Source organism: Manis pentadactyla, chromosome 3 (genome assembly GCF_030020395.1).
Source record: "Manis pentadactyla isolate mManPen7 chromosome 3, mManPen7.hap1, whole genome shotgun sequence".
Lineage (NCBI taxonomy): Eukaryota > Metazoa > Chordata > Mammalia > Pholidota > Manidae > Manis > Manis pentadactyla.
Window position 1 is genome coordinate 60,944,502 of NC_080021.1, and position 72,089 is coordinate 61,016,590.

At 36.8% G+C, this 72,089-nt stretch overlaps 1 protein-coding gene and 2 long non-coding RNA genes across 14 annotated transcripts in view; 2 read left to right on the plus strand and 1 right to left on the minus strand.

Annotated features, from left to right (window-relative positions):
• Positions 1–1,731: 1,731 nt before the first annotated feature.
• On the minus strand, positions 1,732–10,067 carry LOC118913468 (uncharacterized). Of its 2 annotated transcripts, none has more exons than XR_008996271.1 (3): positions 8,984–10,067; positions 7,346–7,471; positions 1,732–2,579 (listed from the first exon to the last, which is right to left on the minus strand). It is a non-coding gene; the product is annotated as an uncharacterized LOC118913468 (long non-coding RNA). The 2 variants fall into 2 exon arrangements; XR_005025220.2 differs by having other exon boundaries at positions 7,346–7,474; positions 8,984–9,420.
• Positions 10,068–10,251: 184 nt separating this feature from the next.
• PEX2 (peroxisomal biogenesis factor 2) lies at positions 10,252–42,709 on the plus strand. Of its 10 annotated transcripts, XM_036887477.2 has the most exons (6): positions 10,252–10,406; positions 22,249–22,393; positions 23,907–24,368; positions 32,637–32,722; positions 36,583–36,694; positions 40,788–42,709. In XM_036887477.2, exons 2-5 carry the CDS (start codon positions 22,381–22,383, stop codon positions 36,658–36,660), a joined length of 639 nt encoding a protein of 212 aa, XP_036743372.2. In that variant the 5' UTR covers positions 10,252–10,406; positions 22,249–22,380; the 3' UTR covers positions 36,661–36,694; positions 40,788–42,709. The 10 variants fall into 10 exon arrangements, with proteins under 10 accessions (XP_036743372.2, XP_036743373.2, XP_057353941.1 ...); XM_036887478.2 differs by lacking the exon at positions 36,583–36,694 and having other exon boundaries at positions 40,788–42,708; XM_057497958.1 differs by lacking the exons at positions 36,583–36,694; positions 40,788–42,709 and adding an exon at positions 33,998–35,624.
• Positions 42,710–59,471: 16,762 nt separating this feature from the next.
• Positions 59,472–72,089, plus strand: part of LOC130682874 (uncharacterized) — a 62,072-nt gene continuing 49,454 nt past the window's right edge. The window contains exons 1-3 of one of the 2 annotated variants that reach the window (XR_008996273.1): positions 59,472–61,349; positions 65,142–65,222; positions 70,071–70,157. This is a non-coding gene — a long non-coding RNA (uncharacterized LOC130682874). The remainder of the gene's footprint in view (positions 61,350–65,141; positions 65,223–70,070; positions 70,158–72,089) is intronic. The other variant, XR_008996274.1, reaches the window with a different exon arrangement.

Below are 72,089 nucleotides of genomic sequence, written 5' to 3' on the forward strand. Positions count from 1 at the left end.
TAAGATTGAAAACTCTGGAATCAGTCATACAACCTGGGTTCAAATCTTATCAATCTGTTGACTACTTACAACTACAGACTATTTACTGTTAAAGGAACATATGGGATGTGAACAATGCTCAGGAATGGGTTTTTTTAATTTGTCTGATTTTTCTCAAACTATTCAAATTCAGTTAGATAATAACCATCATATCATTGATAAGTTTTCACAAATGCCTAGGGTGCCTAACTGGTTTTCTTGGTTTCACTGGAGATGGCTGGTAATTACAGGTATGCTTTGGTTATGTAACTATACTCCTATTATGTTAATGTGTGTGCGCAATTTAAGTAGTAGCTTAAAATCTATACATGCTGAAGTTACTCTACAAGAAGATATGTCAAAGAAATAATCAATCTTCCCATGTTTTCTCCCGCCTGCTACTTCTATAGCTTTTCTTCTTCCTTCCTAATTACAACGAATTCTTAAATAGAATTCGTGCCTCATATCAAATTTACCGAGTATCATAACTCCTCCAAGTGGTAAAGATACCTCAAGACAAATGCTGGGCATAGAAGCCACAGGGCATAAATATGCAAAGAAATAAAAAGCTAACCATTTCAAACAATAAGGCTTCTCTCTCACTTACCAACTTAACATTTCCCTGTATGGCCCCGGAAGATGACTGGTTAGCCAGAGACGGGTAAGATTCCTCAAGGGAGGAACAACCTAAGACAGGCACAGTCGCAGGGGGGTCATCAGGTGAGAAATTGGGGATCAACAGAGGTGAGGCTTAGAACCTCACCCTCCCTGTTCTGAGAGAAATCTTCTGCATATGTGGATGTTTTATTGCCCTTGTCTAGCTTGGATTAACACATAGTCTACAGGCACACACCTGATCATCTACATTTGCTCTCTTACAACACTAAACTATGTTTTCTACCTTTATGTTGTATCTACCTACCACTTCAGCATTTTATTAAAAATAATAAAGAGAGAAATGTGGTATCCACATATAAATCAAGTATAAAAATCAAATGTGTATTCATATTTGAACTGACTGTTTATAGTTCATAATGCATGAGCAAAACCAAAAGCTTCTGTGATGACTGCCCTTGCACTGTTCACCATGTAACTGATTCACTATGTAAGAATTTGTTCTCCATGTAAGAACTTGTTCGTTATGCTTCAGAAGATTGGAGACTGACGAAAATTAGGCTTGGGGTGGATTAATGATTGTGCATTGAGCATTGACTCCCCTATACAGAATTTTATTGTTGTTAACAACCATTTGATCAATAAATATGAGAGATGCCCTAACAACAACAACAACCAAAAAAAAGTACACACTTCCAATTGTAAAATAAATAAGTAACCGGGATGTAATGAATAGCATAAGGAATATAGTCAAAATATTGTAACAACTTGGTATGGTGATAGCTGGTACCTAGAATTATCATGTATATAAATGTTGAATCACTGTGTTGTACACCTGAAACTAATGTAATACTGTGTGTCAACTACCCTTCAATAAAAAAAATGAAAAAAAAAAAAAATCTGTTGACTAACTGGGAATCTTGAGCATGCCGTTTAACTTCTCTCAGCTCCAGTTTCATTATTTATAAAATGGAGATAACTACAGTACCTATCTCACAGAGTTGTTACAATAATCTGAGATATATATATATCATCTTATACATATAAAACATATATACATATATATATATATATAAAATGATTTGAAAGGTGCCCAATACCTAGTAAGTGATCAATAAACATAAGTCACTACTAATATTCAAAATTAATATTATTGTTATTTGTAGTAGATAAGAGTTTTCACTAGTAACTGGGGAAGCTATAACATTGCCTTATTATTCTAATTTTTTTCCCCTTATCTGCATTAAAATAGCATTGCAGTGGACCCTTGAACAACATGGGTTTGAACTGCATGGATCTACTTATACATGGATTTTTTTCAATAAATATATTGTAAAATGTTTCTTGAGATTTGTGACAATTTGAAAAAACATTTCTCCAGCTTACTTTATTATAAGAATAGTGTATAATACATATAACATATAAAATATGTGTTAATCAACCATTTGTATTATTTGTAAGGCTTCCAGGAAACAGTAGGCTACTAGTAAAATTTTGGGGGAATCAAGCTATACATGGATATTTTATTGTGTAGGGGTCAGCATCCCTTAACTTCTCTGTTGCTCAAGGGTCAACTGCAATATCATAGTATTAGTTATCTATTGCTGCATAACAAATTACTCCAAAACTTAGTGGCTTTAAAAAATATTTATGATTTCATAATTCTATGGAATCTGGATACAGCTTACCAGGGTCCTCTGGCTCAGGCTCTGTTACAAGGCTGCAGAGTGTTCACTGGAGACGCAATCATCACAAGGATTAACTAGAGAAGTCTGCTTCTAAATTCATGCTCTGGTTGCTGCTAGGATTTTAGTCCCTCACAAGCTGTTGGACTGAGGGTCTTGGCTTCTTCTCATCTATTGGCCAGAAGTTGCCTTCAGTTCCTTGGCATGTTGGTCTCTGCATGGAGCAATATGCCACACTGCAGCTTGCTCCATCAAAATAAGCTAATAAAAGGGAAACAGAGTGTGAGCAAGAGAGAAGTCACAAAATTCTGTAACTTCATCCCAGAAATAATATCCTATTACTATTGTCTTACTCCTTTCACTGGGAGAGTCACCAGATCCAGCCCACACTCAACGGAACAAGATTACACAAGGGTATGAATAGCACATGGTTGGGAATCTTTGAGGGTCATCTTTTGACTGCCTAGAACACCTTATAAAGTTACTGTGGAAATTAAATGGGACTGATATACATGAAATTCATTGCAGAGTGTTTAGCCCCCATAGCAGATATTCAGCCACTGTGAATTTATTCTCCTCTCCTTACTAAAATAAAAGTCCTTGAAAATAAGGATATTGATCAGTGAGCCCTGCAGTAGCTCAGCCCTCTGTTAAGCAGATATGGCTCTCACCAACCACTGGAGGAATAAATGATGACAGTGACAAACTGTTCACAATTTAGTTAATATTGTCTTCATTTTCAGAAAGTACACCTATGTACCTTTCAGCAGTGATTCATTTATAGTACAAGAGTGTGGCAGGCAGAATAATGGTATCCCCCAGAAAGATTATCTTACCCGAACCCCCAGAACCTGTGAATACATTACATGGTAAAAGGGACTTTGCAAATGTAAATAAGTTAAGGATTTTGAGCTAAGAGTTGTGTAGATTATCCAGGTGGGCCTAACCATATCACAGTAATCCTTAAAAGCAGAGACTACTTCCCCATCTGTGGTCCAGGAAAGTGATATGACTGCAGATGGTTCAAGAGATACAATACTGATGGTTTTGAAGATGGAGGAAGGAGGCCATGATTCAAGAGATGTGGACTCCTCTAGCTGAGGAAGTCAAGAAAATGGATTCTACCCTACAGTCTCCAGAATCAACTTGCTGACAACTTGATCCCAGCCTGGTCAGATCAGTGTTGTGCTTCTGACCTACAGGACCATAACATAATGAATTTATGTCATTTTAAGCTGTAAGTTTGTAGTTCTTTGTTACATTATAGCAAATAATAGAAAAATAAGAAGAAGAAAATATGGAAGAGAGAGCTCATCCACAAGTACTCTCTAAATGTTTAATAAATACATATGGTCATTCTGTAATGTAAGATATTAAAAAGCATTGAGAGTTAAAAAATCTCTAGTTAACTATCACAATTATAAAACTCAGGGCTATTTTTTATAACTGCATTATAAGGACATTAGCTATCATCAAAAACAATGAGAACATAAACTACTGTATTTTTACTTAACATTTACTGAATATTTACTATGTGGTAGACACTATTATAGATACTTTATAAACATTAACTCATTTTTATCTATATGCCCTAAGAGATAGTATTATCATCTCTGTTTTACAGACAAAGAACAGACACTGGGTTCATTAGCATGCCCAAGAGTACGTAGGTAGTAAGTGGCAGACCAGAATACGAAACCAGGCACTCTGGATCCAGTCTATACTTTTAATCACCACAAAAAATTTTTAATTTTCACTAAAATCATAACCTTACATATTCCCAGTAAGTTGCTTTAGAAATATCTTTAGACTTAAGCAGAACTTTTTCATCTGTATGTATGGTGGGTTATTTTTCCCTATTTATTCATTTAACAATTACTAAATACATCCTATGTCTAGGGCAGAGAGGAAAAGAAAAATAAAACAAGCCTCCCCTTAAAGAGTTCACAGTTTAGTAACAAAAGATAGCCATGTAAATAGATAATGACAAAATAATATAATAAATTCATTCAACCACAACCATCTCTAATTCCCTATCAATGAGTCCATGAATTAGAAGGAAAGACAAAGACAAGTGCTTGAATAAACAATTGTGATGCTTTAAATACTCCAGCAGAAGCACCTAACTGCTGTTAAGAGAATTAGGAAAAGGAGCATCTGCAGTAACTGGAGTGGGGAGAAGACAATGAGGATTTTGAAGGCAGGTAACAGAGTTCAACGTGCCAAGTTTCATACTCGACAACATTCTGGTGAGCTGGAAGGAGAGTAAGCCTTAAGGGTGGTAAGGCTGGAGACCACAAATTTGTTAGGAGATGACTAAAAGTGCAGAAATGGTGAGTTTGAATAAAGGCAATGACAGCAAAGATTATTAGAAGAGATGATGAGATCTGGAGTGGTATTAGAAGGGATTATGGCCTTCTAATAATAGAAAGGTCCCAGAATATGCCATGGGCCTCTCTAAGGAATAATAATAGCAAAAGAGAATAGCCCAAAGTTAGAAATGATGGCTGTGTAAATACCAGGCAGAGGAATGGCAAAAGGGAGTTGTCCCAGTGGCCTTCTAAGGAATTCACACATTAGCCTGGGGCAACTAGAATCTGGACAAAGCGTTTAAAGTGTACAGACAACACTAACTGTATGAAGAATAACTTTTTGTAACACTGGTAGAAAGAAGAAGGCTAGACTGGAGTGGGGAGAAATCAGAGGCTGAGAAAGGACATAGCATTGTAGGTGTATTAAAAGGAAAAGTTTAGTTTTCACTTTTTATTTCATAAAAAGACTGAATTTTCCTAAAGCAAGTATTTCTTTCTATAATAAAATACTACTTCTAAAAGTTGAATAATCATGAAGAATTTTAGCCTGCGATAGCTTACTATATGGAAGCACTGTTTTAAGTACTTTACATATATGGCCTCATTTCATCCTCAAGTGTTACTATTAATTTGATTTATTATTAACTGAGACCCAGAAAGGTTAAGTAACTTGTGCAGGGTTATCCAGTAACTGATAAAGGTAGAATTTGAATCCAGGCATTGAGATGCTGGATTCTGAATTCATAGTCACTATATCACTAAAGCATGTTTAGTTAATCCAGACATTCAGAAACTATTTTTATTATGTTGTGCTTCAGAGCACACAGAGGCTCTGGAACCAGACTATGTCAGTTCAAATCCTCACTCCACCATTTGACAGTTATGAGAAGTTAGGCAAGTAACTTCTCCACTCTGTACCTGTTTCCTTATCTGTAAGTGGATATAATAATAGTGCATTTCTGAAGACTTAATGACTAAATGCAGAAAAAGGATTTAGAATAGTGCCCAGAACATACTACACATTCAAAAAGATTTACCCACTTTTATTAACATTATTCTGTCCTAAACTACTGAGAATTATCAGTAAGAAATGCTAGATATACTGCAAGGCCCCAATTAAGGTCTGTGGTAGGCAGAATAATGGCCCTTAATAATGTCCATGCCCTAAACCCTGAAACCTGTGTGTATGTTACCTTACCATGGCAACAGAGACTTGGCAGATGTGACTAAGGTTAGGTTATGGACCATGAGATGGAGAAATTACCCTAGATTCATCATCCAGGTAGACCCAACCTGATCATATTCTAAAAAAAAACACTGCAATTATAAAGATGAAATAACAGAACAAAAGGTAAGAGATATGAGAAAGTTGAGACGGCCTCATCCCACTATTGCTGGATTTGAAGATGGAGAAAGAAGGCCACCACCCAAGGAATATGGATGGCTTCTAGAGGCCAGAACAATCCCTCTGCTGACAGCTGGAAGGAGCCAGGGACCTCAGTACTACCACAGCAAGGAACTGAATTCTGCCAACACCCAGAATGCCCAAAAAGTCAGTTTCTTCCCTAGACCCTCGAGGAAGGAACACAGACCTGAAGACACCTTGATTTTAGCCCACTCAGACTCAGGTTGGTCTGCTGACTACAGAACTTTAAGACAATACAACTGGTGTTGTTTTGAGCCACTTTGTAGTACTTTGTCACAGCAGCAGTAGAAACTAACATAAGATCTATGTTTAATTTTTTTCCTAAAAGACTCAAACATATTGATGTAAGAACTATGTAATATGCTAAAATAAATTTATTTTAGAGTCAGCAATTTTAAATTATGTTAGGGGCATAAATCAATGTCGTCTTTACATTTTTATTATTAAACTCGTTGGAACCTAAAAGTTGCTGAAAGGCTAAAAAGTGGTTATAGATAAGAGGCCAATACAATTTTTTAAATCTTTTCTTTATATTTAAGAAAAGAAAAGGTAAAGAAATACTCTAATTTAATTTTTTTCTTAAGTTCTTATAATTAATAGATGAATTAAAAATATGCTTTTTTTTACTAATGTATTTTAAACCCCAAATCAGGTCCTAAAGCAATTTTCTGTTAACATGTTGGAAAGAATGTATATATTTTAGGTTTAAAACTATTAATGTGTTAAATTTACAGAGGTAAAAAGGCAAAATACACTATGCCTTAGTTATTATCTACTATTTCATTGTCTCTGAGTTGACATTCATTAGCTCCAAGAGAGGAAAGGTCTGTCTGGGTGTTCACCTTCATGCCAATACTGCCTAGCAATACTCCTGGCCCCCAGCAGACTTTTGTTAAATAAATGAATGAAAAATTAATATATATTTTTTAAGCAAATATAAAAAAAAACTGGAAACAAAGCTTCCCTGAAACCTCAGCTTAACTAGCTCACTATAAAACTAAAGATGTGTACTAGGAGCTAAGTGATAAAACCCAAAACTTATTTTAAACATTTTCAACAGAAATCTTAATGTCCTACATGTTTTGCATTCTTAATCAGATTCATTCGACATAATTCAAATATCTTGATAGCCTGGTACATTTACTACTATCAACAAATATTGTGAGATTCATGTGACTTATATAAGGATCCATGAATTAGGACTTGCCTTCTGAAAATATCCTTCATGTTAGTCTTTTTTTCCTACTTTCATCAAAATTAAATGAAGCACAGTACATGTGTAAGCCTACCTGAGAAGTGCAACATGGTTGCTTTGCTTCACAACTGCTAAATAAAAGACCTGGTTTTCCTCTTAGAAGACAACACAGGCAAACATCTCCTGAATATAAGCTTGAGCAACTTCTTCCTGAACCCATCTCCTCGAGAAAGGGAAACAAAAGCAAAAATGAACTCATGGGACTTCATCAAACTAAAAAGTTTTTGTAGGGCAAAGGATATCATCAACAAAACAAAAAGGCATCCTACTGTATGGGAGAATATATTTGTCAATGACATATCTGACAAGGGGTTAACATCCAAAATATATAAAGAATTTACACACCTCAACACCCAAAAAACAAATAACCTGATTAACAAATAGGCAGAGGATATGAAGAGACAGTTCTCCAAAGAAATTCAGATGGCCAACAGACACATGAAAAGGTGCTCCACATTACTAATCATCAGAGAAATGCAAATTAAAACCACAATGAGATATCACCTCACACCAATAAGGATGGCCAGCACCGAAAAGACTAAGAACAACAAATGCTGGGAAGGATGCGGAGAAAGGGGAACCCTCCTACACTGCTGGGGGGAATGTAAGCTAGTTCAACCATTGTAGAAAGCAATATGGAGGTTCCTCAAAAAACTAAAAATAGAAATACCATTTGACCCAGTAATCCCACTCCTTGGAATATACCCAAAGAATACAACTTCTCAGATTCAAAAAGACATATGCACCCCTATGTTTATCGCAGCACTTTTTACAATAGCCAAGATATGGAAGCAACCTAAGTGTCCATCTGTAGATGAATGGATAAAGAAGATGTGGTACATATATACAATGGAATACTATTCAGCCATAAGAAAGAAACAAATCCTACCATTTGCAACAACATGGATGGAGCTGGAGAACATTATGCTCAGTGAAATAAGCCAGGTAGAGAAAGACAAATGCCAAATGATTTCCCTCATTTGTGGAGTATAACAGTGAAGCAAAACTGAAGGAACAAAATGGCAGCCAACTCAGAGACTCCAAGAATGAACTAGTGGTTACCAAAGGGGAGGGGTGTGGGAGGGCAGGTGGGGAGGGAGGGAGAAGGGCACTGAGGGGTATTATGTTTAGTACACATGGTGTGGGGGGTCATGGGGAGAACAGTGTATCACAGAGAAGGCACATAGTGGATCTCTGGCAACTTGCTGCACTGATGGACAGTGACTGCATTGGGGTATGGGTGGGGACTTGATAATATGGGTAAATGTAGTAACCACATTGTTTATTCATGTGAAACCTTCATAAGAGTGTATATCAATCATACCTTAATAAAAAAATTAAAAAGAAATAAAAGAAAAAAATAATAAATAAAACACCTGGTTTTCTTCAGAGATTTTCTTATCCTCTAGAGCAGCACTATCCAACATAAATAAAACACCAGCCACATATGTAATTTTAAATTTTCCAAAACATTTTCATTTCAACATGCAACCAATATATAATGAAATAGTTTATATTCTTTACTTTCCACACTGTATCTTTGAAATCCAGTGTACATTTTACACTTGAAGACGACCTGAATTCCACCTTCCTACATTTCAGGTAGCTAGTGGCTGTTACCATGCTGGTCAACTTCGGCCCTAAAAAACTTCCCGTCCTGGGAACCACATACCCTATCAACTTGTAGTTCCTACTCTGTCCCATTGGTACTGTTAGTTCACTGTGATGGGAAGGGCTTTCTTTAGCTAATATATGAAATCACCATCATGCTCCTCTTAGGCCTGTTTTTTTCCAAGATTCCTCAATGCCTGGAAGACGACAAAATCTCAGTTGTAAGAGATGTTGAATTGCACACCTATAATGTAGACACGAATTTGAATAGTATTAGAATTCATTAATAAATGTTCTTTTATGTTGTCCATAATGTTTCATATCCTGAATAACACTTTCACGGGATAATTTTAAAAAAAAATTCTTGTAACACAGCTTCTACACGGTAAGTTCTCCATTCTTTACAATACAGCTGTTGTAGGACTGAACGCTCCTGGCAGAAGGCGGTTAATCAAGCACTTAAACGTACGACCTACTATGTACGGGAACTTACCCACCTGACTTCAAATCTTAGAGCAAACGTCAACAGGCATTGGCAGCTACGCTACTGAATGTGAAAGCAATTCTCAATGCCGGCTACATGTGAAATGCCGGGTGAACTCTCAGAAAATACTTTCCCTCAGGGCCCGCGTTCTAGAAATCTTGGCTCTGTTCCCGGGGAGGACGACCAGGCTTTCCGAATTCTTAACTGCTCCAGGGTAATTCATTTTCACCCTGTGGCCAGTGCTCACTGCCCCAGTGGTGTGAGCGCGTCCAGCCCGTCCGACAGGCCTCTCAGGCCGCGACTTTGCAGGGCTTTGCAGAGCTCTGTAGGGCGGACGGCTGCCTAGGCGGCACGACCTGCCTTCCTCAGCCTAAAGAGGTCAAGAGCCACCTACCCCAGCAGCTACGCGCCACCAGACGCCCCAGCCCCGATGCTGCCGCCCCACCCTTGGCTGCCCTTCCTACAGGGCCATTCTGCAGCGAGCCCTCCCCACCCAGGGCCGGCGAGGAGCCCCGAAGTGCGCAGGCGCCCCGCCGCCACTCGGCGGCGCTTGTCTGGCGGCCAGCTGCGGCGCCCGAAGGAGGGAAAGCCCTGGCCTCGGAGTGCCCCGGTTTTCCCGCGACCCCATGACACCTAGGTGTCTTCACGCACGGCCCCCGACCCTGGGCTGACGAGTTCGCGACCCTCCTGCCAATCAGATACGGTTTTCCTCCGAACAGCCAGCCGACCAATCACCGCGCGCGGGCGTCCTCTTCGGCTCTTCGGCGCTCGCCGTAGCCGGGCCCTCCCCGGCCTTCCGCAGCGCGCTAAAGCGTAGTTCTCACCGGTTTAATATCCCCCCCCACTTTTTTTTTTTTTTGACACTTCCGGGTCTTGCGTCGCTCCGGAAGCCCGTGAGTTCCGGAAGCCTGGGGAGCCTGTCTTCTGCTAGCAGAAGCCAAGCCTCCCAGAGAAGGTGTCAGACAGTTACTGGAGCGGGGGAGTTTCGCAGGCTCCTCAGGTCAGTGTCTCCCCAGAGAGCCCCGTGCAGAGCTGTGCTTTTGTTTACAGCCGGGAGGGCGCGGAGTTTCACGGCCTTGGGATTGTCGCCCTTTGCTTGTTTCCCTATTTATTGGCTTCCTGTCTTTCTGAAAGACGCAAATCAAAGTCTGATTTGGGGAAAGACAACGAAGCAGTCCTAAAATCCTAAATGTAGGCTTAGGATAGAACCATTAAAAAGAAAAAGGACAGAAATAGGTAAACCTAAGATCTTTTCGTATTCCTCCAAGTAACTTTGTAGAGGCAAACTTCGAAATCTTTTCCTTGCACTTGGAGTGGTGAGATTTGCCTCGTATGAACGGCTTAAAAATTACACAGTGTCCAAACTTAATGTCTTGATGGTTCATGTGAAGTGTTAACATTTGGTACAAAGAAAGTGAGTATGCTTAAGTTTCCACAACATTTTTTGAAAGACGGTGAACTTAAAAGCAGTTTTAATTTTGTTGGGGACGAAGAGTTTTTTAGAATTTTCTTAGAAAATTGCGACGAGTTCGTTATATTGAACATTGATTTCTGGTAAGAAATATGAAAATCATTTGCATTTTCTACTAGGGCCTTAAATTAAAAGTCATTGTTTGTTTACTTCTGTGGGTCCCATTTTCCAAACTACAGCATTTAGTGAAAGGGCTTTTCACAGAATAAGACCAAGTTGTTGAATGTTCACATCTGACGTGTCCTGGTATTCTGTGATACCCCTTGAAAATTTTTTATCGTAACAATTTTAAGCAGTTAGAATACTGAGACTCCATCCACACCACAGTTTGTAGTCTAAACATCTTCCCCTAATGTGTTACGTTTAGTTAATCCTGAACAGTGTAAACTTGGGATGGCTGACTTTGTGTTTTTCTTTTACACTTGAACTTCTCTCTCATCTCACCTATTTTATTAATTACTTGTATCCAGAAAGATCAGAGTTGAATGATCTTGAGCTGGAAGGAGGTTTGAAAGAAGAAAAATAGTGGAATTATTTACAAAGTCCGAAAGAGAAACCCATCTCTTTTTTTTTTAAAGGTGGAAAGAAAACCGAAGTAACAGGACATAGTAGAGAGAACATTAGGCTAAGTCAAGAGAATTGAGTTCTAGTCCTGACTCTGGTTTTCCTTTGATCACCTCTACGTCTTGGCCTTACTAACTCTTCTGTTTTAGAAATTTTGGGGTAGCCTCAATCTGTCATTTTAAATCTGTTCTGTAGAAGAACTCCTGTAGAAGTTTCCTGGAGCCATGCAGGAGAGAGACACAGCAAGCAGATCTTTAGCAGTATTTTACAATAGCAGCTGTTACACATGTTCTCTTTGAAACACAAGGTTCCCGATAAAATTTATTCATATCTTAGACTAAATGATCTGTATTTCTTTCTAGCATTAAAATTCCATTTAAGATTATTATTCATTTGTATTCAACATGGATTCATTTGACTAGTACCATTTTTTTAAATAATAAATGACATGTTCACAACTAATTCATTACTAACACCCACTAACATGTCTATATTGAGTCTCATTCATTTGACACAAATACCAAATTTAATTCTTTTTGATTAAAAATTTTTTTAACTTTTCTCTCTTCTTTCTACCCTTTTATTTTAGCCAGAAATTTTTTTGCTCATATTTGAAGATTATAGTAATCTTTGCAATAGAGAACGCAGGTTTTTTCCATTTTACGTATCTGGTAGCTGACCCTTAAATATGTTAGCAGTTTTCCCCAACATAACATTGCTAGTAAATTCTGAGTCCTAACCCCATGTTTTCCCTACAGCATCAAATAATTTGAAAGTTTCTTCCTTTGCACTCCACCGTGTTCAGGTTCCTATAGCACAAGGAAAATGTATGCCATATGTACAATCTTTATTTCTGGACCAAAGTTCTGCTCTGAATCACTTCTTTTTTTCTCTCCTTGATTATCTTAATTGGACAGACTAGAAGCAAATTGGCTGTTCCCTTTATCTCTTCCTGTGAAATGACAGCAGTTTCTAAACATTTCATGTTCCTCTTCAGTTCTTCGTAATGTGGAAGAAACCTCAGGAGAAAAGCCCTGAACTGCCTTGTGTGGCCCACGTCTGTAATCCTCGCCCTGTAAATGCAAGTGCTGTGTTTTCTGTACATGGGTGTGGCAGCAGGGAAGAGGTTGTCCAGCACCACCTGTCTTTCCTGTCGTGGTCTGTCAATCAACTTCTTCCCAACCTTTTCCCATCTATACAATCAACATGTCCTTTTCTATATTGCTATTTCTTCTATTTAACATATTTTCTTTCTTTCAGAGCTCTCCCTTCTCACCTTCCTGTCAGCTAAGTTGAGATAAAATTCACCCAAGTTGTCTTTTCTTTCTTAACTGTTAAGACATAAAACCAAAACCTCTAGAATTGTTTTGATTATTCATAACCAACCCCTTCCACTGTTAGATGGGTTGGCATTGCCTATGTTTTGCATATAGTATGTGTTCATAATAATTAAATGAATGTTCATGTCTCATTTTCCCTTTGTTCAGATTTGACATTCAGTCTCTTTGGTTCTCTGACCACATGTATAGATGAAGAGAGAGGGAATGTAGACAAGCTGCATCTTGGGCAATATGGGCAACTTTACCACATTCCTTTAATTTCTTTCCCCGTATACAGTCCTGAGAGCTTGACTGGCAGTCTGGTCTTATGAACAATCTTGAGGGTAAAAAGCTTGCTTTGAGCTCTGTGGGGCTGAATTTGATCCAAGTTTACCAAATATCCACACTAACAACTTCCTTTTGTGTGTTCCACAATTTCCCGAGTGTTTGCTAGAAATTTACTAATGCCAGCATGACCTTAAACAAGTTGTTAATCTTTTCAAGCCTTAATTTTTGTCTTCTTAAAATGGACATGATAATATTTACTGTATTGTGAGGATTAAATGAGAGAAAGAATGTAAAGAAAAAAAGTGCCTCACGTGTTATCATATATCACATGGTACTGCCTCCTCATCCATTGCTAATACCTCTTTTTGTGGATATTACCACATTCTCTCAAGTACCATAAAATGTGCAATTAAATATATATGCCAGTAGTTTTCAAGTCTTTTCTTAGGCAATTAGATCCAAAAGCCCTTTTCTAAATATATAGAATAGCTAAAGATCCAATTACTTTGTGTTTCTTGTGACTCTTGTTTCTTCATCCTTGGATTAGATTTTTTGCTGTAGTTCATGCTTATACTCTTAGTCACTTAGTACTTAACCTCTTAAAACTGCCTCATGTGCATGTCCATTCTAAATGTTTATCTTCATCTTTTAGGCCCATCGCCACTTGTCAGTAGAGGAGAGCTAGGCTCTGCCCCTTGTAGCTGTGTGATTGTATGCATGTCACCTAATCTCTCTGAGCCTCAGTTTCCTTGTTTTAAAGCAGAAATAATAAAAGAACCTCTCATAGTATTGTAAGGATTAAATTTTTTAACGCTTAATTTTGCAAAGGTCACTTAGTAGCAATTAATAACCGGTAAATGATGTATGTGTACCGCTGTTGTAAACTCACAAGTTGACTGGGATTGTCTTCCATAATACGTTGCTCTTTTTTTCCATGATTGTGTCTTTGTCTCATATGTTCTGCTCTGATTTCTCCACTTTCTCTAGCCTTTTCCAGACTGATATACAACATTACCATTTCTGTTCTTTTATTTTTTTCTTCCTCTTACAGGGTTTCATAAAACAGTTCCTCTGAGGATTCTAGACAGGTAGGCTTTTTACAGTTGCTTTTTTGTTTTTTCAACTTTTTAACTGCTAAAGAGTATAATGTAGTAAAATGACTTGTCCAGAGTCACACAGCCTACTAGTGAACCTTGGCTAGAATACACAACTAATCAGAACCAGTTTAACTCTTCCCCCCACCACCATACTCATTCAAACATCTGCTCTTTATTTTCACAATGTGCTTTCTTTCTTAAAGACTCAGAAGTATTAACTTTCTGAAAGAAAAGATTATGAGTGCCATGTTGTTCTCTTAAAAATGTATTTGTGAAACTAAGTCAAGGTACTGGAAATTCTGTTTCAAGGTTTAAAAAAAGTATTTTGTGTTAGTTTTAGATACTTGAGTAAATGAACCATAAATGAAATAGGTAAGGTGCTCAATTGTAAGAAAAATTGTAAGACTAATTGTAAGACTAATTGAAGATTGTAGTATTTGAATTTTTTCCTGTTCTCTTTAAACAAAAAATGTATTTCTCCTCTACCAGGTAACTTGTTTATCATCATTCACTTTTTGGAGAAATGTATGCTTTTCTCAAGTTTATTCTTCAGATATATTTTAGAAGCATTTTTTTGTATACCCACTACCACCCCAAAAAGAAAAATCCTGTTTGGATTTTAATGGGGATTCTATTTAAGAGTAATTGCAAAGTCTTGCATCCATAATAAAATTAAAAATTCCATGCCTTGTCTAGATCCAAATGAGTACAGTTGAGATAGCATCAGATATCTATATACTATTGAAACTTAGTTTATATTTAATGAAAGAGAAGAGAAGTAGAATGAGAAGTCACTTAGCAAGCCTGTGGCAGAGTGGGATTTGAACTTACAAGCTGTTGATTTCTAGGCCTATTCCAGTGCCAGAGGTCACAGTGTCCTAATGGGTCTCTGCCCTAGCTTTTTCTCTTTTGCTCATGTTTGCAATGTGTTCTGCGAATCAGTGTCCTGTTAAATCCCTCTTTGATGTATGTCCCATTTATTAGTATTGATTTCAATACAATGGACAGTAAATCTATTTGACTACACAAAGGAAATAAGGTAGTAGGTGTAGGTTCAAAGCTTAAGGTCTCTGGTTATAGAACTTTATTCACATAACCTCATAATATCAAATGTTTAAAATTTTTTAAAACCTAAAAGGAAAAATGGGTATATTTTCTCATCCATTTTGATTACTAAAACCCTTAGGATAGTGTGCAAACAACCTCTTCATACTGAAAATTAGTTGATATTGTGGATCTGGAAAAAGCCTGGCAGCAGGTACATGAATGGGTTTGACACCTTAGAGATTACTTGAGAATCACATGTTTCTGCTGACAGAGTTTACAGGACTGTAAATTTAAATGTAGAATTTTTGTAGGCAGTATGCATTGACAAATATGCCTAACGGTAATACATCTAATACTGAGCGTCTTGGCACAGGTCAATAGTAATGCAGATATTGATAGCAGCAATGTAAGAGATGTTACTTCGTATTCTAGCTAAAAATCCATGTTATCCCCTTAATCATAATTACATTAATATTGACAGGCCCTTGACAATACCCACATTATTATTGATAGATTTCTGTCAATAACATGTTTTTAAATAAAATATATTCATTCATAATTTGCACCGTACTCAATAAGATCTCTGAAATACATCCTGAAAAATTCTTCCCTCTTTAGTGAGAAACAATCACTTGTTTTGGTTTTGTAATACAATATAGATGACAAAGTTTTATTTAGGGGAATGAAAAGCATAAAAGGAAAGCATGAATTATTTAAGGAGTAAGGTTATATATCGCTGGTCTTAGTAAATGACTTTCCTAGTTTGTTTTTTTCTGTGAAGGAAAAGCAGTATGACATGCCTAGTGATAAAATAACAGCAGAAGACCTTTTTAACAGTTGTTAGTACTAGATTATTTTGTCTTAAACATATTTATGTGCCAAGTTAATCATACTAATCTTATAGATGCTGCACTTTTAATCTGGTCTTGATTTTGCCTTAAGCATCATTTTCACATGTTCTTAACATAGTAGTGTCCTTCACTCACACTAGTATTATTCAGTGCCAATTATACTTTTTTAACTGGTTATTTTTATGTTTCTTTGCATGGCCATAAATGTTTCCCCCAGTTTAGCCTTTTAGAATCTTAAATTAGTATAGTTTGGGAACGGGATTGGTGAAGGAGAGGGTGATACAGGATTCTGTATTAAAAGAATGAGATTTCATGGCAGAAAAGGAAAAAGCAGTGCCTGTTTTTGGCATTCTGGAAAGATCCACTTGAATTAAATATAATGTTTCTTTTGATTAAAAACAATCACAACAACAATAAAACAGATTAGTTTGTATTTTTTTTTAACTATTCAAGTTGAAGCCTACTTTTGTGAAACTAGATGCTAATCTACAAGAACCAATAATATGGGGATTGTTAAAGCTCACATAAATTCTTGAAAGTAAGAAGAAATAGGCCAGTGGTTGGGTTTACTCTTCTGCCAGCCTATTTTGCTCTGGCTTGATTCTTTGCCTCCAGATACAAGCACAGACCACATTGATGGTGATTAACCAAGGATGCAGCTAATGTTGGAACCCATCTCCATGTCTTCCAGATAGATCATAGCCAGGTTTCATGGTTTGCACATTTCTGGAGTTTGCACAACCTGTTACCTTGCCTTAAATACCACTTTTCTCTTTTCTGGCCAGGGAATCATGTGATCCTTTGTCATATTTCCAGACTTCAAGATCCAGGCTTTGCTCAGAAATCAATGCCTAGTCGTGAATTCAGGAATAGCCTATTTCTTTAAAAGTGCTTGAATAAAAGGAGGTTAACTGATAATTAAATATTTGGATCGAATCCCTGGTACCTAAGAGAATGCCTGGCATTTGGTAAGTGCTCAATAAAAACTGGTTAAATTGAGTAGCCATTTGTCAGAGAATTAGGATTCATTGAAACACAAACTGCTTAACATATACTTAGAATAACTTTATGTGACTTAAAGGCATGTGTGGCATTTTTCTGTGCTTCACACCTATTGGGCAAGTATTATTGTACAGCAGTGGAGGGAAGCAGATTCCATAATCAGATTAATTGCTTCTGTTTCATCAGTTTCTTCAGTCTTTCTCAAACTACAGTAGTCTAGAATAACTACGCCTGCCAGAAAGGAGAGAGTGGGAAGGGGGGGGACCTGAATGTGGTTTGTTGTTGATGAACCAAGGTTGGATGCTCGTCTCGGACTGCCTGTACCATGCCCCACTCAGCAAATACCCTAGAGTCAGATGTTACCAGTATGCATTCCTAAGGTTTCTTTGCTTCCAAGTAACAGGCATGACCATGGTGATGGAGGTTCAGTGACCAAGCTGGTCATGCTGGGACCCATCCCCATTCTCATAGAATCCCCACTCCATCATCTCCTTTCAGATAAGATGCTGTTCCCCAGAACCATGTGTCTGCCCCTTCCCACCTGGGCCCCCGCACGTGAAGACATAATGGTGACATCATTTCACTGTGTAACTACCACAGTTACATTTTAATATCGTAGTCAATATTTCCAGGAAAAAAAAATTATTCTACCACAGGTTGATGGAGGCATTAGCATGAGTAACGATGAAGATTTCAGTCTTTTGAAATGATATTTGCTAAAGTCAACTCTGTCTTTTTCTTGTTATGCCCATCCCTGGCCAAAGCAGCAACAGTACAATAATAAGAATAGTGCTTTCCAGTTACCAAACCACTTTCAAAACAGTATCTGGTTTCATATCAACAACTTTGTGAGGTAGCTGTTATTTCCAATTTTTTGAAGAATCCAAGGCTAACAACTTTTTTAAGATTACATAGCAAGTAAGTGACAGAGCTGGAACTTGAGCTCAGGTATGCTTGATTTTAAATCCACTTCTTCCACGCTTGTCACAGTGGCCTGAATAGGAATGTAGAGCATAGGAGGGGTATTCCACTTTAACAAACTATAGTGTGTAATAATGGCCAGTGTCTGTTCTATGTTTACAACTAAAAGAAGTCACAAAAATGACTAAAATGATGGAAAATAAAACCTAAAACCAAAGATAGAGAAACAAATTATTCATCTGGAAGAGCAAAGGCTGAAGAACAGTTTAATAATAGTCTTTTAGTCTATTAAAGAATCTTGCATAGGAAGATTGAGCCCAGCTGTTCTTAATCTACATGTGGCCAGGCATGGGAAGAAAAAGAGGAATGAAAAAAAAAGTTAAACTGTAACAGAAGGAATAAGAAATAAATTTTTGATAATAAAGATTGTTAAATATTGGATTGGTTCAAAAGCGTGTTAAGTGTCCTTTTCTGGCAGCCTTTAAAAATTCCTGTCTTTACTAAATGTTCTTAAGTATGATGCCTCCAGAAATGAGTGATTTGGAATAGATGATTCCTCTGAGAAACGACTGCTGACCAGTTTCTCACTAAATACAAACAAGGAAGCTGAGAAAGAGATGGCTTCCCTCACCATCTAGTGCTCCTCGATACCCTCAAGCAGTATTCAAGTCAGTACAGTGATTAGCTACCAAGCTACTCATTCCATTACATACAGATGCAACAGACATTTATTGAGCAGCCCATCTTTGTGGTAAATTATATAAGATTAATAAGATATTCATCAGCCACAATCTGGAACTGATTGTGACTCTAATATTTAAAGACAAATAAATTGGCACAGCTGGCCCTCTAACATGAGCCATGTATTTCATCTGATCCTTACCTGAAAAAGAGCAATTCAGCCAGTCCAGTACTGGGGACGGGAAGAGAAAGAGGAGGGGACTGGTAGTGCTGGTCTTACATCAATGTTCAGTATGGTCAGAGCTATTCAAGGGTAATTTGACAATAAGAAAGCATCCCTCATCTTGCTGACCACAGGATGTGAAATCTGGGGAAGATAGAGATTTGTAGACACCACTGAACTAGAAGAGTAATATATACCATATTCCCACAATAGCATGAACCATGGGAGAATTTGCATGAGGAGAACTGAACTGGTATCAGTGTCATTTTGTAGAGGGCAGGTGCTTTGCGAAATAAGTAAGGTAAGGCACTTTCCCTTTACTAGCTTACAGGGAAGTTAGGGAAAGAAGAAGTATTTGCATGACTGAAATCACAGTGCAGATAGTTGAGGGTGGAAGTAAGTGGCAAAGACAAGTTTCTGTCAGAGTTAAAAATGGTGATAAGTTGGAGATAGTTATGAAGGTTTCATGGAGAATGTTGAAACAGAATTGGAATGTGAAGGGCAAATATTTGAGGGCAGTGGGAATAGTTAGTAGGGAAGGTAAGTGCTTTAGGTACATGAGAACAAGGCACAGAGTTAGAACTGAAGAATGGTCTGGGGGTTATACAGTTACAGAGGTGGGGAGACAGAATTGGGCTAGATTAGGTCTGAGAAGTTTGTACTTTATCCTAGAGGTATAGGATAACAGTGTATATTGTAACTGTCTACAACACTGTATCTTCCCCACATTTCATAATAATGAGGTTAGAAAGAGGTGATTTGGTAAATGTGGGCAAATCACTTCATAGCTTTTTGGTTTACTTACAAGGTTTTCAAAAATTATTTTAGTTTTTTTAATTACTTAAATGATATGTTAATTAGAGAAAATCTGTGAACAGCAGAAAAGGAGAAAAATAATTTTATTCATTGATATTTTCATTAACTTTGGAATTCTTTTTCTATTGAGATGTAAATTGTATATATTGGCTTTGAGAACCTTTAATACCATAGACTTCCTTTGTTGCCCCAGTTGTCCATTTACCTGCCTGCCTCCCTATAAGACCTTGGTCAGGCTCCTTGAGTGAGAACCAGGACAAGTTTTTGTCTCTGTATCCTCAGCACCTAGCTAGGATGTACTGTTGCTCATAGAGTTTGTAGACTCCGTTAATGGTCCCTAATCTCACAAGGACTACTTAACAAAAGAAAGGGAAAACCTGAGTCAGAGCAAGACTTGTAACAGCCTCTGTAGATACAGAGCTGAGAACAAACGAGAAATGAGTAAGAGGGCTGGCATGCAGCATTTAGCTCTATGGGTGATAGATATGCCAAAAAATTATGAAGTTTACTTTGAAATCGACTAGCTCGGTAATTCTCAGTATCACCAGGGAACTTGTTAGAAATGCAAATTCTTGGCTCCCTCTCCTGACCTACTGAATCAGAAACTCTGGAGATGAAGCACCCCAGTCTGACAAGTCCAAGTGATCATGGTAAACCCTCAAGTTTGAAAACCTCTAGGTAGATCAGAATAATAATAAGACTAGAGGAGTGTGATGTGAAGACCGCCCATAAAAAGGAAAAGCCCACTGATGCCTGTGACATCAGGGAACATAACCAGTGAAATGCCGTAGTGGCTGAAATAGGAAAACTAGGAGAAAAGGATTGTACTGTTAACAAAGAAGTTGAATGTGTTATAAATGGACAATACCTATCTATCTTACTTAGATTGCTGCCTCCCTCATCTTAGCCTTTATGTAGATAGATTTAAAATAGATTATATGAGAGAGACCTCACACTCAAAATCTCAACCTAAATTTTCTGTTCCATATCCACATAACTGCCTGCTGACCTTTTTAGCTATCTCATAGAAGCCTCAGCTCTCTAAAACTACATGTATTTATTATCTTTCCCTTCAAAACAGTATCTCTGCATGTTTCCTATTTCAGGGAACTGAACTGTCGTCCACTCAATTACTCAACTCAGTTATTCTTGGCTTATTTCTCACTAAATTGTGTCAACTCTACCACCTCATAGTTTTCAAAAGTACCTGTTTCTCAATGCTCACTGATACCTTTCTAGTTTAAACCATCGTATAACATCATCTTCACTGGTCTGTGTGCCTCCAGGCTTTCAGCTTTGAATCTGTTCTCAGCTGTGGCCAGAACAGGCTTTCTAAAATGCAAGCTTGATTAGTTCTTTGCTTAGAACTATTCAGCAGCTGCCCATTACCATCTTGATAAAATACAGCCTGCTCAACTTAGCTTTTAGGGCCTTTAGGGTCTGTCTCCTGCCTGCCTTCTGCTTGGAATAACATAGTTATCTTCCTTTACTGGGCTGACACTGCCTCTCCAATGGCTACTTAGATGTTACCTCTCTACAAAGACTTCTCTGACCTTCTGAGGTCTAATTGTAAGCATGAGGCCCTGAATTTCCCTTGAATATCACTTACCCCACCTTATCACAATTGCCTGGTTATCATTTTATATAGCACATTCTTAATTCTCCCAACACTATGATACAGTCTCCACAGGGGTTGAGACTGTGTCTGTTCTAATACTGTATCACTAGTTCCAGCAAATTAACTGGTAAATAGATGCACAGAAAAACATATTGAAATAAGTAGTAATCAACAGTTTGGATATGGTAGTTTAAAATAGTTTTAAAAGTTAAAGGAGGAGAATTTTTATTTTTTACCCTTCACTCAAGCTAGATTTTTATCCTGTTAATTAATCTATTCATCTGTATTTGTAGGATGTAGTCTGTGATCCAGGCATTGTGCTAGTTGCTAAGAGGGAACTGAGAGAAAGACTCAAAAATTCTTTGCAATAGGGCTTGTCCTCTAGTGGGGGAAATAAACAAAAAGTAGTTTATGTATAGTACCTAAAGTAGCAAAATGGTCTATGTATAATGCATAAAGGCCAAGAAAGAGGAAGAAGAGAGTGCTAAGGAAACAACCAGAAGAGGCAGCTTCACTCCAGTTTGGAGAGACAGGAAGATGAGATGCCTAAGCCAGTGCTTTTTCCAGTTAAAGAATAGGAACACACTGTCCCAAGTGAAGGGACAGGCAGAAAGTGTCCACAAGTGAACAAGAGAAGTCATAACTAGCAGTCAAAGCATTAGAAAAGAAAGCAAGCGTGGGGTAGATTTAGGGAGGCTTGTATTATCCAAGGACTGCAGTGTAGGAAATACATGGAAGGAGGCAAAAGGTAAGCTAGACCAATTGAAGTAATCCAGGGGAGAGATGGGGGCAGCCAGAATTTAGGAAAAGGCTTGCAGGAGATAAAGTAATGAGTGGATTAGAAAAATATTCTGGACAAAGAACAGACCCTGGAGATTGATTAGACGTGTAGAGAGAGAGGAGAAAAGGAGCATCGTCCTAACCCCCTTCTTTCTTTCCTGTAGCTCCTGGCTAGTATGAGGCAAGGATTTCACAGAAGAATTTGCAGCAAAAATCCCCACTGCCAGAGCAATAGGCTGTGAAGTCTTGAGGGAGCTGCAGGAAGGGGAAAAAGGTGAGATCACCCCGGAAGGCAGATGGCATATGTTGGTCAGAAGTATTCCTGTCATATATCTGGCGTGAGAGGAAAACAGCCCCAAACAACCTATTATTTAATAGTCATTTTTGTTACCTATGCTTGAACTTGTTAAGTATGTAGTCTTCTGTCACTGAGTCATCTAGGATCCAGGAGTAATTTTAAAATGTCCTCTTGAAAACTTTGTTGATTGTCAAAGTTATTCCCAATTTCAAGAAGTATAATTTTAATTTAGGATGCATTTTTCAGTCTTAACTTCTAACAAATTATATTAAACATCTTTTTAGTAAAACTCATTAAATAATAGAATTTGAAAGGACTTCAGATGTCATTTTGTCTCCTGCCCTTAGTTATATAAGTGAAGAAACCAAGGCAGAGATAAGGTGAAGTGACTTACACAAGATCACAATGGCTACCAGTTGGTGGCAGTGAGCTTCAGCAGGACCCCTGCCTCCCAATTAGTGGAAGAATGTCCTGTTCTTCCAGTTAGTGCACTGGACCCTTTGAAGGCCCAGAGATCAGGATCAAGATCCATGTATTCAAAGCCTATTTTAGAAACTAAATTTAAACAGATTTCTTGTGATAGTTTGGATCTGCCTGTTCATTAATAATATGTAAAATATCTAAACTGGTCTGTCCATTCTTTGACAACAGCAGCCGCTGGGTATTTTAATCACTTTGGCTTGCATATCATAGGCATTTAATAAATGTGTTTTGATTGAGTCAGTCATACCTAGCTAACCATTAATCAGCTTCTTCTATTTCATTTTAAAAGACTTTTGTCCCTTTAGCAACTATTTGTTTCCTTAGTGTTTTCATGATATGATCTTAGTATACATTTTTACATCATAGTTTTCTTTCTTAGAAAACTCTATGATGTGTGCTATTTTAGTAGCTTAGTAATGACATTTCTGCATTCATGTTGCTTTGTGCTAGTAATTATTTTCTTCAGAAGAATAAGTTCTTCTAACTTCCTTTACATATATAAAATATACTTAAGAAAGATAAAATGACTTGTTGAAAAATACACCTTTGAGTCAGTCAAAGTGCTGGAAGTTAAACTGAGATCTTGACTTACCATCCACTGCAGTGTCCCATAAAGTTCATTGTATGTATTAAGTTCATGTATTTCTCCATTAGTCATGTTATTATTCAGCCTCATCACTGTTAGCTTCAGGATTTTATTATCTCCGGGCTAAAATATCTGAACATGTTAGATTACTTAGAGGTAATTTGTAGAAATAGGATACCGCTTACTAAGACTTGTGTCTTCTTTGATGAGGAGGCCAAAAACAGGTCCTGGTAGAGGGTTGCAGGGGGTGGGGGGCAGAGAAAAAGAGGGAGGGAGGAGAGGGAAGAGAAGGAATTTCCTTTAAGACGTGGTTGTTTACTCTGCTGTTTTGACACTACTGAAGGCCCATCTAATATGTGTCCTGAGGCATTTATGTGTCACTGTTTTCCAAGTGAGTTGAGTATTACAGTAAGAGGGTATAACTGATGGTGCTCCCTAATTGTATCTTTTCCTAGAGATCTTCAAAGAAGATATGGCTTCCAGAGAAGACAAAACAAAGAGGACAAGCAGAGTACTGAGGATAAGTCAGTTGGATGCCCTTGAACTAAATAAGGCACTGGAACAGCTGGTTTGGTCCCAATTCACTCAGTGCTTCCATGGGTTTAAGCCTGGGCTGCTGGCCCATTTTGAACCAGAGGCAAAAGCGCTCTTGTGGCTTTTCTTGTGGAGATTCACCATCTACTCTAAAAATGCCACTGTGGGACAGTCAATTTTGAATATTCAGTACAAAAACGATTTCTCCCCGAACCTGAAATACCAGCCACCAAGTAAAAATCAAAAGCTCTGGTACGCTGTCTGTACAATTGGTGGGAAGTGGTTAGAAGAACGATGCTATGATTTGTTTCGAAACCACCGTTTAGCATCATTTGGGAAAGCCAAACAGTGTGTGCATTTTGTGATTGGACTTTTGAAATTAGGTGAGTTGATTAATTTCTTGATTTTCCTTCAAAGGGGCAAGTTTGCAACTTTGACAGAACGTCTCCTAGGCATTCGTTCTGTATATTGCAAGCCCCAAAACATACGTGAAATTGGCTTTGAGTATATGAATCGGGAACTTCTCTGGCATGGTTTTGCCGAGTTTCTGATTTTTCTCTTACCACTTATCAATATCCAGAAGTTGAAAGCCAAGTTATCTTCATGGTGTATCCCTCTGACTGGCATTCCTAATAGCGACAATGCATTAGTCACCAGCGGCAAACAGTGTGCTCTGTGCGGAGAGTGGCCCACCATGCCCCATTCCATAGGATGTGAGCACGTCTTCTGTTATTACTGTGTTAAGAGTAGTTTCTTATTTGACATGTACTTTACTTGTCCCAAGTGTGGCACAGAGGTACACAGTCTACAGCCACTGAAGTCGGGAATTGAGATGTCAGAAGTGAATGCTCTTTAGAAACTAAAATTATTTTCTCTAAGAAACAGTATTACATTCAAGTTCTTAATATTACTCATCCTAAGATTACCATTTAGGTGTCTTTTATGAGGGCACATACTTCTCAGCCACTATCTTCTTTTCCTTTCCAGGTGTGACTAATTCTAATCTCTGGAAACCACATGATTCTAAATATATTATATAAATGATAATTATTTTTTTAAGTCATTGCTTCCAGTTTTTAATATCAAGAATTGTAAGACAGATTTTGTCAGATGACTACTAAGAATGCTTCTTTATTTTGCTATTTCCAGGAAAGAGGTTAGACTCTTAAAAAAAAAAAGATTCTGGAGACTCTAGGATGAGTGTGTATTTATTTTCAGTGATGTTATAACATCATAATCTGAGGGTGATAATACCCTATTGTTTTAAACCTTAAGATCTGATGCCCAGTTGTAATATTCAGCTTTTCTCCGAAGCCAATTTTTAAGAGGCTTGAAGTTGGCTTCATTCACAGGCAAAATGAGGGTCACTGGAATCTCAAGACTTACATGTTCTACCGATCCCACTGGAATGAGAACTTCTTTCCTAAACAGTTTCAGCAAAGTCCAGGAGCTCACTGTCTTTGATGCACCTGGGATTATGTGCATATTCCTGAGCCAGGATGGAAAAATACTACTTCTGATAACACAAATGTGGGTGACACACACTTACATGTACCACCTGAACCTAAAATCAAGGAGTGGGTGGTTCACCACAGGAAACGGAGGTGCTATTGCAAGAGTGGTGGACACCGAGCAGGTAAAAACAATAGATCCCTACGTGAGTCTACATTTGCCTTTATAGCAAAAATTAACATGCAGTCTATAATTCTACCAGTGATCTAGTTTGATAAGGACATAAATAACTAAATGCTTATCTTAGATTACAGATTTAAAAGGATTGAATAAAAACAAATACTGTTATACCTACATTTTTGTTATGGTGTCATTTGATAGCAGAATAAATTCTGAGTAGGTGCCCATATTGTTAAAACTGTAACATGAAAACACAGTTCTTTACCTATATGCTAATAGAGTTGTCAGTATTATGGGGGCTTAATGGCTTTTCACAGTCACTAAAGACACTTAATACAAGACCTTTTTTTAATGTTTAATTTTTAGTTAATGTCTACCACACCACTAAGCGATTACCCCCAGGAGATCAGAGTCTGTTTTGCTCAGCACCAAATAACCAAAGCCTGCATCTTCAATCGAGTGCACCAATAGAGACATTTATTAGCTGAGCAACTAAACATAAACATCACAGAGTGGGTTCTGCAGAAACAGGTGTTGCGGGGTTTGAAGTGCAAGATACTCATTCTGAGTCCACACCTATGAAAAGAAATGAAGAAGCAGGAAGAGGCAGAAGAAAGAGAAATGTAATGAGAACTGTAATGTAGGTCTGACAGCCTCAGCCAACCCTGAGGGGTGCTCTGGGGCTAGTGTCTGTTATGTCTTGGATTGGTCCCAAATTGTCAGGCCTTTTTCCCCACAGCTCTTATTCACTGTATGTGGACTGCTCCAGGAAGGGGTGTCCTGGAACATGACATCTCTGGGCCGCTGAGCCAGACCTTGCAGGACCTAACAGCTGGAGGCAGTCTGCTGACCCTGCTTCCCACCTCTGGGCAACATGTCCTTCCTTGAAGGAGGAGCTAAGTGGCTATCTGTGTGCCACACGTAATACCATTATTTTTATTTATAGTTTCCTATTTTTGTTTCTTTTACTTGTAAGGATACTTGGCACACAAGGTGCTCATGCAGGTAGCGTTCAACCTATAACCCCTGGGTTTATGACTGGCTGTGCACTAAGTGCTGCCTCTGGAGGTCTGCCTAACTGCAGAGCCCCAGGCCTGCTGGCCACATTGCTGACAGTCCCAGACTCCATTATGTGCCTGCCTGCCTGTGCGCTGCCAGAAGACTTGTTTTAACACTGGAGCTTCTGTTCCCACTCCCCAGTGGTCTCAGGGCTCGAGGTTCAGGATAAATGGGGTTATATTTAGCTACCTGATATGTTTCTACTTCAGCCTCAAAAACCTAACCATCAGCTATGAGCGTCTCCCCTTGGGAAAATAAAAACTTTTACAGTAACATTTTTTTTCTCTCCCATCAGATTTGCTACTTGTGTAGTTAGCATATCCAGTGGTTTCAGTGATCATATCTAAAATACTAACAGCAATCAAAGCTAACACAAGGCATGTCCTGCTCCCTGGTCCCAACCCCTGTGCCTTCAGTACTCAATGACTGGGTTTTGGAAAAGCTTCTTTAATTTCTCTAAGATTCAGTGTGATCAACATATGAAGTGCACGTTCAGTAATGTCTACCTTAGGACTGTAATGGGAATTAAATAACTTACTGTAACCCTGGGGGAAAAATATGTTCCCAGCTGGGGCAGATTACCTTTGGAGCCAAAATCAGTCAAAAGGAGAAATAAAGTGGGAGAGATCCATTTATTGCTTATAAGCAGTCATCCACTTCTGCTCACCTGTATCTCTCGCAACCTGGCTGCAAAAAAGGGGCTCCACCAAACCTCTCTGGTCCAGATATGCCCTTGCTCCCTCTTGTAAATCACCTATTGATATGGAGATGGCTACTTCTCTCCACCCCTTGGAAACACATATTTATATGGAGATACACCAAGGCCAGGTGAGAGATTCTGGAAATATTGCAATTTTACCCACACCTACTCTTTGAAAAATTATTTAATTAAGCCCCTACAGATATTCTTCGGTACTCAGACATACATTCATGAATAAAACAAAACCCCTGTTCTCATGGAGTTTACATTCTTGGATGGGTAATAGACAACAAATGTGAAAGAAAATTTCGATGTCAGTACTCTGAAGTAAACAAAACAGGCTAAGGGAATGGAGAGAGACAAAGGATGCTGTCTTAAATTGGATACTCATGGAAGACTTCTCTGAGGAACTGAAATTTTAAAAGGAATCTGAATGGAATGAGGGAGAAAGCCAAGCAGAGAAGGAGTGCCAGGAGAAGGAAGTGGCCAAGCTGAGGTGGAAGTCCATTGCCTAGTGAAGGAATGGCAAGAAGAGTGAGAAACAGGAGAGGTAGGGAATGAGCAAGTGAGCTGAGGTGGCCAGGGCCAGGCCATGCAGGGCATGGTGAAAAAATACCTAGGTTTATTCCAAGAATGAGGAAGTCAGCAGAAGATTTTTAGCAGAGAGGTAACATCAAGTTTACATTTTTAAAGGTTCACTATGACAAATGTGTGGAGAGGTATGAGTAAAAGCAAGAAAACCAGGTCAAAGCTTATAGCAAATAATCTTTGGTGTCAGCCATGATTGTTATTTCTGTTAGTTTGTGGTACATTAACAGTATCACTGTCTGAAATGGTCAGGAACCTGGAAGTAAACAAAACCCTAGGAAACCAAAATAGACTTCCACAGATTCCATGCTCCAAAGCTCTTCACATGAGGTAGTTTCTTGAGTCAACATTTAGAGGTAGCTTATTGGAATAGAATTCTAATGAACTTTCAACAACAGACTAAAAATAACAGGTAAGAGGGAGGGAGTAAACTGGTAAAAGCAAGCTTTTTTTAATATATAATAGGAATGTTTATAATAAATAATAGAAAATACAGTATCAATGAAAAAAATTCTTTTAATACTATAATCTGGTAACATTTAGAATGGGACACTAAATATTTAGTGAAAAATATGTTTTTAAAAAAATGACAGAATCAATAAAGCTACCTTTTGTTCTGTATGATTTGCTTAAGAAGGCAGGGACATTAGTATTGCTCTCTTTGAGGAAGACTTCAAAATAATGTTGGCACTCACCTGCAAAAACTTGATTAATTTGGAACATTTTACTTTTAACAAAAAGCTATTTTCCTAACACCACTCAATAAATGTTACTGAATTAAGAAGAGATATTTTCAATAACAGAACAATTTTAAACATACTTTTTGGCCAAAGCCAGTTGGCCATATTGTCTGTAGAACTGATACTCCATGGTTCTCTGCTGCAAATTTAATATGCAGTGTATACATCTCTATTCTTAACCAAAGCAAGTTAGCAAGTACTTCACTTGTATCTCTGGGATTTTTTTTCCTTCAAAAGAGTACATAACTCATGAAACAAAGCAAAATATGCCTTCAAATTTCCTGGTAGTCTCTTATTTCTCTCAATATTTTCAGGAAAAAGCTTATGTCATTTTTTTAAAAAGTAAACACCATTTTATACAATGGCCTTCGTGGAATATTGCCTTGAGTTGTCTTCTGGCAGTTAAAACAAGCCAAAAAAATGTTAAACCAAGTTACTCCTGGTTTGGATTGACAGGTAATCCAAAAGCACAGAATTCAATAAGTAGTTCACTTTCCTTCTCATTAACAGTAGAGTAACTTTTTCTCCTTAACAGACTCAACCATGCCTTTGCTGAAATCCCAGAGCCAATGAAACTTGAGTAAAGCTAATTTTAAAATCAGATGGGTATGGATATGTTTATATCCATTGACCCTGAGAACATATATCAAGGAAATATCAGTACAGTTGGCTCTTGAACAGCACAGGTTTGAACTGCATAGGTCCACTTATATGCAGGTTTTTTCAGTAAATATATTGGAAAAATCTTTGGACATTTGTGACAATTTAAAAAAACATCTCATCTAGCTTACTTTATTGTGAGAATGCAGTATATAATGAATATACAAAATGTGTTAATTGACTTTAGGTTAGTGGTAAAGCTTCTGGTCAACAGTAGGCTGTTAGTAAGTTTTGGGGAGTGAAAAGTTATCTGTCGATTTTCATCTGTGTGGGGTTTGGCATCCCTAACTGTTCTTCCTCTTCCCTCTGCCCCCATTTTTCAAGGGCCAACTGTATTTGGATATAGATTTATTGAAGTGATATTCAGTTTAGCACTATTCACAATAAAGAAAGATGTTAGACACCATAAATGCTCAATAGTAAGGGAATAAATTAAACAGTATAACTATTTAATTGACCCAAACATTGTATAAATGCCATGGAAAATAATTTTATGCAAAAATTTATATTAATTTTACATAAAAACATACTTACAATGTAATACTAAAATGAAGGAAGATATTAAGTAATATCTCAACTATAAAAGACACAGCTTACAATAAATAAATGTCTTTGTAACTCAACTTTGATTTATACTATTCTATATTTCCCAAATTTTCTACAGTGAGCATATAATACTTTTTAATTAAACCAGAACGAGTTATTTATTTAAAATCTTGTGGCCAAATTTGTTTCAGTTAAATTCAGAGGTAAAATGTCTGCACAAGACTGCAGTTGGTAAGCAATAAGCAGATTTTAAACTTTAAAAAAAAAGTGTCTGCACAGCTAGTAAACAAGTTTTTTAAATATGTGTATTTAGGAGATATAAGATCCTAAAAAACCCTAGAGTACCCATTTTCAAATTATGGTAAGTAAAGCCTGCCTTTCTGGCCAACTGCAACTGTTGAAAAAGTCTGAATTATTTCATACTTTTTGATTAAATATTAAATATGCCTTCATATAGTATACATATATATATATTTTTAAACCACTTAGAAGTATGTAGGCAACAAAAGGTAAAAAGTTCTCACTTCATTTTCCTAAAGTACTTGTATAATCTTTGTAAATAAATGGACAGTATTTGTGTAAATATAATTTAGTCAAAGTATCTAAACTTAATATACCAGATCAAAACAGTTGACATGAATACTTTAATATTAGTTCACCTAAGCCTACGGGATGACCATATTTCCTCAACTAAGAATCAAGACAGGGTCTAGTCCAGGATTTTGTATTCCTTCCAGATGTGGACACAAAAATGCTGACATTTCAAAAGTACTTTTATGGTTCAGTTGCCAATAAGATATAATGCAAACTTGAACTTCAGCTAAGACTTTTTCTAAATAGTCACAATTCAGAATTAACGGAGCCAGGGGCTGCTCGGTTCTGAGAAGTCTCCAGGACAGTTCCCTGGTAAACACATCTCACTAAGCATTCAGAAAATAGCATCCTCTCTTGACAGCCTCTACTTTTAAATCCACACCAATGTGTAAGAGTGCCCTTTTAGTCAACAAAATTATAAGGTACTACAGTATGGTTAATTGCTTTAAAAATGCTTACCTCCATATCAAATACAAAAGGCAAATGAATTATGTGAAAGCAATGACCCTCCATCTAATACTGTGTGTGATGTTCCTCAGTTTCAACAAGATAATTCTTAAACAGCAAGGTAGACTTTGAATTCGGTGAGGACAGAAACTGTTTGTCCCTCTTTTTTGGTGACACTACAGCCCCAGTGACTGATGCAGTACAGATGCTCAGTATGTGGTTGAAGAAGGCAAGAGTTTGGAGTTTGATCATGAAGCTCCTCACATTATTGAGCAGAACAACTGATGGTATTATTTGGGGAAGATTTCTACATGCTTTTCTGTAACAGTGTAGAGGAGCCAGCACCCCAAGTTTGTCTTTGTAATTTATCTTAGGAATGCCATTTTTAATTTAAAATGTTCTGTGGGATTGTTGCTTTGAGGGAAAAAACTGTAGGAATTCAGGAGCACAATAAGAGAATAACTTTTCTTTGAAAATACACACAATTTTGAAGCTGTCAATTTCAGCTATGTCTCTTTAAACACTTTTTCTTCTAGAATCCAACAGTGAAGATGAGATATTTTTTTAAATTCCATTATAAAAGTAATAGGCCTGTTTTGGTGTTTTGTAAGCAGATAATATTCTGCTAGGGACTGTCTTTGCAGTAATACATTGCTCTGAAGTCTGAATTCTATTATTTTACATCTACAGCAGCTTAAAGTGTATTTTTTATAAACAGCAAACTTCACCTCATAAAAATTCATTACATAAGGGCATAAACAAGTGCTTTTCCTTCTAGTCATTGGCAGTAAGTAATTCATCAGTTTTCCACAGAAAACCAATTTCATTGCAGATGTTCTGTAATTTCCAATCTCCCTGAATTGTGGAACCATATCACACAATCGCAATGCAAGGAATGTAAGGATTTTCTTTTTAAGGTCTCTGCTTAGTCTGTTTAATAGGATTGAATATCATTTGCTGTCTCATCAGTTTTATTTTTAAAAATTAAGTACTCAGTCTCCTAGTCTTTCCTGCATGTGTTGATTCCATATATGGATGGATAGCTGGTAGAAAATTCGAAATCCATAGATTACTTGATGTTTGAAAACAAAAACATTCATTCCTTTTCCTGAAGTAAAATTAGAAATATTAAAAGAAAAAAATGTTTTTCCAAGTCTAAATCCTTTTTCCTCAATATTTACTTTCCCTCTTTCAACCCCACAGCAATGCAGATTGTAGTGGGCTGTGGAAAAATGAGGAAATGTCCACTTTTCTATCAACATTGCAACTACTGGGAGTATCCTTGTGAAAATTCTACTGTCAATACTTGAGTTAAGTTTTGTCCAGTGTTTCAAAGATGACAATGGGAAGTGAACATTCAACTATAAAATATGGAGTTAAGAAAGAAATTTCTTCTTAACTGCAGATTCAGTGATGGTCTAAGGCCATATATGATAAATGAAAATTTCTCAGAAATTATCACAGGAAAACAGTTAAATGTCTCCTAAAAGCCTTAGGAAATAGGAGTCTGTTTTTTTTAAAAACACCTTAGTCTTGGGATTGAAAGCCTGAATCAAAAGCATGATAATTAAATTTACTAATAACACAAAGTTATGAAGTATTGCAAGGGTGAAGTAACAGATTTCAAGACAACCAATTAGATTCTGAAGCTGCTCCTTATTTACCCCCTCTGCTTTCCATTGTAGCTCTGGTTACCCACACATTTCCTTTAATGAGTTACATGAGGACGGCCCATGGACTTGTCTCAGCAGGACCATTCTTATGCGGACAAGTGAGTGTGTTTTGAGAAATATAAATATCTGCCCATGAGCCTGTCTTGGTGCCTGGAATCTGGGTTGTAGTATGTCTATAAGGGCAGAGCATTATCTCTTTTATGCTGAATTACATGAAATGTGATGCCCCCTAGTGGGTTTCCTGCTGGCAACAGGCAGAGACTAGAGGAAGCCAGAAAAATGGGCAAGTTGGGCCCTGAACATACACCCATCAACTATGGGATCACCAATTAAAACCTGTCTCCTCAACCCCTGCACCTCCTGATTATTGCATGTTACCTCTTTTTACTTACTGTTCTTCAAGTACATTGTAAACTGGCTTCTCCTTTATACAAACTGAAATTTAAAGTCATAGAAATGATTAAGCAAAGCGTTCCTCTCCATTCAATTCAGACAAGTGATTATTGAAGACTTTCTTTAGTATATTGAGTACTACAAATTCAACGATAAGTAAGAGATCAGAGTCTCCCAATGGGAGAAAATGATGAGAGTAAATAGACAAAGTGCTTGGAGAACATCAAGAAGTGAGTAATTTATTCCATCAGGGACCTGTAGAAGGTCCCTGTCTCCAGGAAAGGGGACATTTAAGTTCTGAATTGATAGGTATGTAGGATACCTTCAGGTGAAACAAAGAAGGGACATGGAAATAAGAAAAAAAAATACTCTTGAGATTTAATATGTGAGCCCTTATCATCCAAGGTCAGATGAATAGTTATTCAATAAATAGTCAAGAAGGACCTCCAGAATACCAGACACTATACTGGGTAAGCACTGAGGATACAGAAATATGCAACAGAGGATATGTTTTCTGCCCATACATAGCTCACAGTTCTCATGAAAACTGGTTATCATTGTAGAAAATAGGCTCCAGTTTGTGCATGAGCAGGACCAAGACAGGTTCATATTATAAGGTGCATTTAGAGAAGACAGCACATGTTGGTCCTCTCCAGTGGAGATCTATGTTTTCCAGGATCAGCAGTGAGGACTTGGGATGCTTCAGACACAGAGCAGCAAAACTTGAGATAGGATTGTTAAAAGGAGACAAAGTTTAGCTGAAACCAAAAATCCTTAGCCTCCACTAAGTGGCTGATACTCTTCTAGAATTTTTAATTTATAAAATTTTAATTTATAAAAATGTTATATAAGTAACACTTCACAAAAGATGCAACTAAATAATTTATCCAAGGTTACAATGCAAGAGTGAGGGCTAACATCTTTCTGACTCAAAATCCACCTTCTATAATAACAAACTTCCTCTCAATTTTATTCCACAGTTTCTTCCAGAGAACTTTGTACAGCTGGCTTGTCCATACCCTCTACATTACATTGATTTGAATAAAAATCAGTAACGTATAAGAAGAAAAAAAAAGGTTACTAAGATGGAACTACCATTTAGAGTATTGGCCTTAACAGCAATGACACTGGTTAAAATATTCTGTTTGAGTAATTGTGCTATAAACTGAGAAATAGGGGAGACACAATGTATTCTTGAGACATTTGGATACTTAAGAGGAAAAATCTATGTCAAAAATTTCTTTTGACCCAAAAATGGAGAAAATGATTCAGGAAGAGGAGGGGTTATTAGCTTTTTCTTAGAACTCAGCATCGTGCCTAGTCCATGGAGATCCTCAGTAATTACTAGTTGAATGAATAGAAGAATGAGTATTAAGAGACAGGTATAACTCATTTTAACTAAATATTGTCAAACTTATTTTCTGCTGGTGCTGTTTTTAAAAATCATGCCAAATATTGTTGGGACTACAGAAAAATAAGCATTTTCTTATATTACTATAGAAGTGTAAATGTACTGTAGAAATATAAACAACAGATTGGTTATATATATCAGAAGCCTTAAAATATGCCTCTTTTTTCATAACAAATTATAATTCTGTTGTATGGAGAGATTAATTTTCCAGGATGCTCATCCCTATTTAAAAATGGTAAGACTTGACAATAACCAAAAATCTCCCAACAGGAAGATGATTAATCAGCTGTAAGAGAATATTTAATAACATGGTAAGATTTTCATTTAATATTCTAGAGTAAAAATTTTAAATATTATAAGCAGACTGTGCAGTATTATTATATTTTCCTGAAAACAAAGTATAGCCACAATAAAGACTAGAAGAATTTGTAGCAAAATGTTTGTAATAGTCATCTCTGGGAAATCAGGTGATTTTTATTTCCTTCTATGTGATTTTGTGTATTTTCCAAATCTTCTACTGAAAAAAATATATATTTCCTTTATTTAAAAAAAACACAACTTTGTAAACATGTAAAGGCAAGCAACAAAATTAAAATATTTTCAAATTATATAAAAGATAAAGTGTTAATGTCCTAATTCCCATCTTTACCCATCCAAAAAATGAGTAAAAACATTCAAAGACAATTTTCTCAAAAGGAGATGATAATGGCATATAAACTTACAAAAATATGTTCCACTTGGCCATAATCAAAGAAGTGCTAATTAGAATAACAATACACTATATGAATGTGAATCTAAATTAGTGATGAAAGCCCAGTAATGACATATTTGAGGAAAGCCATTTGCCAGTATGAACGAAGAACCTTAAATAACACACAGCTTTTGACCCAATAATTCCACTTCTCAGAATCTATTTTGGGAAAGCAGTCCAAAATAGTGACAGTTATTTATATACAAATATGTACATCACAAGGTTATGTGTACTTCTAGAATCACATATGTGTATGTTAGAGGAATTTTGAATCAACTTGCACTGGGGCCATGACAGGGATGGTGGAGAGAATTGCATGGCATCCTGTCATATGTCTTGCCCACCATTGTGCAATAAGTATGACCCTGTGTCAGGGTTCCAGAGAAACAGAGCCAATAGGGTATGCAGATACAGAGAAAGAGACTTATTATAAGGAATTGGCTTATACTAGTATAGAATGTAGTTATAGAGGCTGGAAAACTCTGCATAGTAGGGCAACAGGCTAGAGTCACAGGAAAGCTGATGCTGCACTTTTGGTCTGATGACCAGTGAGCTGGAGAATTTTGCTCATGACAGACTGGTGTTTTTGGTCTATGCGGGTCTTTAACTGATTAGATGAGACCCACCTGCATTATGAAGGGCAATCTGCTATATTCAAAGTCTACCAATTTAAATGTTAACCTCATCCTGGTGCTCTGGCATCCTGACAGAAACGCCAGGATAATGTTTGACCAAATATCTGGGCGCCCCACAGTGCCAGCCAAGATGACACATAAAATTAACCAACACACTCTGTGATAGAGGAATTGCCAGCAGAGATAAACAGAAATGTTCTCAGGAAGATCCCTGTAAGACAAAGGCATACACAATACTGCTCTGGAGCCTGAGGGACAAAATCTGGCCAAAGTGGAGAGAGAGGGTTTCTTCTCATCTTTAAGGAAAACAGCAATGGTCCAATTCAATGAGTACTTGGAGTCAACACCTTTCTGATTCAGCAAGCATTTGCAGATCTAGGAACTGACAGACAAGGCTCCATCTTCAAGTGGTAATTTGTCACACAGTAACAGGTAACTAATACAAAAACATCTTACAATACTGAACATGATTTTAAACTATACTCATGCCAAATGGCACTAAACTATGACAAATTGCCACATAAGACAGAGTAAATATTATTTTGTAAAATATTTTATTTCTTCTGTATGTTGACATAAGGTTCCTTTAATTCAGTAGCAATTACAGTACCCTAAATTCATTAATAGTTGATGTCCCATAAGGATGCACTTTTCTAATTGCTAAATAAAGCTACTCGAATTGAATTATTGTTTTAGTTGTTTGTGTGTTAGATCAAGACAATCACAATGACTGATTAAAAAAGAAGCGTTGGATGCTTTTTGCTATAGCTGCTGCTGTTCCCATCTTACGAGGCTGTCACATGGTGGGCATTCTACAAACAAATATTGAAGAATGAATTTCCATGAATTAAATAAGAATCCATTTTTTTGAAATGATAAGGTATTTGAGTGTTGCTGAGTTCATGTGTTTACTGTACTACTGATGTTTTGAATGTTTATTTTCCTCTGTTTCTTGCAATTCTGATTACATGACTATCATAAAAATAGGTTTGAGTATACCAAATTGTCAGACTCAGTGTTCTACTTTGCTAAAAACATTAACTCTTAGACACTCTGATCTGTCAGAACCTGTGTCTAATCTCCAATGAGGGCTATGAGTTGGAAGGTAGGATATCTTCCAAGCTGTGCAACAACTTCCTGAACCAGGAAAATGGACTTTTATCTTCCTGACCTTCTATTTATTCTTTGTAAAGACAGAGCAACATTAGCTGTGTAACTAACCTGCTGGCTCAGATTCCTCTTGTCCTTTTTTAGCAAGCTGCTTTCCTTTCTCCATATTCTTTCAACTTTCTCCACTGTTTCAGTCTTCGAAAACACTTAATATTTATAAACTAACATTTTTTTTCAAAAAAAAAGTTAAGTTTCCTTAAATTAGTTGGCTAATTTTTAAACAGAGACAAGATACTTGATAATTATCATTCTTTCTTACTTCAGTTCAGCACAGACACTTCATACCTGTATACTTATTTACAGTTAGGTAATACTGAAGACCTCCATTTTAAATAAAATTGATGTCTCAGATGTAAAGTATATCAAATCAAAGCAATGGATCAGAAATAAAAAAAACAATACTAGCTATCCAATTATCTATATTGAAAAATCTGGGAAATGCAGACAGACAACAGACATGGTCTAGCCAAAGTCAAGTCAGGATTTCATCACAATAACTTCTGCTAGAAAAATCAATTAATTCGAGTAGGACTTCTGGCCAAATTTGATCTGGTACCTTGGAAAAATCATAGTTGACTGCAGTAAACATTATACAGCTATGCATATATTCAAAGTTAAGTGAACGGCTCTTCTATTTTCTCCCCCAAACTTTGTATTTGAGAAAATATTCCTCCTTCAAGAACCAAACCATGTTCTGCTTTCTCCATTCCAGCCACAGTCAGTTTACCTCTGTGGTCCTGAATTTACTGGCCATAACACTCATTTGGCAAATAATTATCAAATCACAGACTCAAAAGAATTTTCTGAAGACTTCTTCTATAAAATCTGTATCAATTAGGTTTCCATACTCCATTCATCACTTCTAATGACTGAATTCACTGTCTCCCAAGAAAATCAGTCATGCTTTGAGCGATTTTATTTACTTAAAACACTTACCTGCTAGTACTAAATAGTTGCATGCTGGTTGTAATTCTGCCCTGTAAAACCATTAGAAAAGTCTAATCTTCCTTCCCCAAGAGAGTCTTTATCTACCTAAAATAAAAATCCTGTTTCTCTTATCTAGTCAAATGCCTCCAGGCTTATCTCCCCTCCCTCTGGCACACCAACATCCCCAGATCCCAAAATGCATAGGGAAGCTTGGTCAGAGGGATTGGGGAGGGGAGCTGAAATTCAGGCCACACTCCCATGTCAAGTGTTGAGTCCCAGTATGAAGCTGTAGACACCCATAAAGATGGGACATCTTTTACCATTTTCACAAAGGCCCCTACTATCAGGTTCAGTTGCTAAGCTCTCCACCTGAAGGACTTAGTGTAAATGGAGAATTCACCTTCTTCTTACTCAGACACAGATGTGAAACAGGTTAAGGATCTTTGTTCCTTAAGTGACATGATGTCAAATCTGTCCTCTGTGGTGTATTCCAGATTTTTTGTATTGCTATCACTATGCCTACATCACCAGAAAGATGGGTTTTTCTTCCCTTCTTTTTTTTCCATATGTATATGGATATACAATAAATTATACATGAACACCATCTTTATTATTCTATAATTTAGCTCTTCAATAGTTCTTGTCTAATTACTGCATCAAAATTAAACTCTTTGAACTGGTTTTCAAAGAGCATCATAAATCAGTTACCCATAGGTCACATTGTGTTTTCCCTGCTTCTTGTCTTCTCAAGGAGAGAATTCAGTTGAGATAGAAGGTTGCAAGTGAAAGCAGCAAAGAGTTTATCAGGTTAAATCGGAAGTACACTTGAAGGGGTCCAAATGGGCAACTCAGGAAGACTACTAAGGTTGGATTTTTGAGTTATGACTTCCTAAGTTTTGGGTTCTTCCTCCCCTGACTCTATCTAAGCCATATCCTAGGGTGGGACCATGTGCTAGCCCCATCTTTCAAGCTGTTGCCTGCCCCTATCTGGGTGGGGCTGACAAGCACTCTTTGGATTTTGAGGTTCTTGGGCCACTACCCCTAGCAGAAGGTAGTATAGTGGTCACATTCCACCATTTTCCTGTTATCTGCTCATCTGATTCAGCACTGTGGTGGCAATATAAGATTTGTCAACCACAGGATCAAAATGTGTCAACCTTAAAGCCTGAATGTTTATTGCTGAGGGGTCCAGGTGGTTTCTGACCTCCACTGCCCTCTCTTGGCTCATGTCTACTTGTCTACTCTAACATAACCTGAGAATTTATGGTTCAATACTGAACTGATGATCATTATCCCCAAACCCACTTCCTTACTATGTTCTTTTAATTGTATCAACCATCTATTCAATCACCACGGAAGGAAGCTTGGGATCATTTATGGATCATTTCTTGCTTTCCCATTCTCCTTCACTCTCTCATTCAGTTGGTCCCCTAACCGGGCAATTCTACATTTGCATTCTTTAATTTTAGAGATCCTTTCTACCCACTACCTGCATTTCTACTTCCCTGCCTATAGTTTAGATTGTTATCTCTGACTTCCTTTCCTCTAACTCAGCCATCCAATTCATCTTTTACACTGACGATTGTTATCCAAATTTCACATTAATCAGGCAGGACCTCTACACTGCTTTAAAGCCTCTTTGATGGCTTTCCATTTATGTAAAAGGAAAATTATCTAATTGATTTAGCATAACATTCAAGGGTCTTTGATTCTGTCCCCCATTTGCTCTCCACAGTGGAATCTCCATCACCTTCCATGGTTGTGTACTTCAGATGATGCCACTCCTTTATAACTTTGGCATTTCCTACCTCTTCCTAAATGTCAGCAACCATCATGGATATACTAACCTAATTATCATAGTTGTAGTTCATGCCAGTTACCTGTGGCCTTAAACAACAATCACACTTCCTAATCAAGGTAGGAACTAGTTGTAGGGATCAACTTACTGTGACTAGAATAAGTCTCCTCAGAATGGTACTTAAACTTTCACCATAATTTGTTTTGTCTTTAAATGCCTGACCTAAATGTATCAGTTCCACTCTTTATAGACTCTACCTTGTTATAAATGGCAACACCAAAGTTGAGTATTAATTATTTGTACTTTTCCTCATTATCTAGCACTTTGTGATCTGTATATACTGTCTTATATTTCTTTTCCTGTTCAGCAATCCAAAGAATATGGAATCTTCGATAAGAGCATGACCACATGCTTTTAACTATGTTGGCAAAAGCATTTACTAATCATTTTTTCTCCAAACTAAATAACCTTGGAGCATTGTTTTAACCTGTGAAGAAGTTAGGTTGGAGTCAGTTTTAAATTTGCTCCTAATGTTGAAATATTAAGATGGTTTAATGAAAAATTTTAAAAATCAAAATTCTTATCAGCAGGAAGCTTACTTGGCTCCTTGTCATCATCCAACCTTCTTAACAGTTCATATAGGGACAGAGTAGAAAAAAAAAATTAGGGTTCAAAATAGTTTGAAACCCACAGATAAGAGGGTGGGCTGAATCAGATCTAAAGCTAGGATACGCCAGGATCTCCAGACTTTCTACATTTTTCAGAAGTGATGGAGATGGACGTATCTATAAGCCCATACCCTCTTTCTTGAACAATTACTTAAAAATAAGCAAAGAAAAAAAAAAGTCCATCAAAAGGGAATATGAGGGTGTTACACTGATAACATTCTTCTCTTTGAGAACAGTTTCAAAGTTTCATGCAATGTTTTCATGGTTGGAGTACTGGGAGCATAGGGAGAAAATGTTTTCCTACACAGAGACACATGTCTAGAGAGAGAACGACCTTTCTTAGAGCTTAAGTATGTGTGTTCTTCAGAAGGTTAGCAGCTAACTGGTTTTGTGTTTATCTGTTTATCCAGGAAGATTCAGGCCTCAAAGAGGAAGAACAGCCTGGCGGGTAATTGCTCCTGGAGATGTGCCACAGCCAGACTGCTCCAGGAAGCCACAGCTATGAAGTGAAAGGGTAGGAACTCTACATTGAAGAAGACAGTGGCTAAAAATAAGACCCGGTAAGACAGTCTCAGATCAAGGAGGCAAAAATATACCATCATTTCAAAAGTGGTATCGCATTCCCTTTGTCCTTTTATAGAGTGTCTCATTAATATGTATGATGTTTTAATAGTCTCTGTCTTGTTTTGAAAAAGACAAGTCTCTGGAGTTGGTTTCCATTGTTACCAATCCATGAGAAGACTGGGTAGGATTTTAGTTACGTAAGAAGACAATGGAACCATCTAATTGTGATTAGTCTGAACCATACCCCCAAGAGTCCTTAAGAAGGTGATTCAATCCATCTGTTTTAAGGGCAAGGATCCCATTACCTTATCTGACTCTAGCATTCTTTAAAAAACGTATTTTCAAACTACTGATCAGGATCCATTAAAGGTCATTATAACATTTGAACAGGTTGCCAGGGTTTTTTTAAAGCTAAAGTATAACCGAATTAAGTAGAACAGAAAATAACTTTTCTCACACATGGAAAGAACACTGAATTAGTCAGGATAAGCTAAATTATACTTGATATCTAAGTGACTTTAACACAAAAAACAATTTCCTTCTCATTCGTACAAAGCCAGTTCAGGTTAGGTTAGCTTCCTCTAACTTACAATTTCAGAACATGCAATGCGTGGTCCAAGTCAGGGTGCCATCTCCAGCAGTGAAGAGTTTGAGAGCCATACAAGATACATTCATAGGGCAGGCCTAGAAGTGGCTTATTTCACAACAGCTCACATCCCATGGGCCCTTACTCATGTGGCCCCAGTCTACCTTTAAGGAGGTTGCACAATACAGTCCTCTTGTGCCCACAGGAAAAATTGTAGAAATGGAATTTATATCACAGCATTCTGTTTGCATGTACTACTCTTCACTGAGTTCATTAATGAGCTTCTGTAGAATATGTGATTTAGATAGTTTAACAAATACCCCACCTTTGCTGGAATATTAAGCAATTTTTTTTTCTCTGAAAAGAAGGTACATTCTATCATTACTGAACCAAAAACATGTTTGTTTTTCTGTATTGAGATTATCCTATCTAGCTAATTAAATTGAAATGTTTTGAACATCTGCTAGTGTATCAGACCCCATGGAAGAATAAAAGATGGATGAAACAATAGTTCCTCTCCTTTCTCTATCAGTATCACTTCTTCAGCCAGTACACCCACTGAGCTACACCATAAGGCCTTAGATAGCCACACTTAGAGAATGTCTTTTGCCATAAGAAGTTGGAAATATGCAAATTTCCTAGTCTGAGAAAAATTACCTTACTCTAAAGAATTTCAATTCTGGTGAAGAGTTGTTGGTGCTAGGCTATATGTCTGAGCTTCTGATTCCTTCCCTTCAGCCTCTTTGGATTCTGTATCCTTTGTCCCTTAGTCTTTATTACCTTGGTGCTTGCCTCTAACTAGATTCTGCCATGGACTGAATTGTATCCCCCCAGTTCCTGTGTTGAAGCCCTAACTCCCCAGTGTGAGTGTATTTGGAGACAAGGATTTTAGGAAGTAATTAGGGTTAAATGAGGTCATAAGGCTGGGGTCCTAATCTAATAAGACTGGTGGCCTTATAAGAAAAGGAAGAGATACCAGAGAGTTCTCTCAGCATGTACAAATGAGGAAAGACCCTGTGAGCACACAGGGAGAAGGCAGTGGTCTGCAACCAGGAATAGCACTCTCACCAGAACCTGATCTTGGACTTCCAGCCTCCAGAACTATAAAAAAATTATTTTCTGTTGTTTAAACCACCTGGTCTATGGTATTTTGTTATAGTAGCTATAGTGGTGTCACCTTTTTTTCCCTACACACACACACATGTATATATATAATAATATTATACACAGCAGTAATAGTAGTATAACTACATTCAGGTTCCCGGACCTGATTCCCATGTTTGTAAGTATGTGCGAGGGGGTCTTCCCACACATACTAACACCAAGCAACTCTTGAACACCAGCAGGATGTTGGAGAACTCAACTCATTTCTGATGCTATCTGCCCAGAGACAGCACCAGATTCCCCAGGTTAAGGGCTCCGTCCCACAAGACTGCCCTCCTTTCCTGACTCAAGGCATGGTTGCAGGCCCCAGGCAGTTACCTGTGCTTCTGACCTACCAGCGACAGATTGGAGGTTCCCATGACTTCCCCCTTGGGTTTGATTAATTTGCTAGAGCAGCTCACAGAACTCAGGAAAACACATTTACCAGTTTAATAAAGGATACAAGTTAGTAGCCAGGCAAGGTCCCAAATAAAGGAGCTTTGATCCTCATGAAGCTCAGGGCCTGGCTTGGTGGCACGTGGATGCATTCTGATTCCCCAAGCATAGAAGCTCTTTCCAACTGAGAAGCAGGATGCAACAGAGCAGAGAACAATGAGCTCTTCTCAGGGTTTTTTGTAAGGGCTTCATTGCATAGTCATGATTGACTAAATTAGTGACCATTGACTGATTCAACCTCCAGCCCTTGCTCTTAGGTGGTGGTCCAAAAGTCTCTCATTAACATAATGAAACACCCATTTCACCTTTAAGACTCTACAGCATTTTCAGGAACTGTGGGTAGAGACCAAATATACCTGGAAAATATGTACTTGGTCATATGTGTGACAAATAACATGTTTCTTATGACTCATTATATTGCAACAACTCAAGCTAAGACAGGTGCCTACCTTGGATAATCAATAATGGAACATAAGTGTTAAAGTGTTAAGTGTCTCCTTCTGTGCAGGTTCCCCTCACTTACTCAAGCTGAGTTTATTACTCCCATCTTCTGTCATTAGACAACCTTGAATATATATATATATATACTGCATGCATCACAATCTATAATTACTTGTATACATACTCCCTCACCTACTGAAATATAAATTCCTGGAGAGGAGAGACAAGTCCAAAGATAATGCCAAATGGTGGTGGGTACACATGAAATAACCATAAGAAGCAAGTGTTATTATTTCTATCTTACAAATGATAAAACAGGCTCTGATCCAACCCTGAAGTCATGCTGTAAGTGGAACTAAGATCTGAACCAATGTATATTGATCTACAAGGCACATTTGGCTTTTAATATTAGGTTATAAGTCTCCTCTCTTCCCTTTATCCCTATGTTGCCAACCTTTTGGACTGGGTTCCAGAACACTAGCTCAGCCTTCACCACTGTAATCATTTCTTCATTACTTACATCTCTGCTTTTCCACCATCTCTGCCTCTTAAATCCCATCAGCTTTTTTTGTCCCAGGCCCTTAACCCATTGTTATCTACCAGACAGTCAGTATTGGAGTTGACACCTTCATTAAAACAATGCAATATTGTAATATTCAGTGCCTCCATATTTATTTAACTGTACTTTCCTTAGTGTGCTAGTTATTATAATGTTGCTAATGAATCAATTTAATTAGATATAAATAATTGTGTCCTGCTTTCTTTAAAAACTATAGTTCTCTTTTTGTATTTATTGTTACAAAAATAGCAAGCTGGGTCCTTTGTAAAACTCACTGAAATCCATTAGGCTATGTTATCAGTTACAGAAATATCAGCTATCACGAGTCTTTGACTATTTTTCCCACTCACAGTAGGTGCTCACAAGTAATATATGTGAATTTCTTAAACTATTGCAAAACAAAGAAGAGCAAAACATCAGGCTCCTTAAAAACCTGATCATCATTGTATTTTGATGATTCAGATAATGAGCTGCAATATAAAATAATAAAATTAAGAGTGATTCATATTCACTCCCTGATACAATTAACTTCAGTAAAGAAAGCATGATTCTATACTAAAGCTAAAAGAAGCCCTTGTAGCTGAAGATTTAAATATGTCATTTTAGAACAAGTGCTTTGTTTAAGTCTGATTGATTGTCCTTAAAGCTTATGGCCTTAAAGTATTTATGAGTCACTTTTTGTTGAATGCAACACATAGCAAGCCATACTGGTGGTAAAAAAGTACATTAAAAGTAATGCTATCAATAGCCCATAGTATATTTTCAAGATAAGTATTTTCCTGATCACTGGTGATGTTTTTTTTGTCTTACTTTTTGCGTTACCATCTTTATTAAAAGATCTCCAAGTTTTAGCTCAGAAATGTTCTCACCACAGGGCTCCAGATAACTTAACAGTCTGCTGTAAAACCCATGGGAACTAGACAGTATAAATTGAAGCTACCATTCCAATTACTCTTTGTTCAATTCTAGTTTTCTGGTTTTCCCAGACTCTGGGATCAGGAGTTCCATGGAGAAAAAAATCAAAACCTCAAAATTGCCAAACTGCCCTACAAAATATACTCACTATATTTGGATATGCCGAAAGAAGAGTTCCATGGTATAAAGATAGTCTAGGTCCACTGAGTCCAGTGTAAAAAGAAAGAAAGAGTATAAAGGGACTGGCATTGTTATTGGCTTCTACTTATTTTTATAGGGGTTGTTAGTCCCAGACCAGTTGCCACTTAATTGCTCAGCAAAGTCTTGGGTGACTTTCTGCTAAACCTGTGTCCATAGAATGCCATCTAATTGCAAATGTTGGCTATTAATGAATCATGTAAATCTAATTCCATGGAAAGCCATACATAAGCTTCCTTCAGTAGTAATTCATTCATTCCAATTATCTGTTGCTCCTGATTATTCACACTGCTGCCCTTTTTCGGTCATTCAATATATACCTTTTGTGTGTTTACCAGGTGGCTGCTGTGTTTATCATGGGAAAAAACAAATGAAAAGGCACAGTTCCTGCTCTCAACAACCCCCATGCAATGGCAAATAGTTGTTCAATGCGTGAGATATTATTGTGTTTTAGTCCTTATAACAACTGCCTTGTAGGGTAGGTGTCACCATCCCCATTTACAGATGGGGACAACAGCAAAATAAACCTGAGCCTCAGGAAGGTTAAGTCCAAAGTTACGGAATTAATATGTTACAGAACTGTGTCCACATCAAAGATAGTTCTAGCTAGTCCCAAAACCTATGGTTCTTTTATTGGTATTTTCTGCTTTCCTTGATCCGTTTAAAATGTCTAAACATTTACTGAATTAATTATGCTTGTAAGTTTTCCTCAAATCATCCTTATTCATTATTCTTAAAAATTGACATTTTACTATTAGTAGGAAACTTCAATACATTTGATCTCTCTAACAAAAATAATACTGTTTTAAAATATTTAAGGCACTCAAATGCCATACAGGACTCTGTGCTATAAACATGTCTTTACTTCCCTCACATGCAGAGAGAATAGGTCCAAAAGAACCACCCCAGAATGAGCCCCGTTCTTCAGGGCAGTCATGGGGGTGAAACAGCTGGGATTTGACAGAGTGTGGTCATGAAGAAGCATGGCCTGAAGAAGAGCCAAAAAGTACTCTTAGTCATTCTAGAATTTGAGGAGTGATTTTTAACACGCCAGGAAGAAGTGAGTCAATAAGGAAGAATGTAAATCAAAAGGGTACCAGTAAAAGGAAAAACACAGTCATTTTTATGTAAATTGAAAGATCTGCTTTTGCCAAAAGGAAATTCTGGGAAAGATCTCCTGCACCTCAGGAAAAAGCAGGCAAGTTTTCTTTTGTTTTCATCCCTGTCAGGAACAATTTTCCCAGACCAGTGGGGCACTTGGGACTAGAATGGTAAAGGATGGATTGAAACTCATCTTTGCTACAAAATCATAAAAGGTACATAAAGGCAGGGTTTTTTTCTTCCTTCAAGACTGCCATATGAGCTGGACTTATACTTCAAGCCAAGACTCTTCTAGACCATTTCTAGATTTAAATAGGACTGGAAGCCAAGAAGTCAATGATTTTTCATTTTTTCAATGTACTGTGACAATGGAAATTAACCCTACTTTATTATACAAAATTTTTTTTCTTTAATAATTATAAATGTAATGGTTATGTGAGTTTTCTTCATATAAAAATAGTATTAATTTTAGTTTATAACAATTTTTGTAGAAATAATTACCAAACTGATGTTTCACATTTTACATAGTAATTAATTTCTATTTTAATGAATACAATTTGAGATCTTTTACCTCCATATAATTTTGTGAGAGTGTATGGCAATTGAAAAATAAATTATGCATGCATTTTTGATATCTGAGAAGTTCTTATCCATGTCCTCCTAAATATTTTCAATGTTTTCCCTAAAATCCCCATTCATTTTGTCAGCAAATTCCTTTAAATCTTAGTTTATTCTTATAATGGTCCCTGTATTTGTTTTTTATTGCTGCTGTAGCAAATAACCACAAACTTAGTGGCCTGAACAACATAAATTTATTGTCTCATGTTTCTGTAGTTCAGAAATCCAGTATGGGTCTAATCAGGGCAAAATCAAAGTGGGGGCAAGCTGTGTACCTATCCTGAAACTCCGCAGAGAATCTGAGTCTTGCTCATTCATGTGGACAGAATTCAGTATTATGTAGTTTGTAGGACTGAGATCTGTGTTACCTTGCTGACTCTTCAGTGGCAGGGGGAATGAATGCCTTAGCTCCCAGAGGAGATCTCTGTCTAGTCCTTGCACATGGCCTCTTACTACCCAGAACCAGCAAAGGGAGAGTGGGGTCTTTCTCACACTGCCATTTCTCTCTCAACATAGCCAGCTTTAAGATCACATGGGATTAGATTGGGTCCACTAAGATAATTCAAATAAATTCCCTCTTTTAAGATTCTTAAGTTTAATTACCCTTGCAAAGTTCTTTCTGCCTTATAAAGTAATATATTCACAGGTTCTGGTGATTAGAGAATGGACATCTTTAGAGAGCCATCATTCTGCCCCTACAGCTCTTCCACTGTAAAGGAAAACTGATTCCTTCAGATGATAGGGCTTTCCCAGTAACTCTCAAAATAAGATGGTTCATTACCCCAAGTTTATATTTCAGAACCAAAATATACAGTCAAGATCTACCTCCATCCCTTTCTCGCTACCACTTCTAAAGTCTTTGCTTGCCTACCATCATTAATTTTTCTTCCTTCCTTTTTGCCTATATGATTCTATTCCTCTCATTACCATTATGATTTTAACTTCAGGATGTTCCCCTTCAGGTTTGGAGTTCTTGAAACCTGCACCAGATTTCTTCTAGACTTGCCCTTTATCATTCCAGTGAGCAGCCTCCTAATAGATATCACAGTTCCTGGACTAAATCTAACACATTTTACTTCATGGCATTTGTGGGTAAAATTGCAGTATTTCCAGAAACTTTCATCTGGCCTTAGTGCATCTCTATATCAATAGGTTTTTCCAAGGGATGGAGAGAAGTAGTCCCATCTCCGTATCAATAGGTAATTACAAGGGCAAGCGAGGGCATATCTGGACCATAGAGGTTGTGAAGAGCAGCTGGGTCACATGAGACACGGGAGAGCAGAAGTGGACAACTGCTTATAAGCATAAATCGGTTTCTTCCACTTTTCTCCCTTTGACTGATTTTGGTTTCAAAGGTATTTTGCCCTGGGATTTTCCCCCAGAGTTACAGCATTTCAACTGAGACACACTTTAGCACCTACATTATTCAAAATTCTTTGGCCTTTATTAAATTCTAGATTCTTCCTCCCTGATACTTACTGTTGAGCTTTCCATTGTCAGTCCCGTACTACCACCTAATCTACTCTTTAATTTCAACCAGTCTTCCAGGTCCAACTTGTCTCTAATCATTCATTTATGTCAGATGCATTTATTTTTATCAGACCAATGTCATTCATTAATTTCTTAATCAGGTGTTTTTAAAGCTGTTCTCTAGTAGACATTGTGTCGGTCAATGCAGATTTTACAGAGAAACATTCTGGTTGTTCCTGATCTCACCAAGTTTACTATCTGGTTTCACTCTCATTCTTACCCAGTTTGATCTCCATGATGAGTTTCAACTATCATTCACAAGCATTCAAAATTTAATTGACTATTTGACTTTGTACTAATTTCACTGTACAATTAGGTCCCCAAATATAAATTCTATGCCTATCTAAGTCATTTATTTAGGCAACAATAAATATTAGGTGATTAAATAACAAAACTTGGGCAAACCCTAAAATATACTTCTTTTCGAATTCCCTGACTTTCTGAGTGATGCTCTCAAGAAGGAGAGGCGTGACTACACCTGACTTATCCGATGACAAGTAACTGTGTATCAGCCTTTCCTAGACCAAAGGTGCTCATTAATCCACTTAATTACTGATTACTTTTCTTACAGTAATTATTTCAGAAAATTTCTGCTTTTCTTAAACTACCCACACATCCTTACTAAAACCCTGTCCTAGGAATCACATAAAAAATGAAGATCACCAGGTACAAACTCTCAATATTTATCACTTATTCACCCCAACCCCAAACTTACATAAGATGGCAGCCCTACTTTCTAGGCCAATTCTGTCGCACGCTCCAGCCCACTTCATGGACACTGCTACTTCCCAACTGTCCTCATGTGTGCTCCATCAATTACTACCCACCCCTGCATCTCCATATCTCCTACACCATTGGTTACCAGTCAGATCATCTCCTATCTTAATAAAAACTTCCCATTAATTTCTTTTATTCCCTTCACTACCAAATTTTTCAGGAAACATTCATTACTTGTGAACTTCACTTTCTCATATCTCATTTCCTTCATAATTCCTAAAGATCTTATGACTTCCCATAAAATATCATTGCAACAATTATTTAAAAGGTCATTTAGAACCTATTGGTCACTTCTCAGTTCTCAACCTGCTTGACCTCTCTGTAAGAAGATACATTAATAATCCTGCTATTTTTGAAACTCTCCTTTGGCTTTCATGACACTGTTTCTGACTGCTTATCTGAATGGCATTCTACACTTAGGACTGCTCCATCTAAGTCTCATTCACAAACTCCCATCTTTCTGCCTTTCCTACATCCAATCCCCCATAATGACTTCTGAGTCTGTTCTTGGTCCAGAAGAACCTTCCTCCATATCTGTGGTGTCAGTGAATGGCTCTATGCTGATTACTCTTGAGTCTTTAACTCCAGCTGATATCCTAACAGATGCTCCACGTCAAATCTTTAAACAAGCCTTCTCTCAAACTTTGCAGGACTTGATTCAAAAGTACTAATGGAAGCTGGCATTTCATCTTTCTAAAATTTTTGAATCATAAGTCAACTAACAAATTGCTAAAAAATATAATTGAATAGTTGAACTTCTGACAAATATGCCTTCACAAAAACCTGAAGGCCAACTTTGAATTTAAATTTCTTAGGATTCTGGGAATTCCTCCCCAGAACATAAGAGAAGAGAAGAACCACTCCACGCCTGTCCCATTCCTTTGCTCTTTCACATTCTGGCCCACGTGGAGCCCTGTATGTAGGCAAAGGGGTCCTGTACTTCAGGTGCAGGCTTTGGCCTTCAAGGAGGCACATCAGAGAGCGAACCCAATGGAGACGCCTGTACCAATCCTAGAAGTGGACTTGGGGGCATTTGGTCATAGTATCTAGACTCCCAGGAACTCAGATTCTTCTGTCATGGGCAGTGGATTGCAGGGCAGATCCGTTTTAGAACTGTGCAGTTCTCACCCAAGGGGAAGCATATCCAGACCAGTGCCAAGGTAGAGTCCTCTTACTTGTTGTTCAAGGGCAAAAGCTTCTTTTTCAGGATCAAAGGTCAGGACTGCAATTATTACCTGCCACTCATGTCCATGACAATGTTATACTGGTTTATTCAGTTTTCATTTTTCCTAATCTGAGCATATTTCACCATCCTATGGTCCTATATCTATATCTGTATCTATATCTATATCTGTATCGATATCTATATCTGTATCGATATCTATATCTATATCTATATCATCTCTCTCTATATATATATCCAGTCTTCCTAGTCACACAGGTTAAAGAAAGGAAAGTCATTTGCAGTCTCTTCATTTCCCTCTCCCCTCATTTGAATGGTCACCCAGCACTTTTGCTTCATTCTCAGATGTTTTTAGCCCTTTCTTCTTTCCAGCTCCATTTCAATTGCCCTCACTGAGAAATCCATTCTCTTTCCTGAGGAGCCTCTCAATCAGTTTTTTGTCTTTTCAGTATCTTGACTCTCTAGTCCATCCTTCAAATTCAACTCATCTTTCAGCAGCTAAAATAATGACATAGCCCTCCTCCAAGCCTTCATTTGTTCCTTAGTGCCTACCAAATAGTATCCTTGGTATGTCACTATATTTCCTTTATATAATTCCTCACAGATTCCTACTCAGGCAACCCTGGTTAACTTAACATGCCAACAACAAAAAATTTATACTTTCTAAAATGTTCTCTCCTAACCTAGAAGGACTCTTATCCCTGTCTATTAAGTTTTCTCAGCCTATTAGGTTCAGCTCAAAAGTCTTCACCACAAGTAATCTATCCTGATCCTGTTTTCAGGATTAAGTCGATTCTCCTTCTACTTTTACTTCATATTAATGATTCCTCTACTTATTCACCCATTGTTTCATCCATCCCCCATCCATTCATCCATTCAACAAATGTTTTTTAAAGGCCTACTATGAACCAGGTACTCTGTCCTGTCCTGTGAGAGGTTCTGTTCTCCTGGAACTTAGATTGATGAGAAGACAGATATTAATCAAATAATAACCATGAGATGTAAGGATAAACTAAGAAAAGAGCTCTGTGAGAAAAGTAAGTGTTTTGTGAATATGTATAAGTAGTTTTTCCCAGGTAGTTGGGATGAACTTTTCTGAGTAAGTAACAGGCGAGCTGAAATCTGAAGGACTAGTAGGAGTGAACTGGATGAAGAGAGGAGAAGCAGCATCCCAGAGAGGGGGGCTGAGAATGCAAAAGCTTCATGGTGGGAGTGACCTTGGCTAGTTTATAGAATTGAAATAAAGTCAGAGAGGCTGGAATGCAGAAAGCAAGGGCTGAAGAATGAGAGCATCTCTTATGATAGTGTCCAGATTTTGTCTTTAAGGTAAATGGAAAACCTCTGATGAGTTTTATGCAGGGAAAGTGACACAGTTTTGTAAAGAACTTTCTGTTTGTAACATGGAAAATTATTTGAGGATAGCAAAAGTGGATGAAAATTAACTAGTTGTAAGACTATTGTAGCAGTGCAGGTGTGAATTGGTAGCTTGGGTTATGGTGGTATAGGTGGTGATCAAGAGAAGTGCATGTGTTTGAGAAGTACTTAGATCATGAGATCATCTAGACTTAGAGATGGTTTCATATGCAGGATAAAGGAGGAAGATGTCAGTGTTTCAGGATTGTGCATAATTAGTGGTGGGGCCAACACCCCCAACCCCCCGCCCCCACCCCGCGCAGAGAACGCTGCAAGACATGATCTAGGGAGAAGATTCTTTCCATTTCGGGAAACTTCTGTTTAAGGTGCACTTAAGATCAAAAGAGAAGTCTGTGTTTGATATCCATTTGTTGGCTTAAAGATTGCTTAGAAAATATGTCACATTAGAGAGGATAAGAGCCAAAGATCCATTCTTGAAGAATATCAACATGTGAAAATCTTTAAGGTGTGAGTTTCTGTGTGCAGGGGAAGGGGCTGGCATGGAGGGGGATGTACCTGCAAAGAAGTCTGGAATGTTTTTCTTCTTCGATTTATACATATTCATGCTCTTTATGTCTCCCCCACTGAAAGTCCTTGAAGACAGAGAACATATCTTACTTATATTTCTAGTTCCCCATTGTCTAGGGATACTGTGGTTGTGCTATGACGCTTGAATGGAATGTGGGTGACTCTTTGACTGCCATTATTTTCTGCCTGTGGAAAAACATTGTCTTTTAAATCTGGAATCATTTGTATTCATGTAATGTTTCTAAACTTAATTCAAAACTTCTTATGCTCTGGTATAGGATAATTATTTCCAAAAGAAAAGTTATACTTTTCATCCTATTCATAAGAGAAAGAAGATACAGTCACAATAATATCTTTTTCTTTGTTTTGGTCATGAACATAAAGTAGTATTCTGTATTGGTTTTTAATGTGGCTGTCACCAAAATTTAAAACTATCATAAACTAAACACAAAGAAAATCTAATGAGATTAATTTTCTGGAAGTCATAAATTTCATTCTAGGTCAGTTCCATTCCAAAATAACTCTGAAAGGTGATTGCTTTTAACATTTTCAATAACAAAATTGTTTTAAGCTTATATAAGTTTGTACACCTTCCATTATTTTATTTTTTCAGATAAATAGACATTTTCTAACTGAGGTTGTCAGTCTGTATGTCAAGCTAAATCTAAGGAAATATATTTTGAAATTAATAATGGCTGCTGAAAATACTGACTTGTCAACTGAATCTCCTTTCAAAATTTTTAAATACTGATTTTAATATGTTTTCTTCTCTATTTCTAATTTTACTTATTTTCTGGCTCCTTGTTTCAATAGCAAAATCAGATGCAAAAGGAGATGCCAATTTGAAATCTCTAAAACTGAGTGACACGAGGAATACTTCACAAAATATTCTGCTGATGCCAAAGATTAAGAGTAACGTTATATATCGTTTTTGAGTTAGGGTGAAACTTCTCTTTTCCTTCATAATTCTTGATCAGATTTATGTAAGAATGTAAATTGTATTTGTTGTCAAGGTTAATAGTTCTCTGTCCCCAAAGAAGATCATTGACAAAGTCAGTGCTCATTACTACATCCCTGGCATAAATTGATCATCACCTATGACTAGTGAGAAAGTGACTATTTGCAAAAACAATAGGAATTTTTAAGTTGAATCTCTGAGAATCTTTTCTATGTGTTCTTTATTTCATTTCTGTACTCATCTCATATTTCCAGGTCACTAAATGCAGGCCAAGAAACTCATGGCAAATATATTTTAATGTTTTAGCCAGGGACTCACTGTGTGAATGGGAGAATGTCATTTAATAACAAGAAGTTTTTAAAAAGGAAAGAAAACAAGAAGCTACACTAGTTTCATTATCTTTGGCACACAAACTGACAAAAAAAGACAGAGATTTTAATAGTGAATATTGACTTTAAATCACTGGCTCACAAATTAGATAATAATTAGAGACTTCCACTCATATTTTGCTTATATTTCACTTTATATGACTTGAATGGTTCATTGGTTTTTCCTATATGAAACAGTAAACATCTTGACAACAATGTTATTTTCCAAGCTATTCTGGTCTTGAAAGGACTAGGTCTGTGCTTCCAGAGAATCTCTGATCAGCTCTATTAGTCCAGGCCCTCAGGAGATAAAACTCATTATGGAGATTAAAGGAAAATTTGTGCAAAGCAAAAGAATATTATTGAAAAAAATATCTTAGAACATAAGATAACTATAAATACTAATAAAAGAGTACTTCCCAAATACATGTGTACAAATCATGGGCTCTCTGATGCAGCAGAGCAAATGTTGGGACTCAGAGAGATCTGGATTCAAATCTTTTCTCCTTCTTTTACCAGATGCTTTATCTTGGCCAAATCACTTCACCTTTTTAAGCTTCAGCTCTCCCATCAGTATAATGGTGATAAGAATATTCCTGATAACTTCTGATAAAATCTATGATTGTTTCAAGGATTAAAGCAAGGAAAATAATGTATAAATGGTTAACACAGTGCGTATAGTAAGTATTCAATGAAAGTTACTAAATGACAATTATTAAACCATAAATTGAAACAGTTAAATTTTATAACAAGCAACTTATAAGTTGTACCTAAAACCAAATGACAAAAAATAAATAAAAGGCTAAATATTATGGTATAGCCAAATATATTACTGAGGAAAATATCAAACAAACCGAAAAGCCAATATCAATAATCAATAATCAACAACATAGAATTCAAGACACATAATAATGACTAGGACAAAGGAAGACTATAATCTGGTATTCCTTTACAAGAGTAAGCATGGCTATTACGTTGAGCATAGATTATGGTGAGAATGGGATGATAGTGGCAAGTTTCTTTCTCTCTCATCTGAAAAACTTCCAGAGATAAGCATCCCAAGACAGATTTGGGAGTCTCATAAGACATTAGAGACTGAAGTTTCTTCTCCTATCGCCTTTACAATCCTTTGATTGTATACAAGGTGGCCTCTAGATCTCTGGCCATAACAGCCACAGTGAAGCAGGAAGAAGTAGGAAAAGCAAAGTCAACTTCCCTAAAAAGCCTACCTGACAGTCCCACCTCCCACCTCCCGTCTGCATTTCATTGGCCACGGTTAGGGACATGGTCACACCTACCTTCAAGCAAAACTTTAAAAATGTAGTTTTTGGACAAGACTTAAGTATTGCCTAAGTTGATATCCGGATTCGATTATTTAGTTAAAAATGTGAGCCCAAATACTAGGTAGGCAACTCATAGCATCTGCTACAAATCCTAGGCCACACAGAAACATTTGGTGGGGAATATACCTTTACAGATACAAGTAGAAATGAAACAGAAAACAAAAAGTGAAATTAATAAATACAAATCTTGTTTTATTTTCTTCTTATAAGGCAAAGAGAAAAACATCTGACAAGGCTCATCAATAAGAAGAGACAGAGACAGAGACTGAAAGAGTGAATGAGATTCAGAGGGAGCAGATACAAAATATTTTGGAAAGAGAGATGTTATAACCAAAGTTATAGGGCAGATATTTAAGGACATGCAAATGCCATATAAAACTAAACAATAATGATTATTAAAATCTTGGTAAAAGTAATGATATTCATGGAGAATATATATTTCTAAAACTAAGTCAAAAAGAAAATATCTGAATAGATCAATAAACATGATATTTTAAATCCCATAAAAGAATTTTCCTCAAAAGGCACACAGTCTACTGTTTTATAGTCGAAATATTCAAAACTTCTAAGAAAAAGGTAAATCCCATTCATCTTAATTGTTCAAAGAATAGATAAAAAAGGAGCCCATTCTTCAATTAATGTAAATAATAATGTAACAGAAAAATTACCCTATTAACAAAACCAAACAAAAATGGCAAAAAATAGAACCATTTCTCTTCTGAAGATAAAGGCAAATCCTAAATGAAATAATAGCAAATAAACCCAGCAGTATGTGAAAAAAGAGAGTTCCCCACTATAATTTAATATTAGGAATCAATATAATTAATTTTCCTAGTAGGTCAGAGGAGCAAAATCAAAGATCATTTTGATAGATGATCTAAAGGCAATTGATAAATTTAATGTCCATTCATATTAAAGATAAAACTCTTAGCAGAAAAGAAATTGAAGAATAGTTTCTTAACTTGATATAAACATCTATGGCATCTTAATAACTGTCATCATGCTTAATGTTGGAACAGAAAGTAATTCTATTTAGAGTTTAAGAATAAGGCAAGTTGCTCAATTCACCGTTAGTATTTAACGTCTTTCTGGAAATGCTAAGTAATGCAATCAAAAAATGGAATGAGGTCTTATAATACTAGAGAAGAGCAATTTTTTAAATCTTCAAATGATATGACTTACCTACATGGAAAAAAAACTCAAGAGAAGCACCTGCAAAACCATTATAACTTCAAGAGATCTCATTAAATTGGTCCTGTAATGAACTCAATAGCTTTCTTACAGATCTATGATTATCACTGTAAGTTCCCTGGTGAAAAGAAAAATGTCTTTCTTCACCACTGAAATTCAGATCCTTATAAATTAAAATATCATGAAAATAAAACCCATACCAAATAATAAGCAAAATATAATATATCCAGGAATAAACTTCTCTATATGGAAAAAACAATAAAATGTTTACCTCTCTATATCTACCTATTCATCTATGTCTTCCATGTAATATAATCCTAGATTTCAACTCCTCAATGTACATAATTCATAACAAACTACCAACATAATTGTTTCATAATTTATTGAGCTATAACTAAAATATAATCGACCCAAAACAAAATTAACCTGTTTCAGTCATCATTTTGGTGACTTTTGGTAAATAAGCAGAGTAGTACAACCACCACCACAATCAAATTTTGGAATATTACTTTCATAAGTTCCCTCGTTCTCTTTCAAGAATCAGTTCATACCTTTTTATTGATAAATGCTATTCCATTGTGTGAATAGACTACGGTTTGCTCATTCATATACCAGTTGATAGACATTTATATTATTTTAAGTTTTTAGCTGTCATGAATAATGCTTTCATGAAAATTAATTAATAGATAAGTCCTTCTATGGGCATATGTATGTTTAACTTTTATAAGAAATGACAAGACTGTTTTCCAAAGTGACATTATGATTTTGAATTTCCACCAGCCTTAGATGAGATTTTCATTTGCTCCCATCCTTACCAATCGGCTCTTTAATTTTAAACTTTCTAGTAGATTTGCCATGCTATTTCACTGTAGATTTAAACTGTGTTTTCCTAATGGCCAAATATGTTGAACATCTTTTCATGTGCTTACTGATAATTTGTGTATTTTCTTTTTTGAAGTGCTCATATTTTTGTCCTTTTGCTTGTCTTCTCAATACTGAATTGTAGTAGTTCTTTAGGAATTGTGTATACAAGTCCTTCACCAGATACGTGTTTTGCAAATATTTTTCCACTGTCTGTGTGTGGCTTGTCTTTTCACTCATTTCCTTAACTGTTTTTCTGATGAGCAAGTCAAATTTTGATAAGTTTATCACTTTTTTCTTCTGTGATTCATGAGGTGGGTGTCCTGTCTAAAGACTTTCTCATGTCCTCTTCTAGAATATGGTTTTTAGCTCTTATGTGTCTCTTATGTGTAGTTCTATGATCCATTTTGACTTAATATTTGTGTAGGGTATAAAGTAAGGGTCAAGTCTTAACTTTCTTCAAAAATACAGAAACAATTTGTATTTAAACTTGACTAAGTTATTCTAAAGGTCATCTGGAACAAGAAACATGCAAGAATAGGCAGTACCACCTTAAAGAAGAGCAATAAGGGGGTTATGCTACATGTGAAATGAAAAGACAGTGTACAGTCACAGTCAATTAAGCCAAGGTCAAACAGGTCAGTACAATACCTACAAAGACCAGACCCAGTCCCAAATGTATGTAACATTACATAATATGATAAAGATGGTAATTCAAATGAAATAGCCACAGTTATATTTGATAGTGATATTGGAACAACTGGCTTACTACTGAGAAAAAAACATTTTATAATAAATTTTAAATGAAAATAATTACAAAGAATTATATAGTCTTGGGGGTGAGGAAGGCCTACCTAATCTAAGCATTCATTCATTCAACAAATATTTCTCAAACAACTTCTATGTATCCAGGTGGGGCTTTCCAGGTACTGGGGGCAGTGAATAAGACAGTGTCCCTTTTACCCCCATGGAGCCTTAACATTCTGTAGTGGGGAAACCAAGAATAAACATAATAAACATGCTAATGTATAAAGCAACAAAGTCAAATAACAAGAAAGAAAATCACTGATAGTTTACATGACTTGCCTAAGGTCACAAAAGCAGAAAAGGACAGAGACAGGATTCAAAACAGGTCTTACTGACTCTGTGTACTATGATTTTAATATAAATATAAATATAATGCTGAATAATCTGCTCTAAGTAGAAAAAAGAATGATCTCTGGATGGTAGGACTATATAAATCTTTCTTCTTTGCATATCTATACTTACTTTTTTTCCCCCACTGGGCAAATATTGCTTGTGTTTAAAAAGAAATAAATAAACAAATGTATTGTGCCAGGCTCTTGACTAACTGTTTTGCACATAATAATTCATTTAATCTTTGTAGGATAATTCCCATTTCACAGGTTAGGAAACTGCATGATAAAGAGCTTAAGTGACTTGCTCAAGGTCATGCAAAGGCTTTTCAAGGACTGACTACTTTTAAAGAATGCATATTGAAAGCCTAGGTCAAAAAGAAAGGTCACTTAACTGCTCCTTCCATTTGTATTGATTCTACCTGTTGAATTAATGAATCTTTCATCCAATTATCCCTCACTTGGCCTAGGTCAGTAGGTCTCACACTGAAATCATGTACACAGTGGAATCACCAGGAGAACTTGAAAACCAACCAGGTCCTCCTACCTCTAGAGATTCTGAGTTAACTAGTGTGGTTTAGGCATCAACTTTTGGAAGCTTCCAGATAATTCTCATGAGCAGCTGAGGTTGACATAGTGTCCTAGGTGAAAAAAGGGAAGCATTCTGTCCCATAAACATTCATTTGATTTGATTGAATCTCCTTATTATTTATGACTTTACTTGATTGAATAATTTGATCGATTTTTAGTTTTTGAAAGCAGGTGTTTGTATATGCATGTCAGATGTGCAAATGTAAAGCTTTATTCAACAAATGTTTGATTATATTGAATGTAATATATATTCAATATAATCTATATACAAAACTATATACAAATGTTTGTTGAATAAACCTTTGCATTTTCACATTCATATACATATACAAATACCTATTTTCAAAACTTAAAAATTGACCAAAGTGTTCAAATATCTTTTGGTATTTGTGCCAGATTTAATATTTGATTTTAATGTGCACTTTATGTAAAACTTATTTAAGAGACAGATTCTCATTATTTGATGAGGCTTTTGTTCTGTTGTGAAGATCTCCTCCAAATTAGAATTTATTTTTCATTTGAACAAGTTTATTTGGAATATATATATATATATATATATATATTCTCCTTTACTTTGCTTTTATTAAAATAGTACATAAACATTTAAAAATTTTATCTTAGGATAAACCATCTGTAAGTAATGTGAATTAATGAGGGAGTGCTTCAACCTTTGTATCCAGACAGTTATTTAACCTGTGTTTCATTTCCATATCCATACCTGGAATATTTTATAGAGCCATATAGTGCTAATACAGTTGTAACCAATATATTCATAATATTTTCCCAGGATTGAGAAAACCTCATAAGTCTGGAGTCTAAATTTTTTTCAGATATCATATTTTTACTTTTAAATTTACTCTATTGATCTGAAATGTGTTCTTTTGTTAAATACTAGCTTCAAATGATTTTTTTTAATTGAATCATCTAAATTATTTAAAATGCGTCCTAATTTTAAGGTAAAATTATGAAAGCATATTGCTAGAAATGTCTGTCTTGAGTTGGAGCCCTGTATAGGGGACAGGAAGGAAAAGATTCAGCAAGTGAAGATACTATTAAGCAATCTGTCTTCTCTTTTAAAGGAGATTCTAAAATTGAAGGACTTAGGGTTGGGTTCTAGAACTATTCTACTTTTATTCATAGACAGAAAACAGGCCTGAACCAGGGATTAGGAAAGCTTACAGGCTATTAGGAAGGTCCTTTTTAGGAAAACCATAGCTATTAGTCTGCTGCTGAGGAAGTTGGGCTCCTTTCAAAGAATCTCTTAATTATCTCTCCTATTGCTGAAGCTGCAGTTAACATATAGAAAAGAGTGCTTCTCTTTAATGAATTCCCAAATGCTGTGGCATTTATTAAGGAAATATTTAAGTAGACCCATTGTTCAGAGGATATTTTATTCTTTTCTTTCTACCACTGCCCCTGCCTCAGCTTATTAGCTTCCTAGTGGGAGGTTAAAAGAAATCCATGAGAATATATTGTATTCTCTGTCTGCCCTCTATTCCTTACTTAACTTTGTACTTAACTGGAACAAAAATAAAAATAAGTTCAGACCCTAGTGGATGCTGATTTAAAAAACTCTTAAGCGGGATACAAGTTGTTTAGCTCTACTGAGATTGTTTTCTTAGTCCTCTCAGTCATTAACATGAGGAAAATTAAAATTCATTAGTATTCATTTCTTTTCACTGTGTATTTATACAGTATTTAATATAAGTGAGGTTTGGTATTCAGTTCTGAGATACAAAGATGAATAATACAGACTTGGATTCTGGCCACATAAACTTACAATATAGTTAGGGAAATAAATATGTGCTTATACAATGTAATAAGCAGCACATAAAAGGAAGACACCTGATGAGCACTTATCCAGGCTTGGGAGAACAGCACGCTTCCAGGATGAGGTGCGTGAATTTGCCTTTAGGGAAAACTGGGTGAATAGAACTGAAAAACAGTAAAAATACTGATGTAACTGGACCTTAAGTATCTGTAGAGGTGTGAGAGAAAGTGAGAGGATATATAACCTCTCTTTGGGGGAGTGCTGCTGGAATAAGAGCAGTCTTTTAATGAATACACATCCAAATCACATTTGCAAAAGAAATGTTAAGCAAAGAAATTAAGAATATTGGTAGGAAAGTGGTTGACATGGAGTACATACAACCTGGATCCCTGAACCCCAGGTAGAATCCTTGATCTTAACAGATATACCTCCTCTCAGTCTGAAATAAATAGAATTACTATCATAGCCCCAAAAGAGATGCTACTTGCTTGCTTTTTCACTTTCAAGATTCCTATGGTTTAATGTCATGTGAAACCTGAACTTGGGGGTACTTAAAATTTGGACTTTATAGAAAGAGCAAAAATGGAGTTGAATTTAATATGAGGCAGAATATTAATACACAAAATATAATGTATCGGCTCCCCCTTGCCTCTGACCCGCAGATTTGGAGGGAATGCGATGAAATGCTGAAGATCTGAAAGGACCAGCCAGGGGATGGACTCAAGGCGCAGCAGCACAAGAGTAAAGCCAAAAAGTCACTCCTCATATTTATTGAACAAATGAACTTAAACATCTAAAGAATTCTGAGTATGGGGTTCAACACATTATCAACACACAATCATTATCTGACCTTGAGTCTAGCCCTAGGGCATGACGCTCCTCAAGGACACCGAAACCATGTGAGGGCGGTCATGAGTTGTAGGAACTGTTTTGGCTCTAATCATTCTGTTGTAGGAAAAATAATCAAGCCATATGTATTTGTACATTTGATTTCTATTCTACTTGATTTGTGTATTAATCCCACAATAATGACATAAAATTTAGTCCTAAAAATAATTTGGTATTCCTCCTCAATAAAGAAGGCCCCTATTCAGAGAAGTTAGAAAAAGAGAAGAATCTCCTCTTGGGCTGTCTACATCTCTCTCCCCTTTTTACCTTCAAATTTGGCTGAAACTTTTCTATGTGTCCCACACTGTTCTTTTGCCTAGGTCTGAGAGGTCCTTCTATAGAGTACTTATTAGTATCTCCAGATTTTCTAAGGTTTCATGTGAAATCTAATCTGTATTACTGAAATTAGTAGAAACATGCTTTTTTTTTTTTTTTTTTTGCTATTTATTCTGCAAAGTTTCTGCCACTACTTTTTACTAATAATTTTCCTGCTTGCTTAAGATTTACATCCATTTCCCAACCTAACAATCTTTGGTCCTTGACTACTGTCTCTCTGTCCTGCCCCTGATGTAGAAATAGGCAAAGTATTTTAAATTCTACTCCTTATTTTTGAGATGAGTAACCATCTGATTGAGATCTTGGAACTTAAAACTGATTTCCCACAACATGTTCAGTCCTTCAGTCAAGAAGCATTTATGGTATGCCAATACATTTCCAAACATTGTGCTAAGCACAGGGGATAATATAAAGAATGATACTGTTGCCGGGGTTCTTGTTTGCAGAGTCGAAGAATGAATTTAGCAAACACCCAGGGTAGAAGAGCCAAGGAGAGACTTTTATTTAGAAATAAAGTGAGAGGAAAGAGCTCCTGGCTCATACCAGTAGGGGACAAGTGAGCCCAGGGTGGTATGTTGTCTAGGGGATTTATAGGCAGTTGAGGATTTGTGGGAATTCAGGGCTTAGATGTGAACTTGTACTACCTGCCCTGCCCTCAAGGTGGGCTGGGTCATTGTCTGCTTGCTAGGGCTGTTTACAGTGAAGTCATGGGTTATGCTGAGATACCCTTGTGGAACACTCAAACATTCCAGACCAAGTTTCTCCTGGTCTTTTGACCTTTAACTGATCTCACTGAAGATGTCTATATTCCTAGTCTGGTATCTTTACCCTAGAGAATTAGTGTGACCTTTACTTTGCATAATGCTGAACACAGAGTTTTGATAGGGACTTTACATTGTTACATTGCTGGACTGTAAATATCCTGCCTTGCTTTTCCCGGAGGTCCTCACCCTACTCTGACTATACCCACTGTCCCTGTCTCAATACCAAATTTATGCTTTCAAGGAGCATATAGTCAAGTGGGCAGGAACATGGGTACAATGATGCTTCTATAAAACATAATACAACACCCCATTCATCTTCAGCAGTTCAAGTATTTTATTATTTGGCCAATTGATACTTAATGTCATATTGGATGATAGAAACCTTGTATTTATCTCAAAGCAATCCATCACCCTATTGCAGGTTACATTTCCCTTGTCGATGTTTTCTCTTTCTCTACCTATTGTATATCTCTATTACAGTTCTTGGCAAAATTAAAATTTTAAGTCAAATTTATTGAGAAAAATTTACCACCATAATATAGTCATTTAACTACCACCACAATCAAGACTTAGAAATTTTCCATCACCCTAAAAAGTTCCCTTTTGCTCCTTCTTAGTCTAATCTGTCTGTATACTCCCATCCCCTGCAACTGAACTGATTATTCTCCCTCTAGTTTTGCCTTTATCAGAATGTCATATAAATAGAATCATACAGTATGAGTATCCTACTCCTCATGGGTCAGAAGAACCATATCTGTGAATAAAGACAGCTAGTAAGGAATGGCTATGTAATATACTCCTTTTAATCACTGCAACAAATTCCCATGATTTAGGAATTACTAGATAAACATTGAAGGTGAGATTAGGTAAAACTCACAAGATTATGGAGAGTAAATAATTAACAGTAAGGTGGAATAAAATCTGTATTTTAAAACTTTAAAAAAAGAACCTTGTTTTGCAGTGAAAAATGTTTTCCCCATTCATTTTATATATGTGTATTAAACTCTGCCTAGGTACCAGCAAGAGTGTTAAGCAACTTAATGTTCTCATGAAGCTTGCATTCCTAAAGAAAAGACAGTAAGCAATTGAACAAATAAATAAGTGTGGTCATTTTGGGTGGTGATAAATATATAAAAGTTAAAATAGGAAAATGTGATATAGAGTCAGTGGGCATGAAGACAGGGTATTTAGATAGACTTGAAGTCCCCTCTAAGGAGGTGGTATTTGAGACAAATAACAAGGACTGAGCTCTATAAAGATGACTGTCCCAGAAAGAGAGGAAACAGAGTGAAAATGCCCTGAAGCAAGAATATGCTTGATAAATTCATAGATTAGATGGGAGGTCAGTGTTGACTATAGCATAATGAGAGAGGTGGAGCATAGCAGATGATGAAGTCAGGCAGGCAGGGAACAGCCAATTCTTGTAGACTTTTGAAAGTGATGGTAAGTCATTAGATTTATTCTAAGTGCAGTAAAAAGCCTTTTAGAGGGATTTAAGCCTGGGAATAACATGTTCTTAGTAATGGGCTTAAGAGATCATTCTCTCTACTGTGAAGAGATTGAATTCTAAGGCACAAGAATGGAAATTGAAAGACCCATTTGAAGGCCTTTCAGCAATTCAGGTGAGATATGATAATAACCTAGACTAGGGAGTGAAGATGGACAGAAGCCAACGGATATGTGATATTTATTGAAGGTAGAACTGATGGGACTTGTTTATAGACTGGACTTGAGATGAGTGACTCCTAGTTTTAAACAATATAGCTGATTGAGAAGGTGAGATCAGAAAGTTTTAGGAATCAGCTTTGACCAAGGTAATTTTGAGAAGCCCATAAGCTAACCAAGGACAGAAATCTAATATATCATTGCACATGTGTTGGAGTCTGGAGGTCAGTGCAGAAATCATGGTTAGAGATACAAATTTGGGATTTGTTGATATTTTGATGACACTCAGGTAACTAGATAAGATGTCTTAAGAATGTGAACTGAAAAAGCCAAAGATTAAATCCTGAAATACTGCAATATTTATGGGTAGAACATAAAATTTAACACCAATGAAGAAGACTAAGAAGAGGAAAGCAATGAAGTAGGAGAAAAATCAGGTGAATCTGTATCACACAAACCAAGAGAGCAAAATATGTCAAGTAAAATGTGGTAAACTCTAGTCTAATGTTTCTGACAGGTTGAATACGATGAGGACAGAGAAATGACCATTGGACATGGATGCCAGTGGTGACTGTTTCATCTTGTATAACCCACTAGAAAGCAGAGTCTGAAACAAAGGCTACAGTGAAGGTAGATTATTTAAAGACATGATTTTAGGAAATAGGAATGGAGGACTTGAAAGGGTGGAACAGGGAAGGAGGGAAGTTAATACATGTGTGCATTAACTTCATCATCTTGGTAGACTCAGTCATCCTAGAACCTTCTAAGAAGCTGAATAATTTGCCATAGAATTGCCTATGGGATAGAAGAGAAGAACATTAATCCATAGGCTCCTATCTCCCACTGTTCAAGGGACAGGATGTTCACTTTGCATTTCCAGGTTTTTACAAATTTCACTGTTGAGAGATGCTGCCCTCAGTGGAATCAAAGAAGTATCAGGACAGTAAGAAAAAGACATAAGGTACAGTTGAAAGAGGTCTTGCCATATTTTACTGGCAAAAAGCTGATTGCTCCAGTGACAATTGGAATTAAAGGTTAGAACAAAAGATAAAATAAGATAGGAAACAAGAAGGTCTGATTATATCCATTCCTTGCACCACTCAGATCTTCTTAGGCTATCACAAGACCTTCAGAATAACAGATGACCTTCATTTCCACAAGACAATACTGCAGGTTAAGTTGAACAAACTATAATCCCAATGCTGCAACTGTACTGAGGCTGTGATTTACATTTATTAACATCCTTCTCTATCACCTATTCTGGACTCCCCTTACCTTTTGCCATCCCTTTACCCTGTCAAAGTTGTTTGCCTTAGTGGTGACCCCGCCCTTCCTCCCTAAAGGGTCTGGGTCCTTAGTTGCTCTGCATTTGTATGGCTGTCATGGGAGTATTTAGAAATGCCCCAGTGAGTTCCTTAGGTTCTATAAAGTAATGTAGATGGAAAAAAATTGAAAAAATAATAGTAGCTTAAATTGTGTATATTTTTTGCAGAATCTAAGCACTGTAAACACATATATCAGACACATAGATATGTTAGTACCATTTCCTTATAATAAAATCCAGTGGTGGGTACTACTGTTCTCTCTGTTATAAAGATGAAGAAACTGAGACTTAGAAAGTCTTAGCTGGACTGTTAGTCAGAGTTACAGAGAAACAGAACCAATAGAAGATATATACACACACATATATATGTGTATATTTATTTAAATGTATGTGTAATATTTATATATGTTTGTATTGATATAATATATATAAAGAGTTTTATTGTAAGGAATTGGTTCATATGATTATGGAGCCTGACAAGTCCTTCAGGATGAGTTGACAAGCTGGAGGCCCAGGAGAGCCCATCATATACTTCCAGGCTAAAGGGCAGCAGGCTTGAGACCCAGGGGGAACTGCTGTTAGAATCTGAAGGCAAAGAAAGCTCCTGTTCTAGTAAGGCAGGAGGAATTTTCTCTTATTCACAGAAGGGTCAACTTGTTTTATTCAAGCCTTCAGTTGATTGGATGAGGCTCACCTACATTAGGGATGGCAATCTGCTTTACTCATTCTGTCCATTCAAATGTTAATCTCATCCAGAAAACTCTCACAGACATATCCAGAATAATGTTTGACCAAAACATGGATACCCTGTGGTCTACTCAAACTGATGCATAAAATTAACCATCATAACTGGTAAAGGCTGATGTATTTATTAAAAAGTAATTTTGAGAAATATCTATAAGGGTAGGTTTACCTAGAGACCTATAGAGATGGCAACTCAGAGGGATGAGTAGGAAAGAGCCTAGCATTTAGAAAGAATTTTTATTTGAAGAGAATAAATGTTAATGCATGTATGTATGTTGATAGATGAGCCAAAAGAAAGGTAAAAATAAAATGCTTCAGAGGAAATAATATAAATGCAAAAGTGAAGTCTTGGGAAGGCCAGACACTGAACTGATTCCACGCTAGGCTAATAGGGTTGAAACCCTGCATTAGGATGGCATCCAAAGCCGTGTAAGTTCAGGCCCCAACCCACCTTTCCAGGCTCAACTTCGATCACTCTCAATTTTACACATTAAAAATCTCTGATTATTCTAAAAACATTATGTTTTCCATTCCTCGGGGCCTTTCCTCTGCCTTTACCTTCATTTAAGAACAGCCCTCCCAAAGATCCCGCACAGTGAACTCCACCTCACTCTCTAATATGCAGCCAGTTCCAGCCACAGGGCAACTCCCTTTGGGTAGCTTCCTCCAGCTTCCTGAAATAGAGCCTGTTACATCTGTCCTTGCTACTCTGAAGTTACTTTATAGGTGCCTTATAGTTTTGATCACATAACATGGAAATGTTCGTTTCTCTGTCAGCTCCCTCCATTAGGCTGCAGATTGGGCAATAACCTTTTCTTTTGTAATCCCATTATCAAGCACACTGTCCACCATACTGTTTGTTCTCAAAACTCATTTCAATGAATGAAACCATGAAGAAAGTGTAACTGGTCCAGCTGAAACTCGGGACATATTCACATGTTGAATGAACTTCCAACATTTATAATAACTCGATAGGAAACTGCTATTCCATCTCAAACTTGCCTCTGCAAGCTCACAAGAATACAGAGTGCAAAATGCCCAGGGCTGATAAGACAATGCCCCTAGGGTTAAGACTAGCACCTAAAGCACTGACTGATCACTCTTGTCAGTATACGGACACTTGCTTTGCCCCCCAGAATCAGATGGCCCCTGAAGATGGCATGAGTACCCCTAGGCTATTAGCAGTTGTGTTGAGGGATGCTGTATCATTTTCCACTGTGCTACGTAGAAAGATGAAATTGAATGACAAAGGCTAAAGGTCCTGCCTGAGGCTAAAGAAAGAGCCTGAATTTGAGTTCTACAAACTCTGGCCCCACTCACAGGTTTGCAACATAACATTCTTTACTTCAGCAGAGCTACTAATAGTTTAAGCACTTACAGTAATAAACAGAAAATACAAACAATGCTTTTCCCCAATAGGCCCTCTCAATGGGTGTCAGTTATCTACTATAATTTTTCTCCAACCAGCTGACAGAATTAATGAAAGATGTTCTGTTATATATATATATATATATATATATATATATATATATATATATATATATATATATAACCACTTAGTTATAAAGCTGATCTTAGTATACCATGCCCAATCTGAGTCTTATATTTCTTATATGAGATTTATAGCCAGTTTTGAATTTGCTGCTGCTCCTGTTTGTTTCCCATTGTATTTCTCTGTGCTAGCAAACCTGTAAATAGTTTACATGTGGGTTCAATTTTTTAGTCCATTTCCTTGTCAGGTTCTCAGGTTTTGAGCCTTTTAAAATGGCAGAAGTAATCAGAACCGGATTTAGGCAATGGGAAATGGCACTTAACAAATGTGTTACTAGAACCTTCTCTCATGTCCCCTTATTCTTTCCCTTTACCACCAAATTTTCTGCAATAAAAAGTCCTTAGCATTTCAGAAACAGGCTGCCCTCCATTACAGGGGGTCTATTCAGCAACTCTACCCATGTGTCATGGCCAAGTCAGATCCTGAATTTATTTCATTTCTGTTATAGTCAAAACTGTCTTTATATATACCTATATTTAATGGTTTTCTCTTGGGACTAGAGTAATTCATATTTTATATGATATAACTTAATTTTATGATGTGTCTGGTATAAAAATTTTTTTTTCTTCTCTACTCCTTTAAGACAATGACAATTTGATTTTCCATTTATGGTAACATTAATGTAATCTGGAATTTAAGCACATCGTTTCTGCCTAGTTTCTAACAGCAATCTCATTTGCCAAGCACCAGATTGTGTGCAGTCTTTAATACATATCTAGTCAATATCACAGAGGACTTTGGCTGAGTAACCTGTCACAGAAGAAGGAGGGGAAGCAAAAACTTCTCATGATGGCCTCTTATCTTTATTATACTTCCATGATAAACTGCCAACCACCTAGCTTCAGAAAGTTGCAGAACTGCCTCTGCATGTAAGCATAATGGTGCATGTTAGATTTCCATTTTAAGTTCTATGAATTTCATCTGAGTAAAGGTCCTCATACCATGTTAGTTTGAAAGGCATAATGTTTCTTTCTTTTTTTTTTTATTAAGGTATGATTGATATACGCTCTTATGAAGGTTTCACATGAAAAAACAATGTGGTTACTGCATTTACCCATATTATCAAGTCCCCACCACACACCCCAATGCAGTCACTGTCCATCAGTGCTGCAAGTTGCCAGAGATCCACTATGTCCCTTCTCTGTGATACACTGTTCTCCCCGTGATCCCCCACACCATGTGTACTAAACATAATACCCCTCAGTCCCTTTCTCCCTCCCTCCCCACCTGCCCTCCCACACCCCTCCCCTTTAGTAACCACTAGTCCCTTCTTGGAGTCTGTGAGTCTGCTGCTGTTTCGTTCCTTACGTTTTGCTTCATTGTTATACTACACAAATGAGGGAAATCATTTGGCATTTGTCTTTCTCCACCTGGCTTATTTCACTGAGCATAATGTCCTCTAGCTCCATCCATGTTGTTGCAAATGGTAGGATTTGTTTCTTTCTTATGGCTGAATAGTATTCCATTGTATATATGTACCACATCTTCTTTATTCATTCATCTACAGATGGACACTTAGGTTGCTTCCATATCTTCATAATGTTTCTTATAAAAAAAATACCTAAAAGCTTCCACTGTATGTCATTAATGATACCCATAAACTCCTTCCCACTGCCAATATTGCTGTCAATCAGGGAAATTAGTGCTAAGAAAAGTGCTATGCTCGAATAAAGCAGACTGGGCCTGGAAGAGTTCATTCCAGTTCCATTGTTCTTAGGTACCATGCTGCTCTAGCATAATAGCAATGAGGCTGAATCTCTGACACTGTGCATTTTAACTAGAATATTTTGACATTCTGATACTCATGTCAAAGGGAGAAAAAAGGATACTTTCTATTTTGCACACTAAAGAACATCATTTTTTAGAAATCACTTTAAAAAGTTAGGCAAATTCAATTTTATAGAATCATATACACCTATAAAAAACTGCCCCAGAAACACATGACCTATGTTAGCTCACAGTTTTTATTCAGCTCTTCTTTCCAGCCAAGATCAATCTGTCTTCTCCCACCAACTGTGTAAAATATCTCTACTAAATTTCTTGGGGTATTCCTATGAAAATCAGGCTGGGCACAAGGAATTTCTGAATTCTGATTAAAAATATTTATAGTCTCTTAATGCAAATATTGGAATATCATCAGAACACTAATGATACTCTGCACTACATCTTCTTTTCATCTATTCTGACAGTTAACATTAGAGCTGACTCAGTGCCTGGCTGAGGTAAGGACTCATGTGAAAGCTGCCTGGCTGAGTTTCAAGCTAAATAAAACAGAGGTGAGTATGTTGGGGTAAAGGGTTGAGAAAGGGCCAGGGGCATTATTTAGAGAATGCTTAAACCTGGGGGTTTTCTTACAACTATGTTCCTAAAACCTTAGAACTCAATGAGCATCATGCCCTGTGCTTGACCCAGAAAACTTTATCTGTCATCTAGACATTGTGAAACAAGCTGAGACCTTTACAGTGCCTCAAGAGCATGCCTTGTCCACACTTCTGTTACCTGTTAATTACCATTTTTCAAAACGAAGTTACAAATGGCCATTGCCAGTTTGTAAATTCCTTGAAGGCAGGGTCTCTTCTGTTCATTTTTGCATCTCAGGAGCTGAGTATAATGACTGGCGTATAATAAGAAACCAGTACTCATGTGTTGAAAGAACGAATGAGCACCCCGGCAGGCCAATAAGTGGCCAATAGGGAAGTATTAATCCTAACCTTTAATACTGTACTGAAAACTCTTTTTATTCTAACTGTGAAAGAAGCTTAGTAAAGTGTAATACAGCTTCAGACTTATAGAACATGTAGGACAGCAAAGACCAAACAGAGCCTTTGTGCTGATTAAGGTTAGTTCTCCTTCAAAGGCCTAGGCAGACTGGGCCTCACACAAGGATATATAGTTTGGTGAGGTGAATGAGGTTTGAATTTCAACCCTGACACAGCCCCTTGTGCACAGCGCAACCCAAAAAGCCTCAAGGAGATTGACTTAGAGGACTACCTCCCCAAAGCCCCATTTGCTGATCTTTGTACCTCAGCAGAGAAGTGTTCCCTGCAGATAGGATAACGATTTATGTTAATAGATCCTCAATGACTATTGAAGCTATTGTACCTGTCACTATTTTAGGCTTATGATTTTTAAATTGTTTCCAGGTATAAATACATATTTGCTCTAAAGCAGTTTTTCTAAGGAAGTAATTTTAAAAAATCAAATAAGGATGCTCCTTCTGATTTATCAAATGAACTTAACAAACCATTGTACTGATAGAGAGTCAAAATTAAATGCTAGGACACAAGTAATGAAGCAATGAACATTTAATTGAGAATTTACCATAAAACTAATTATGTTCTAAATTCAAGAAAGTTTGCAAATACCTAGGGGCAAACAGAGGCTCACAGTGAGGTGTCTCCTTCTTTCATGATAAACACCATTCCAGTTCGTCCTTGTTTCACGGCATCTGGCACATACTACATTGCACAAGATTGCACTGAAAAGCCAAGGAGATTCTCTTACGATCTCCATAATCTAAGAGATTTCTAATCATTTCAGCTACTTAGAGCAGACACACTCTGTTTTTGATCATATAAACAAATTAGTCTACGTCAAAAGGAAAGTTTTTTTTTTTAATTTTAAAACAGATTTTATTGTGAAATAATTTTAGACTTACAGAAAAGTTGCAAAAAATAGCAGGATTCACATATGCCTTTCCCCAGTTTTTCCAATGTTCATATCTTACACATCCATACTACAATGATCAAAACCAGGAAATTAACACTGATAGGATATTATTGTTAATATTAACATATTATTAACTAAATAACAGTCTTTCTTGGAATTTCACTTTTTTTCCTGCTAATGTGGCATATTGCATTGATTGATTTTCAAATGTTAAAATAACCTTCATTCCTCGAATAAACCCCACCTTGTTGAAATGTGCTTGTGCTTTTGAGGTATAATTTAAGAATACACTGCCAACCTGATATCAAGATTTATCTGTTTTCTTCCAAGATTTATTTAGCTTTAGCTCTTATATTAGGTTTGTTGATCTACTTTTTATTTATTTATTTGTTTGTTTTAATGTTTTATTAAAAAATTAAAAAACAATAAGAAAACACATAAAAAAACAATGTGGTTACTACATTTACCCATATTATCAAGTCCCCACCCATACCCCAATGCAGTCACTGTCCATTAGTGCAGTAAGATGCCACAGATTC